This window comes from Lepidochelys olivacea (genome assembly GCF_965140295.1).
Source record: "Lepidochelys olivacea isolate rLepOli2 genome assembly, chromosome: 5".
In the NCBI taxonomy this organism is placed as follows: domain Eukaryota; kingdom Metazoa; phylum Chordata; order Testudines; family Cheloniidae; genus Lepidochelys; species Lepidochelys olivacea.
The window spans coordinates 84,617,959-84,690,047 of NC_140415.1; the positions used below are offsets into that span (position 1 = coordinate 84,617,959).

The 72,089-nt window shown below is 41.4% G+C and overlaps 1 protein-coding gene and 1 long non-coding RNA gene across 4 annotated transcripts; one reads left to right on the forward strand and one right to left on the reverse strand.

The window, feature by feature from the left end:
- Nucleotides 1-26,511: 26,511 nt before the first annotated feature.
- LOC311521269 lies at nt 26,512-35,882 on the reverse strand. 3 transcript variants are annotated; one of them, XR_014711839.1, is made up of 4 exons: nt 32,685-35,875; nt 32,398-32,521; nt 31,793-32,019; nt 26,512-26,881 (listed from the first exon to the last, which is right to left on the reverse strand). It is a non-coding gene; the product is annotated as an uncharacterized lncRNA (long non-coding RNA). The 3 variants fall into 3 exon arrangements; XR_014711840.1 differs by lacking the exon at nt 26,512-26,881 and having other exon boundaries at nt 30,772-32,019; nt 32,685-33,952; nt 35,515-35,882; XR_014711841.1 differs by lacking the exon at nt 26,512-26,881 and having other exon boundaries at nt 30,772-32,019; nt 32,685-33,952; nt 35,453-35,882.
- A 165-nt stretch (nt 35,883-36,047) lies between these two features.
- Nucleotides 36,048-51,462, forward strand: NFIL3 (nuclear factor, interleukin 3 regulated). Its single transcript, XM_084629069.1, has 2 exons — nt 36,048-36,449; nt 49,558-51,462. Exon 2 carries the CDS (start codon nt 49,755-49,757, stop codon nt 51,138-51,140), a length of 1,386 nt encoding a protein of 461 aa, XP_084485195.1. The 5' UTR covers nt 36,048-36,449; nt 49,558-49,754; the 3' UTR covers nt 51,141-51,462.
- Nucleotides 51,463-72,089: the final 20,627 nt, after the last annotated feature.

Genomic DNA, 72,089 nt, shown 5'->3' on the forward strand with positions numbered 1-72,089 from the left:
GCCTCGTGGGGGCTGTGGCAGCAAGCTTTGTCTTGAAAGGAGCCCATAGGCTTTTGGTCGCGATCCCTATGAGGCTCGGCTGAGTGTTATACACCCCTTGAACAGCAGCTGCTTGCAGTAGTGTGGGCCCTGCAGCAAACTGAGTCCATAACCGGCGCGGAGCCTGTAAAGGTGCGTACCCCACTTCCAGTTATGGGTTGGGTCTGGGACGAAAGCACAGATTCAGACCCTATGGAAGTGGAAACACTACCTGCAGCTGCATATGCAAATGACCCAGTCAAGCATTACCAATGTGCACACATGGCTTTCGGGCGCTGTCACCTTTGAGGAACTGCCCTCTGGGAGCCAGCACACTTATGCCCGCACGGTCGGAGTGCCTCAACCCCCGCTGTACGGAGGCCCCTCCCTACGCCTCCTTAACCGAACAACAACGAGAGGTCGTGTGGTTTACTGATGGATCAGCCTCGTACGGGGGGCAGAACGATGGTGGCGAGCGGCCGCATATAATCCCTGCCTTGAGGAAATACTGTTCAAAACCAGCCCTGGCTTGTCTAGCCAGTGGGCTGAGCTACGGGCAGCGTTCATGACCATCACAGAGAACCCAGGGCCCCTTTATCTGTATACAGATAGCTGGGCAGTCTACAAAGGAATGACACAGTGGATGGCCATCTGGCATGCGGCTGGCTGGAAGGTGTATGACAAGCCCCTTTGGGGTTACAACATGTGGCCTGCCATTTGGGATGCCTGTAGCCAGAGGCCCATTGCTGTTCGTCATGTAGACACCCACCTGACAGGGAAATCAGAGGAGGCCCGGTTCAACAGTGAGGTAGATGACATAGTCACAATATATGTAGTAGCTGCCCCCGGCCTGGCAGAGTGGATGCATCAAAAGAGTGGTCATCCGGGAGGAAAAAGTAATGCAATGGGCCATTGATTGTGGCTTGCAGACCACGATTGGTGTGCAGCGGGATGCCCGTCAGCACTGCCTACAGTGTACCAGGCTCTCCCCCCAGCGCTTAAAAGAAGAGAAGGGGTACCTGAAGCAAGGTCAGAAACCTGGGGAAGTATGGCAGGTGGACTACATCGGTCTGCTGCCCGGAAGTCGGCAACATAAATACGTGCTAACTGCAGTAGACACATATTCAGGTCTGCTCTTTGTATACCCATGTGCAAGCACCACAAAGGAGTAGACTATAAAGGGGTTGGAAGAACTCATCTGCTACTACGGATCCCCCCTTGAGGTGCAAAGTGACCAGGGAACCCATTTTATGGGAATGGAAGTAAGAGAATGGGCAAAGGGACGGGGGATTGCATGGGTGTTCCACATCGCATACCACCCACAGGGTGCCAGGCACATCGAATGCATGAACGGCTTAGTTTACGTAACTGTTCTTTAAGCATCTCCCACTGAGTCCCTGGCCGAGTGGAGCCGTAATCTCCGCCAGGCCACGGCTGTGGTCAGTGACCGCCCTCTATACGGCTCCACTCCGTACGCTAGATTCAAGTGGGAGGTCATCAAGCGGCCCCGTGTGTTGCGAGTACAATGCCTGCATCCGCAAGCCCACTTCCCCATTCGGGCCACCCTGGGAAGTGCTGGTCTTCATCTGCGGGTCCCTCAAGAGGGCCTCACTCTACAGCCCAATAGCCGGAACCTTGGAAGTACTGGCTTAGCCATGGTGCTCCCACAAAGCTATTATGGGCACATTGCCCCACGCAGCAGTCTGGCCCTTAAGGGCATAGATGTTGTGGCAGGAGTAATTGACGCTAACAATACCAGGGAGGTTAAGGTGCTATTGGTTCACAATGGCCCGCAGGCAGTAACCCTCCCCCAAGGTGAATGTATTGTGAAGTTGATTTGCGAGCTCATTGGGTTGCCTGACATCCAGGAGGTGGATGCGCTTGCACCCACTACTTGAGCAGGAGGGTTCGGCTCGACTGGACGTGCAGTTTGGGTGCATGACCCCACCAAACATAACCCCACCATAACATTTCTCGAAGGGGAAATCCTAGCTGATGGTCCCAGGGACACTCACCTCGTACTGCTAAAAGGGGAAGACGCCACAATCTATGTGCCCTCTAAGCGTCTTTCTTCCAGGCAACCATAACTGCTGCACTGCAGTTGGGCGGGTCCGTGGAACGTCCTGGTCGTGCCACCTGAAGGCCAACGCCTGCGATGGCCCTATGGTGTGTTCTCTATGGCATGAGCCTCGAACTAACTTTAGCTGCAATAGGTGCCCAAGCCACATGGCACCAGAACTCAGCCGACCAGTAGATGCAATCGGTGGCACTAGCAGGTAACAAGTCTGACTGTTGGTACTGCGCACATGCCCCCCAATTGGCAAGCACCGGCATTCCATGGGCCGCAGTGCCATGGAATGAATCCTGGGCCCTTAACGACACCACCTTTCTCACTAAGTATAATGAAACTCCCCCTTACCGGCGCCAAGGGACACCGGTAGTGATACGGGGGGACGCGTATTGGTGTGTTCAGCAGCCTTCAGCGATGGACACCGCTCGTCCCGTTCAAAAACTTCCCCTTTCCTCATGCGCAGTGGTAGCAGAATACCTGCCAGACACACTGGGCAGTTTAACATTACTCCTGGCCCACCGGAAATGCACAGTAAGTGGATGGCCGGAGAGGCGTGGGTCTCGAGTGACAATTGCTCCTGTTCCTCTGAAACCAATTTGCCTTATACCAATGGCACCACCCTCTGCCATTGGTGGTGGCGTTGGGGCGAGTGGGGACTACATACCCGTGGTTTTCTGTATTCCTACAATGCCGGTGCCCCCGTATGGAGAACGCCCCTCAGCACAATTAGGCGCGGGCAAACCCCTCATGCACATTACTGGTCTCAGTGTAACCAAAGCTCTGATAGTTGGTGTTGCAATGCCTCAGATAACGCATGGCTTCCCACAGCAGGAGTACCAGGGCTGTACTGGCTATTGGGCCATTGGGCATATAAAACCCTACCCAACCAATGGTGTGGACGGTGCACATTGGGACGGCTCCTCTCCTATATGTATGGAATGCAAACCATGCATGCTCATGCAGTGTATAATTACATATTGGTAGCACGTCCGCAAAGGAGCCCAAATCCCATTGTGCAGAGACCCACAGGCTTCCATCAGTTTGTCAAAAAGAAAAGGAGTACTTGTGGCACCTTAGAGACTAACCAATTTATTTGAGCATGAGCTTTCATGAGCTCACTTCATCGGATGCATGCCGTGGAAACTGAAGCAGACTTTATATATACACAGAGAATATGAAAAAATACCTCCTCCCACCCCACTGTCCAGCTGGTAATAGCTTATCTAAAGTGATCATCAGGTGGGCCATTTCCAGCACAAATCCAGGTTTTCTCACCCTCCACCCCCCCACACAGATTCACTCTCCTGCTGGTGATAGCCCATCCAAAGTGACAACTCTTTACACAATGTGCATGATAATAAAGTTGGGCCATTTCCTGCACAAATCCAGGTTCTCTCACCCCCTCACCCCCCTCCCAAAAACCACACACACAAACTCACTATCCTGCTGGTAATAGCTCATCCAAAGTGACCATTCTCCCTACAATGTGCGTAATTAAGGTGGGCCATTTCCAGCACAAATCCAGGTTTTCTCACATCCCCCCCACCCCCATACACACACAAACTCACTCTCCTGCTGGTAAAACCCCTTCAAAACTGACCACTCTCCAAGTTTAAATCCAAGTTAAACCAGAACATCGGGGGGGGGGGGTAGGAAAAAACAAGAGGAAATAGGCTACCTTGCATAATGACTTAGCCACTCCCAGTCTCTATTTAAGCCTAAATTAATAGTATCCAATTTGCAAATGAATTCCAATTCAGCAGTTTCTCGCTGGAGTCTGGATTTGAAGTTTTTTTGTTTTAAGATAGCGACCTTCATGTCTGTGATTGCGTGACCAGAGAGATTGAAGTGTTCTCCGACTGGTTTATGAATGTTATAATTCTTGACATCTGATTTGTGTCCATTTATTCTTTTATGTAGAGACTGTCTAGTTTGACCAATGTACATGGCAGAGGGGCATTGCTGGCACATGATGGCATATATCACATTGGTGGATGTGCAGGTATACGAGCCTCTGATAGTGTGGCTGATGTTATTAGGCCCTGTGATGGTGTCCCCTGAATAGATATGTGGGCACAATTGGCAACGGGCTTTGTTGCAAGGATAAGTTCCTGGGTTAGTGGTTCTGTTGTGTGGTATGTGGTTGTTGGTGAGTATTTGCTTCAGGTTGCGGGGCTGTCTGTAGGCAAGGACTGGCCTGTCTCCCAAGATTTGTGAGAGTGTTGGGTCATCCTTTAGGATAGGTTGTAGATCCTTAATAATGCATTGGAGGGGTTTTAGTTGGGGGCTGAAGGTGACGGCTAGTGGCGTTCTGTTATTTTGTTTGTTAGGCCTGTCCTGTAGTAGGTAACTTCTGGGAACTCTTCTGGCTCTATCAATCTGTTTCTTTACTTCTGCAGGTGGGTATTGTAGTTGTAAGAAAGCTTGACAGAGATCTTGTGTAAAGAGTTGTCACTTTGGATGGGCTATCACCAGCAGGAGAGTGAATCTGTGTGGGGGGGTGGAGGGTGAGAAAACCTGGATTTGTGCTGGAAATGGCCCACCTGATGATCACTTTAGATAAGCTATTACCAGCTGGACAGTGGGGTGGGAGGAGGTATTTTTTCATATTCTCTGTGTATATATAAAGTCTGCTACAGTTTCCACGGCATGCATCCGATGAAGTGAGCTGTAGCTCACGAAAGCTCATGCTCAAATAAATTGGTTAGTCTCTAAGGTGCCACAAGTACTCCTTTTCTTTTTGCGAATACAGACTAAAACGGCTGTTACTCTGAAACCTGTCATCAGTTTGTCTGCGCTTTCCTCCCCTGGGTAGGGGTGGCCGAACTGGAGCGGGCTATTGTAAATATTTCAGCCATATTGGAGATTATAGAGAATAATACCATAGATGCAATCCAAGCCCTGCAATTAGAAGTAGCTTCTTTGTCGCAGGTTGTATTACAGAATCGTATGGTGTTGGACTACTTATTAGCCGCTCAAGGTGGCATTTGTGCCTTGATTAATGAAAGTTGTTGTTTTTACTCAAATCAGGATAAGCGCATCAAGACTGATGTTCATAATATGATGGAGTGCTTGAAGGTATTACATGATGTGGGCTCTGAGTCTTCTGTATGGGATGACCCTTGACGGTGGCTAACCTCCTGGCTTCTGGATCTCGGCGCCTGGGGGAGACGTATTGGGCTCTTGTTATTGATTGGACTACTGGGCTTTATATGTGTGTTTGTCATTCTTCAATGCTGTGTGAATTGCTCCTCCGCCCTCCTGCCCCGACTGACAACCCCCAAACCAGTGCGCACGCTCAAAGTGCGCTGGAGGCAGTAACTAATACACCTCAGTCTGCCAAGGGGTGGAGTGTAGGGGCAAGGTTGCGGAAGATTGGCGAGGAGCTACATGACTGGATGTAAGTGGAGGATGCAGGCAGTTTCAATTAACTTTGTCCGACAGACCCTGCCAAAAGATATTGTAGCGTAGCTCAGCATATTTTTGCCTGTAATTGAGTCAGTTTATGTAATAAGCATTAATTATATATATAAGAATGTTGACCCCACGCAACCCCAAGATAAGCGCGGAGAATATAGCGCCACAGATGACCCCTCCCCCCCCCGGTGGAGTCCTGCCTGGTCAGCTGTCCCGAACGGCCAGAGTCCCCTGCAGCCGCTCTGCGCGTCCTGGGGGCTCCCCGTGCAGATTGGAGCATAAGTTCTTCCTTCCTTCAATAAAGCACAGTTTACTGTTCTTAGGCCTGAATGTTCTCCTTTCGCTGGTATCTCTCCCGCAGCCCTTGCGGGCACAAGTGTGCAGGAGGAAGGGAGGTTGAGAGACCTGGTTGTGGATGGGAGATAAGCAAAGGATCTTGGTATTTCCACATATAAGGGGAGGAGATTAGCTGTTTTGGTTTTAAATCCACACTTCAGTTCATGTTTGTTTAATGTTTTCATAGAGCATAATTTGCAGCTGGCAAGCAGAGCTGTGCAAATAATTAATTTTTCAGTTCAGTGGCCAAACTGAAAAATAAAATAAAATAAAAGTTTTGGATTGACCCCAAATGAATGTTTGCTTGTTTGATGAGGGAGAAAAAACAACCAAACAACAATGGCCTCCTCCTCCCCCACCCTTGAAAAAATTAGTTCACTTTGTTTTCAGTCATTTTATTACAAGCAAGGAAACATGGAAACACCATTCACAAAATAGCAGGAGGAGGAGTGCCACTGCCCCCCTTATATCTTTTAGCCCAATGGTTAGGGCATCACCTGGGATGATTTAGTTGGGGATTGGTCCTGCTCTGAGCAGCGGGTTGGACTAGATGACCTCCTGAGGTCCCTTCCAACCCTGATATTCCATGATTCCATGATGTGGGAGACTGGGATTCAAGCCCCCAGTGTGTCTGATTCAGAGCAGGGATTTGAATTTAGATTTCACACATTGTACTTGAATGCCCTAAACACTGGACAATAGGTTATTCTGGGGTCTGGCTCTCTCAATCTCTCCTATTGAAGTTGTTCAACTTTGTATAAATATTTAAATATTCATTGGCGTAGAGACTGAAACAGGGGTGTTCTCCCCCCCCCCCCCGATGAGTGCCCTAACCACCAGGTTTTCTCTCTCTCTCTCTTTCTCTTTGTGTGTGTGTGTGTGTGTAAACACACACAATATACAGTTTATTATGGCACAAATTGTCATCTTAAGATAACACAAAACCATATCACCAGTTGACGTTGATACCTGTTATAGTAGACACTAACATTTCTTATTTTGATAAACTTTAACCACTGACCTACATTTAGAATGAAGCTTAAAAGCTGCTGGGCAGATGCATCCACTAAATATCACCTGGAGTCCAAAGTTACAGATAGAAAGCTGGCAAGAAAAAATCACTCAGAAATACTCAATATCAAACAATTGCATCTGTGCCAATAACAGTGATACAGTGCCAGAAAGTGTGCATTGCTCTGATATTACACATTGCCCTTAAATGCAAAAATAGTGGAACAAATTCTGCCCTGGTGTAAGTAAATTCAAATCCACTGATGTCAGTGATGTCACACCCATTTTTGTACTATTACAATGTGTTTAAATTATGCCAAGAGATTACTTAAACTGATGTAAACAAAGGAAATTCAGTCTTAGGGCTGAACTCACATTGCTGAGACTTGGGTGTTAATGAAGAAAGAAATACCAGCCTTAATTTTGAAAGAGGGCAGCACACACAGCAACTGTGCAAGATTCCAACCTAGTACTCCCTCAAGTGCTAGGCTATGGGGAATGCTAATGTTCCTTGGGATGAAGTCAGACTCCTAGTCCCCTTCTGCGTATACTGCCTTTTACAGAAGGAGTAAAAGGGGGAGCGAGAGCATATAGCTCCCTTTTAAAATAGCTGTGTTACAAGGCGTGTTACAGAATGTGTTCCCCCCCACAGCTTCCTCCAAGCCAACCTGGTTTGTACAGTCAAGATTGCTCAAGGACCTTCCCTACAGCTGGACCTGCTACACTCTCTTCCCTCATAACCTCACTTGGCTAACGAAACAAAGCCTGTGTTTTGCCTTTAGTGTCAATTATTTCTCTTTATTTTGTATTATGTTTTTGGTGGGTTGGGGGACGTTTGTTTTCCTAGAACAGATACAAATATTAGGATGACAAATAATGTAAATAAAAAGAGCTGTAAACCGGTTAAACTTGTACGTAGGCTATTCTGTAATGACTATTACTGGTATGTAGGCAACATACTTGAATAATTTCATTCGTTAATTATACATTCATAACTGTTTTAAAGGGTGTATTATTTACACCTTAGGCATTTATATCATGTAATTATGTTCTGAAGACGTGTCATTTTATAACCATAATATCTGTGATTCCAGGATTACATATACAGTATACAAACAGGTGATCCAATTATATTTCAGCTGGGTTTTTTAAGTCAAAGTGGACCGAAGAAGCAAAGTTTTAAACCAAATCTGAATCCAGGACTGAACTTCACTAACAGTTGCATGGTATTGAGATCCGTGGTTTGGTTCAAAATTGATTACATATTCAAAATATTTTTCTGTCTCAAGAACATAGCCAAGTGTCCTTTCTATATTTACCTTATGATTTTAAAATAATCAAATCATCTCTACAATACAATAAAAACCATACACATTTACATTTCTTATGTACATTTATATGGTGTTGAAAAAGGAAAAAATCTGTCTTTAAAAATCAGTTTAATCTTATCTGAGACTACAAATGCTATCATGCATTAAGCAAAATTGCATAATTGTTGCATGGTATCACCACCAGAATTAAGGTTGTCTGGGTGCCCCAACAGTGAATTTCCTTGTCTTAACCTGTTTGGGTTTCTTTAAGTATAACTCTGAATTTCCTAGGTTTATAATGCTTGTTTGGGGGATAATTACAACATCCTTGTAATATTTATCTTTTCTAAATTTCTCAACATACCCTCAATCTTAATTCAATTTAACATATTTTTTTCTGGGAATAATATGTTGTATAATGAAATAACCAATTAGCAAGTTGTCATTAAGGTTGTGTATAGTGTAGTTTGTTTTTAAGTTCTTTGATCACTGTGAATGATACTGGCAACGTTGGTGCTGGGAATTCCAGTGCAAAGTTGAATGCACTTTGTGCACTTATTTGCATAGTCAAGAACTGAAAAGTCTTGATATTGGCCTTTGAAATGAGTGAAGATCCAGAATGAGGGAAAACTAAGAGAGAATGAAATAATGAACCCAGACCCCAAGAAGGGGAATTATTTGACACATGAAAACTTATGTGAATTTATGGCGTCTAAGAGGCAGAAACTAAGGTAGCAGACGTGCCTAACATCAGGCTTGATAAGTCCCTGCTCTCTTCAGAGCCATTACAAAAAAAAAAAGAAGCTTCACGAAAGATGCTGCAGATTACAATATGGTGTGTCTGTGGCTATAATAAATTGTACTGGGATTTCACCACCGCTTTTCTATGCTCTCCAGACCGGCCTTTTTTCTAGGCCAGACTGTGACACCCTTACTTCCGGAGTAGCACGTCACACTCTAGTCCATAATATGGGCCTGCCAAATGTCACACAGCTCTCATGTCACTTGCACATTTCACAGGCCTGTCCCATGTTTCTGTGCAAGTGATAAAATGTCCCTTCGTTTGCACTGACTCTTTCCCGACACAGTGCCCTGTAGCCTAGGGAAGGTGCACTGAGCTACAAGCCAAGAGCATACGTATGGTTTTTAAACTCAGGTTTTCTACGCACTGTTCTGATATTTCTGTGTATTTCATGACCTTGTTAAGCAAGGCTTCCTACCCCAACCTTTGGGGGAGGCAACTGTCAGTCATCTGTTTTATAAAGAGATGTTGGAAAGAGCACTGTGGGCAGATTTGGGAATAGAATTTATTTCTCTAAATCTCATTCACCTTTGCCATATTTCAGAGTAGCAGCCGGGTTAGTCTGTATTCGCAAAAAGAAAAGGAGTACTTGTGGCACCTTAGAGACTAACTCAAAATAAATTTGTTAGCCTCTAAGGTGCCACAAGTACTCCTTTACTTTTGCCATACTGCCTTTTGAAGGAAAAGGTCAAAATTATGCATGTCTAACCCATGCTAACACAATGTGGGACTTTGTCCCTATAATGGTTAGACCACATATAGAGGTTCATAAGCCTGCTACTATCTCTCAATGTGCGTAATCTTGTATTTCAAGTGGTAGAACCTTGTGCTCATAGATCTGGAGTTCAGTCCTTGCAGACAACCCAAACAGGGTTGTTTCTTTTGGCTGTAATTTCTCTAACCACTAGACAATACTCTGCTCCCAGAGCTATGAATCCTAATACCCAACTTTCTAATACTCATTCACAAATAGTGTCACCCTCTCTGTAGTGTTAATATTTGATTTAGTTTATATTTTAGTGAATGGGAGCTGTCCCTCCGGAATGGCAGAGACTGAGTGTGCTGGAGACAGAGTGCAATTTTGGGGAGATTTTGTCTGTATGTCGAGATAGCGTAAAGCTCCTGTGACAGCTCCAAAAGGTCAGAACTTGTTTGAATAAACTTAACTTTCCAGAAAACAAATGTCACCCTTAAAGGTGTAACATTAGCACTTATTGGAGGATTAGATGCCTTAGGACATTGCTAATGAGCTTCAGAGTCTTTTGCCTGTAGGTTGCCAATATGAAGTCAGTAGGGTTTAAAAGTTGTTCCCACCTCATGGATATTTGGTAGCCACTATATGACATGAGTTTGGTGGGTCTCAGTTCCAGCTTCCACATTGTAAATTCAGCACCATGCTTTGCACTAATGGGCAGATTCAGCAGAGAGACCAACACATGATGGCCCATGTAGACTGAACTATCTGTTACTCCTAAAAATAGTTCCTTTCCAGATCAGAGCTGATGCCTGCAGACAGCGTGTATGAGAAGCTTGCCCTGCTGCTTCCCTGTAGATAAACTGGGGGCTTCATTCACCATGGCTGCCTTTCACCAGCGTGAAATCTACATGCAGCTTTTATTTAAAGAGTATGTGGTTATATGCAAATCAGCTTATTAAATAATGGTCATAAAATGTTACACGTGAACCCGCATCAAACACAGCACCTATGCTACTACTGTATGAGTATTACTTCAGTGAAACTTCACTGATTTATACCAGCTGAGGATCTGGCGCGTGTAGTGTTTTGTACTTATTGGATGATCTACTCTCTTTGTCTCCATCAGTCACTGAGAAATACGGGCTTGATTTATATTACATGTACATACTGCATTTATTGGATGGTCTTTATCATGCTGCTGTCAGTTCAACAGTTTGTTAAAACAACTCTTGCAAACAGTCTGCATTCTGGAGTTAGTCAGCTGATTGCATGCTGGCATTTAGCGTCCTTGATAAAGAATAAAAGAGGGAATAATGTAAACAAGTATGCTTGATTACTCTCCCACCCTCCTTCATCCATTTATGAATCATGTTGGATTAACAACACATTTCAGATAGATACTCAACTATATTAGCATTGCTTGCTCACAGGTGTTATTAAATGCTATAATATTAGCTACCTGTGTGGAGCACTCATCCTTCCCCTGCCTTTCCTCAGACAAAAAGGAAAGGAAAAACTGTTTTGTGGCAACTGAAACCAGTTCTGAGTTTATACAGCAGATGTTCACCCAGCCACGCAATGTAGATGATTTCATATATGGGGCGAGTATACTCCCCAATCAGATACATGGATTTTTTTCTCCAGCACTGAATCATCACTTCTTGACGGCATATTTTGTAGATTGGGAAAGCAGAGCACTGTAGATACAATCATGACCTTTCCTGTCTTTAACCAATATGTTTTTTATGCCCCAATTTCAGGCTGAATTCTTTTTTTAAACCCTATCTTTGTAACTCTTAATATAATCATAAAAAGACAGTTGTCAGCTTTATGATTAGTGTTTTAATCATTTTCTTTTATTACTTTATTTTTTCTAACTTCCTACTGTTTAGAACATTAAAAACTGAGAGTTATACAGACAAAACATTTTCTGCCAAACTGGCAAAGGAAAATTCAGCTTGTTTTTCTAATGGCAATTCAATTAAATTTCTTAGGGAAGCAGTTACTCTAAATGCATGTTTAAAGAAAAGTAAAACTACAGGAATCACAAGACAACTTAAAGTCTTTGTTTGGTCTGTGTGGGTGAGTAAAAATTATTTGCTTTGTTGTCACTCTTTTAAACAGCTACAGTAACTCTGCACATACTATATCTTGTTACTCTACTAATAGAGCAATGTTCATAGGAAACTATGGTCAGCAATGAGGCTATGATTAAGAAACAGACACCTAGAAACACTAACTAGCATGTGGTGCTGAAGGTCAAGATTATTGACATGTTCTTTGTTGTGGAGATGGTAGAACATTCTGTGTCTGTAGAACATTGTGACATTGCTCTATCATGAAACAATGCTTTCTATAATATTCACTCAGATTTCAGGCTTCATTTCTGTCATTTTACACTACTGTGCCCAGCTTATAATTGGAGATGTACAAAATATACAAATTTCACACTGCAAGGAGTTCATGAACCATTGGTACCATTACACCAGTGGCCTCCATACACGCTGGAACTAAAATAGTATAGGCTGAATGGTATTTGGCATGTATCTAGACTGTTTGGAGTTCTTTTCTGTGTAGACATGAGGTGTTTTACAAGTGTGCTAGGGAGCCAAAGTTTTGATAGAATGATAAACTCATCTAGTGTAGACAAGGCATAGGTCTGCCTGGCTGTAATCAGGATTTATAGGCCTTGCAACCAGATGTAGAAAAAAAAACCCCTCCCCTTCTGTCTTTTTTCCCTCCATCATCATTTTCTTTCTCACCCGCTCTCCAGCCTCCTCTATTTTTCACCAACTTGTTTATTTTTTTTAAAAAAAATTAATTTTTACTTTACTTTGTAGCCATTCTGTAAGAAGTAACACTGATTTTTCATTGTTGTTATTCATCAGGTATTCACTTGGGGATCTCCAGGGAAGATGACAGAACCGGGGGAAACAGATCAGACAGGTGAGGCACTGAGATAGGGACAGCAGGAAGGAGAGGCGAGCAACAAGGTCTAGAAGTGACCCTTCTGGATCCAGCCACCTGAAACCAAAGGTACTGAGCAAATGTTGTCTTTTCCCAGCTAAGAGTCTCACCATAGTGCTCCACACTCACTCTGATGTGCTGTACTAAAAATGTACTGTATAAGAGGTACTGCATGGCAGCATCATATTGCCCTAGATTTCTGATGTGGCATAGAACAGAAAGCCATGTGACTCCTGATACTGCATATATGAGTCAAAGACTGTAAGTAGCTCAATTTTTAAAATTATATATAAATAAATAAATAGATTATATTCTGGCTAGTTCATCTTACATTTGCCAGGCAGTTAAGACCTCCTAGTATGTCCAGGCAGAGAACAATGTCTGTGGTTGCCCACTCAATAGCAGCTCTGATGTCTGCTGTCATACACACTATTATTTAGAGAGGGAATCCCACATGATTTTAAGAAGTTTGTAATCAGTTCTTGACAAGGAGGGGCCAATTTCTAAAGATTTCTTGAGCCAGTAATGTAAAATTGTTTTAGCACAACTTGTTGCAGTTTCAATAACAAACAAACCTAGACTCAGCTGTACAAATGTATGTCTTGGACACATCATGCAAAAGGAAATAGAAAACTTCAAAATTCATATATGGGTAATAGCTATAATTTTAAAATTGATTTCAAGTGAGAAAATGAAAATATCTGTGAGACAATGGTAGGAAGAACCCTTAACAGTTTTTACATTCAGAAATATAAACGCCTGTCATCTATAGGAACGTATGTGTGGTACAAATGAACAGGACATAGAAATATTTCATGTTACCAGAGCAGAGATAGCCAGAGATATGCTGTTGGACTAAGCTGGGTACAGTGCTACATAGGTTTTTGTGTAGGTTACTTGGTCCAATGCCCACTAAAGCCAACAGAATGGGTCCTACTGACTTCAATGATTGTAAGAGCCTGACGAGGTTTGTTGTGAAAATTCTAGGAAGCTGGATATAGGTGTAGTTCCCTGAAATCTGGGGTAATGTGGTGGTGGTGGTGTTTTTTTAATGATGTACAAGAGAAATATCAAACCTGTAGGTGACTGGCAATCTCATGTGGTCTTCCTGGTGAAAGAAATCCATGTCTAAAAAAGATCAATATGTGCTGAGTTGGTGACAGGAGCACCAGGAAAAGAGGTAGAGAAAAAAGGGTAATTAGTTGGAAGAAATATTTGAATACTGAATTGGCCCTGGTTCAAAGTTCAGTTTACAGTAAATAAGAATAAGAAGAATCCCAAATGAACAAACAATGAGGTAACAATAATCAAGAAACAGTTTATGACTGCCCAACCCATGTAGCATCTGCTCTCAGGAGTCCATAATAAAAACTTTGGTGCTAGGTTTCTCAAAGAAAAACTGGAGCTCATTCCCTTCAAATGTGAAACACCCACTGTTACACCCAAAGAGTATTAAACACACATTTTTGAAGTAGGCAAGGCCTTGTCCATACTGTGAGTGGTAACTATTTTCAAACATCAGTATGAATTAGCACTATGATAACAGTTTGTATTCATCTCTAGCATGACTACAACTTGTAGCCTATAGCACCATGTGGGCTAGCACACTTTTCCCTCCAAAAATCCCTATTAACACTAGATTGAGAAACTATGACAGCACCATGCTGACAAGATTTTGTCACCTTGGGTGTTGCAAACAAGTTTCAAAATATAGTGTGGAGAAGGCCTTAAACCAAACATGCTTCAAGATGTAGAGTGGTCAGGACCTTAAACTGTACCTCATCAACACACAAATAACTATCACTGTTATTGGACTAAGCTGTGAAGAAGTAATATCTGAACCTGAAAAAGAGCATCCTTTTCTGTTAACCCCCTGATGTGTTAATGGAATTATACCTTCGTGTGAACCATGACAGAGGTATTTCAGTTCTCTCACAAGGGAAATTCCTGCTCTTACTCTTGGGAGGTCAGCATAGCAGGGACAACTGCAAGTCTGACACTAAAGATATCCTGCACAGTAGGATGATGTGGTGGGGGACACTTATTTTCTGCTTTGCAATGTGGTGGAGTATAGCACAGGCTAGCAGGTGCCGCACAATGCAGAGTACAAGTCAGTCAGCTGGGTACCTGGTGATACCCCTAACCAGCTGACCACAGTGGGCATGGTAACGAAGTTCCATGTAAAGTGCACTCTTGAGCACTAGAAATGGATTCTGACCTCTTTCTGGGTGGGTGCATTGTGTGGTAGGAGAAATGCCCTGTATCTTTTCTTTACTCCAATGCACCTGACACACCTCAGGGCATGTGAAAAAATATGCATATTTACCTAACAAACACTAGACAGACTGGGCCAGATTCATTCCTAGCATAAGCCAGGTATATTTGGCTTGTTGACATTTAAAAAAAATGAAATAACAAAACTATCCAGTGACAAACATCACACTTGTTTACTAAAATAGCTTTATTTTTATTTACTGCAAATATTTTTAAAAAGTGAAGAAGAAGAGGAAATAAAACTGGGAAAAGAAATCTGTTGATCTTTAAGCATCGGTATAATAATACGACAAATGGTATTTCTACATCTAGTGTTGTGCTTTATTACTAGATTTTTTTTCTTTCAGAATTGCCTGTGGCTAATTCTTTTCAAATTACAGAAGAGTACAAGTAAGATTTATGACTGGAATAAACTGACTGAATTTAATGGGGACAAGTCATGAAGCACAGCTATGAAAAATTAATACAAAAATTGGAGGATGGGGAAATGTCCATCTAGTCTTGGAAAACTAGCTATTCCTCAAAATTTGTCCTTTTTTACAATACTAATTCCGTAGAAGATCAATTCAGTTGTACAAAGAATACTTGCAAACATATTACTAGTAGGGAAAATTGATTGGTTAGGAGATTATGGAGCTAGAACATACAATAGAATCTCAGAGTTATGAACACCTCTGGAATGGAGGTTGCTCATAACTCTGAAATGTACATAACTCTGAACGAAATATTGTGGTTGTTCTTTCAAAAGTTTACAACTAATCATTGACTTAATGCAGCTTTTAAACTTTAATATGAAGAAGAAAAATGCTGCTTTTAACTATCTTGATTTAAATGAAACAAGCACAGAAGCAATTTCCTTACCTTGTCAAATCTTTTTAACTTTCCCTTTATATTTTTAGTAGTCTACGTTTAACACTGTACTATATTTGCCTTTTTTGTGTGTGTGTCTCTGCTGCTGCCTGATTGCGTACTTCTGATTCCAAATGAGGTATGTGGTTGACTGGCCAGTTTGTAACTCTGAGGTTCTACTGCACTTAGTCCTGCCATGAGTGCAGGGGACTGGACTAGATGACCTCTTGAGGTCCCTTCTAGTCTTATGATTCTATGATAATGAAAGAGAGGAGTGAAAGACCAGCTGCACACAAAACAATGACTTATGATTCTGTATTCTTATTGCACAACATAACTAAATTTGGGAAGAAGCAGAAGGGATTTAGTCATAGATCAAAATTCGGTCTTTGAAGTAGATGGAGCTTGATCCATTAATTGCTTTGAAAATTAGGAACAAACTGGAGTCAAAAGTTGACTGGGAGCCAGTGGAGAGACTTGAGCACAGATCTGATGGTCTGAGCCATGGAGAAGATGGGCAGCCACATTCTGTACCAATTGGAGCCTGTGCATTGTCTTCACTGTCAGCTTCATATACAATTAATTACAGTAATCTAGCCTGGAGGTGAGATAAGGCATGGAATACTGTGGACAGGTCTCTTCTGGGAGGAAGGGACAAAATTTCCTAGCAAGTTGGAAGTGAAAGAAGGCATTTTTGAAACTGATGCTAACTGGTCATCCAGCCTTACTAAGGAGTTAAACAGGACCCCAGGACTTTGCACTGCTTTGATAAATGGGAGGTGTATGCCTTCAGTGGATGCTGGAGACAACATATTGGCTAACTCTTTGAAGTGTTTTCCCTTTCTGACCAGCATCACTTTGGTCTTACCTGGGTTCAGGTGGAGCCAACTGCTCCTCATCCAAGAGCTTATTTCCCTATCTCCCCCACTGGTCTCATGTAGCTACTGAAGAGAAAAGGATATAGAATGGATCCCGGCAGGCCTCCACAAGTGAGGAGGGTCTTTGGAGAGCAGCAGTGGTGAGCTGGAGCTGGTTCACACCAGTCCGCTGGAACTGGTTGTTAAATTTAGAAGCCCTTTTAGAACCGGTTGTTCTGCGAGGGTCAGCCGGTTCTAAAAGGTCTGGAGCACCCAAGGGGAAAATTTGGTGGGTGCAGAGCACCCACTGGCAGCTCCCCGGCCCCAGCTCACCTCACCTCCGCTCTACCACCACCTCCACCCCTCCCCTAAATGCGCGGCCCCTCTCTGCTTCTCCACCCCCCCAGGCTTCCTGTGAATCAGCTGTTCACGTGGGAAGCCGGGGCAGGCTGAGAAGCAAGCGGCGGCTTCGCACTCAGGCCCAGGGAGGCGGAGGTGAGCTGGGGCGGGGGGGGCATGAGGAGGGAACCCAGGGGGCGCGCAGGGGAACCGCTCCCCGCCCCAGCTCACCTCCGCCACCCTGAGCCTGAGTGTGAAGCCGCCACTTGCTTCTCAGCCTGCCCAGGCTTCCTGCCGAACAGCTGATTTGAGGGAAGCCGGGGCAGGGCTGGGAGGCTTGGAGAAGCAGAGCGGGGGCGGCGCGTTCAGGGGAGGAGGCGGAGGTGAGCTGAAGCCGGGCACGGGGTGGCGAGCTGCCGGTGGGTGCTCTGCACCCACCAAATTGTCTCCGTGGGTGCTCCAGCCCTGGAGCGCCCATGGAGTCGGTGCCACTTTTGATGTGAACAGTGCGGGGAGCGGCTGCTACCCCGCCCTAGGAGCCAGAGGGACCTGCCGGATGCTTCCTGGGATCTGCCCCAGGTAAGCACTGCCGGGACTCCCCACCTCACTCCCCAGCAGGTCCCTCTGTCTCTTAGGGTTCTCTCAGGGGTCCGGGGGGGAGGGGGTCAAGGAACATGGGGGTTTGGATGGGGCAGGAGTCCTGGGGGGGCTGGGGTGGGCAACAACCCCCTCGTGGGGTAAGGAGGGAACCGGTTGTTAAGATTTTGGCAGCTCATCACTGGAGAGCAGTAGTTATCCGTCCCCATTTTCAGAGTTCTGCTGGGGAGGAATGATTGGAGCCACTGTACTCCTGCTGTGACATGTAAGCATGGTCGTAGTTGTGGTCCACTATGTCAGATTAGATCTATAAAACACTACAACAGCTGTGCTTCTGTGGGACAATGCGGATTTCCAAGCCCAGGATGAAACATGTGATAGTGAAGAACAAAGCATTCTCTGTTGAGCTATCTGGCTGGGGAACAATCTTCCAGAGGAGAACAACAGGTAAAACTAGAGTCTGGCCTTCTTTTGGAAACATTGCAAGGTCTTCAACTTTGAGAGATCCTTTTCACTATAGGTGATTATCACATTTTGAGCCATTATTCTCATACTCCTACAAACTCCATATGGACACATGCAAATAGAATATAAAATAAAACCACGAACCCCAACCAGAGTTTTGACCCTGAAAAGTGAGAAGTGCCAGAGAGTCCATGAAGTCTGTTAGGTACTTTGCCATTGCTATTGCTTTTACATGGCAGGCACTCAGATACAACAGTGATGGGCAGCAGTATAAAATCCAAAAATAGATAGATAGCCGTGGAAGATTGGGGTGCATGTGAAATGTAGTTGCCACACCATGGAGGATCTCTGCCCCCTCATCTAAGAGTCCATAAAACAGTGCTGCTTTTCCAGTGAATTAGTCACAAACAACTCCAGCAACTGGATATATAATCCAAAATAATGACAGAGAAGGGAGAGAGAAAGAGAGAGAACTATATCAAATGACTTAGATGGAAGAGAAAACTAATCTATATTCCCAATAAAAATGGGACAGAACCAAAACCTGATATCTGAACTCCCTCAGACCTTGGAAAATATTAACTTGTATGTGAACTTTGTGATTTAGGACTATCTCTAATTCCCTGCCTATCCAGAAGTAGCCAATGCAGGGATCTCTACACTGGGATGGGTCCACCCCTCCCCTCCACACTCCCCTGGACCCAGAACTGTGCAGTGGAGACCCCTCTCTCACTCTAGGGGCAGTAGAGCTGAGGTAGTGCCCTCCTGCCATGTGGACCAGGGGAGAATTGCAGAGAAGAGCCCTGTCTGAGATTCCGGCCAGTAGGGGCAGAAGCAGCCAAAGGAGGGCACTTTCTACGGTTGATTGAAATTTCTCTGGCCTATGCTGATCGGCTGTTTGCACCAACCATCTCCCTCCTTCACAGTCTCTTCAACTCAGCTTCGCTGCACACTTGCCCCTCTTAGCCTTTTCTTCCATGCCCTGTCCACCTCAGCCCTCTGCCTTTCACTTTTCTTTCCATTTAGGTGATACCCTGCTAACTGACCCCACTCTGTGTGTGTGTGTGTGTGAAACATTTATATATATATAAAAATTTGGAATGAGCGTGCTGTTTGCTGCCATCACATTATTCGCTTTGCTTGTGTGTTCTACCCCTTTCCCCACCTGTGTGTCTCCTGTCTATTTAGATCGCATGCTCTTTTGGCAGGCACCGTCTACTACTCTGTGTTTGTACAGTGCCTAGCACAGTGGGAGCCTGTTTGTGGTTGGTGATGAGGCACTACCATAATAGACATGATTAACAGTAATAATAAAATTCAAGTGAAGAGTCATTACATTGCCTTTGAAATCTTGGAAGAAATTAAATGAATCGGTTAAAAAAAGCATGAGAGACTTCTCTGCTGGGTTTCCAGTTTACCAAATCTTGTTTTGAAATACAATGCCCATGAATAAGTTCAGTTTGTCAGGGTTAGCAGAACCTTATTGTTGCTCTCAACTTGACAGGGATTAAATGCTGGTTTTTAAAATGACAAAGACTTAAAAAAAAAAAAGACAAACACCCAAGAGCAGAGAAGCAAGCTTAGAATGGTATGAATTTCAGTTCTTCAGCATGTATAATGTTTTCCTAATTACTGATTTTTTATATCAGCAAGTCATACTACTAATAATCAGTGGCCTGATGATAGGTCTAATATGAGTGGACTAAAATGAATGATGCAACTCATTATCATGAACATCTGCAAGGCACTTTAGGTGTATGGCACAGCCCACTCTGTGTGTGTGTCTCTAATATATTCATCTATCATCAATGGTCCTAGTCCTCAATTTTTTAATCAGGTTATATTCAGTCCTTACATTCAAGAAACTCACTGGAATTTTGTATTTTGGAAATCAGGTGAAGTAGCAAAAAACCACCACCACCACCACAAAACCAACACTTTGGTGGCAGGAATCAGTATCAATCATTCCTCCATCTGTGCATGCCTTTTGAATTTGAAACACTGAGGTCTCATTGAAGATGATGCAATATGGTCCATTTTAACTGTGACATTTTCTATCCGTTATTTCCTGAACGACTTCATAAGTAATGGGCCAAATCCTGAAATCCTTACTCAGTTTTTACTTGGTCCTCAATCAGGAAAAACTCAACCGGAGTTTTGCTCAAGAGACAGCCACAGTGCAACTGCTTGTGATCCCTGATCACAAGGAGGAGTGGCTAGCACAATAGGCAGTACTCAGCACCACAAAGGGAGATTGGTCTGGCAGATGGGGAACATGACCAGAACGCTGTACACTCATGGTCATCACAAGGGAAATAGCAGTGGAGCATGCTGTTCCTTTCTAAGGTGCATTATTTGCAGCATCCCAGAAGTATTGTTGCCTATCTTTGCCTCTTGCAGGCATGAAGGCTCTAGTCATTACCACTTTGTTCCTTAACCTCCACACCCCTATGCAGCTCTGGCTGTCACAGCCAGAATTTAGCCCTATTAAATATTTCTGAATTTTATTTTAACATATGTCAGGGTTCCTTCCCCACTCTGAATTCTAGGGTACAGATATGGAGACCCACATGAAAGACCCCCGAAGCCTATTCTTACCAGCTTAGGTTAAAAACTTCCCCAAGGTACAAACTTTGGCTTGTCCTTGAACAGTATGCTGCCACCACCAAGCGTTTTAAACAAAGAACAGGGAAAGAGACCACTTGGAGGCGTGTCCATCCCCGTCCCCCCCGAAATATCCCCCCAAGACCTACACACCCCCTTTCCTGGGGAGGCTTGAGAATAATATCCTAACCAATTTGTTACAAAATCATCAAATACTCAAACCCCTGGATCTTGGAACAATGGGAAAATCAGTCAGGTTCTTAAAAGAAGGATTTTATTAAAAAAAAAGAAAGGTAAAAATCATCTCTGTAAAATCAGGATGGAAAATACTTTACAGCGTATTCAGATTCAAAACACAGAGGATCCCCCTCTGGGCAAAACCTTAGAGTTACAGAAAACAGGAATAAATCTCCCTCTTAACAAAGGGAAAATTCACATAAAACAAAAGATAAACTAATCTGCCTTGCCTGGTTTACCTATACTGGTTGCAATATTGGAGACTTGGATTAGGATGGGTTGGAGCAGATGGATTTCTGTCTGGCCTCTCTCAGTCCCAAGAGAGAACAACCACATAAACAAAGAGCACAACAAAAGCCTCTCTCCCCTCCCCCCCCAGATTTGAAAGTATCTTGTCCCCTTATTGGTCCTTTGGGTCAGGTGCCAGCCAGGTTAGCTGAACTTCTTAACCCTTTACAGGTGGTAAGATATTGCCTCTGGCCAGGAGGGATTTTATAGCAGTGTATACAGAAAGGTGGTTTCCCTTCCCGTTATATTTATGACAACATATCAGGTTAATTATTTTCCTTTTATTCTGGGCCTAACGGGAGGAAATTGATCTGGAGGAATCATTGCTCCAGGCCTAGAACAAATAACTCACAATGTGGTCCATTATCTCATGATACTCAATTACAATGTGCATTATTGCTTAAAAGAAGGCATCTATGGAATGTGTGCATGTATCAGGGAATCTCTTCAACAGGAGAATCCATCTGTGATGAGACAGATTCTAAGTAGGTTTTGATAATAGTTTATACAGCCTCTGCTCACTCCTTGAGTTTCAGTTTGTTCAGGGCAGACTAAAAATAATACAACCCCTCTTATGTAAAGGATTCTTTATCCCAAATCTTATAACACTTGACAACTTCCTACCAGTTACACTGAAAAAGGGTCACATTTAATTAAGTTCTCTCTGTATCTATAAAGTGAACTTTTCTCATTAAAGGACTCTTTTAGCCATATGCAAGGAAAAGTATAAAATGTGGGAACTGTTTGATTGCTGACTCTACTATTTCTCAGAGTGCTCTTTTTTTCTAATTCTAGCCATACTTTGTTATATTGTCTGAGAACTAAAATAAAAGCATTAAAATCCCAAGAATACAGAATACTTTTTAAGTATTAAAATAAGGAGCAACATGTATATCTAAAACCTAGTTTTAAATATAGAAAAACACAGCTATGCCCTTCGAACTGTCTAAATGCTACAGAGCCAAATTCTGTCCTGACTTGCACTTTGAACAACATCAGATCAGTGGACAGAATTTGGCCCTTTAATAAGAAATAAACTCAGTTCTTATTCCTTCCACATTTATGCCATGTTAAACATGTCTCAGGGAATCTTGGTTCATCCATTCCTTATCTTTCTGACAGACTTTTCCTCTTGGTCTTGTATTTGGGAGAATATGCCCTTTCTAGGTCTTTTTAGGATTAATGAACACCAGGGGTGAAATTGTGGCTCCACTGAAGTCCATGGCAAAATTCCCATTGAGTTCAAAGTAGCGAGGATTTCACCGTACAACATTATTGTTCCCCCTCCCACCACTCTCCAAGAAGGTCTATCTTTGAGTCCCTTATCTCAAAACACAATCCCACTGTGACACCTCCCTGGCCTTCAGCAACAAGCAAACAACTCTCAGATGAATCCTTCTCTCCAGCTGACTTCTCCTCTTCAGTTTAAATTTTAGGAAATGCATCCTTGTGGCATACCTAGACAACTCAACATAATGTTTTCTTGTCGGGCATGCCCTCATTAGAGAGTTAACCCAAGTTATTGACACTTGGGTTACTTCTTTCAATTTAGCCTAACTTGAATGATAGTGGCCATGCTGCATTTTTCACTCAAGTTGCTATGTACACAGTGGTGCTGCACTCAAGCATGTGTGGCACTAGGGCTTCTGGGGGCATATCCCATGGTACTTTGCACTTCAGTAAGCTGAGCTGCTTGATGCATTCTTCCCCTGTGAATTGCGGGAGAACTTGTCTATCCTTTCTGTGCACATGGGGGGCGGGGGCGGGGGGGGATTATGAGAAGGCATTGGAGGACTTGAGTAGAGTTAGCCTACATATATTCCAAAAAGTGGACATGTTAGCAGCTGATGAATTATCCTAACTTGAAATTCAGTCTATACCCCCTGATGTGCCAAACAACTTAAATTAAAAACACCACCACACTTGAGTTAAGGGATTTTGTGTGGGGTTGAGACATGAATTAAGGGCAACACTCAAGTAAAAACCTGAGTTAACTTTGCAGTGAAGACAAGTTAGAATATCTCAGATTGGAAGACCTGTTCGGGAACCTTGGTTCATCCATCCCTAATCTTTCTCAGAGACTTTTCCTCCTAGTCTTGTATTTTGTCTCCTCACTGAAAGAAAGGAAGAAGTCTGAATAAATAGGATGCTTCTAAAGTACCTTTGAATACAGAGTACTGAGGATAACTTACTACATTGCCCTACATAGTCTCATTCTCACTCCCTGGCCGTGTGCAAATCTCTTATGTGTTTGTCATTTGTCTCTTGAGTGACATTTAGTGGAAGAACAATGGATAAATTCTCAAGTAAGTCCCTGTAGTGATTATTTTTCTAGAGCTCCTTTCTGTGGTTTAGCTAATAATTACTACTGGGTACATTTTAGGTTATAGTACTGTGTGTGTATGGAGCAGGTCTACTTGGGACACAGTGAACAAATTGAGTATGTTATTGAACAAATATATGATAGCTATATGTTCACCTAGACAAGCCAGGGTGCATTTCAAGAGAGTTTGGTAGCCTGGGGTGAGTCAGATAACTGAGAGAGCTGCCTTTTTCTTACACTTTGGCAACACTTGTCATGGCAGTAAAGTCTCATTGAGTTGAACTGAATTGAAAAAATTGGAGGGGAATCTGACCCAATGCTTGTGTTGGATGGGCGGTGGGAGGGAGAACAGTAAAAGGTGAAAGAGTTTAGAGGTTTGGGGCCCCTAATTTTTGCATACTTGTGACCTTGACTCAGTGGGATTTCCTTAATAAGAGAGGTTACTGTTGAGCAATAGAAAGCATTCCTTCCAATATCTACCACTCTAGGGACTGTCTGCCAGTAATATTCTAGACAGTCCACAATGCAAGAGAGTCAGGTATTTCACAAGGCTTTAACTAGGCTGGCCAATATTCACATAAAGCTTTAACACACAATAACAATGAAACAGTATCACAGAGATGTGCTGCACAAAACAACAGCTTCTTGTCTTTCTGTTAATTGTTGCTGCCGTGACAACCTTTTTATAGCTCTTAATGTCTTTAAGGTTACTACTAAATTTTCACTTCATTGGAACACATTTACAAACTATTTTGCAAAGTACAGAGGCTTCAACAAATGACTCATCAATAATTACTGTAGTAGAAATTCAAACGTCTTGATATTTTAATACCTGTTTTACTTTTCTTAGTTGGTATGACTGATGTACCAATGCACTAGAAAATATTGGCTCTAACCAATATTTCCCAGAACATAATGTTGTTAGACAAGCTGTCTCTCTGCCTTATTTCAGTGGTCAGGGATTAAAAAGTTAACATCATTCAGAGGGTTGAAGTGAGACAACTCTAACTAGATGCTTCAAATCTCCTTGAGCCTTGTCAGGCTGTACACAGATCAGGGTCAGATAAAAGGGTAGGAAGACTGTACTTGTTGCCTTAGTTGATGATTTCTTCCTGACAATGGATGAATATCAGGTATCCATTATGATATTATCAGATCAATTTGCTGCCTTCTGTACTGTTGACCATGAGGTATCTGATTCACCTGTGAACTCTTGGAGGAGTGGAAGGAGATGTCCACAGGTGATTTATCTCTTTCTCTCTGAGGGTAGTTTTGTGAATCATTTTTCCCAAAGGAGTTTTTATTTAGTATTCCACAGGGCTCCATCTTGTCATTCCTCCTGCTCAATAATATGTATGGGGGATGCTGGTAGTATTTTCGTAGCTGTGGAGGCATTCATAGCTGGCTAAGTGTCACAGCTTGTGTCTATATGTTTATGCACTCTTTAATTTGGCACATTTTCACATGCTTCACCGCCTTCCAGAGATTATTCTGTCTGATATTAACAATAAACAGTAAAACATGTTTCTGCTTTCAGTGGCACTGGCAGTAGTAGGTCAAAATCTCAGGTGGTGCAGTGTTATTTGAATTAGCTGCACATGTGCTCATCAATTTGGAGCCTTTGAAAATACTTCAGTCCTTTACTGTGGTTATCAAACTATTCAGTGAAATACAGATACCTCACTAAAGTTCTGCTGTTTTGCAGAACCCTAATGAAATGTGCACTACATGAGACCTTCATATTGAAGAGAGATTTTGAATAAATTAGCATCTGTGAGTAACACACAAAATCAGAGGAAGGTAGATTTCTTTTACTCTGATTTTACTTTCTCATTATTTTCTGAGTAGGGTAGTACCGTAAGTTGCTCTGGTGGTAGATCACTAATAGTTTTGGTCCATTCTACGCACCTCTTTTTGTTTCATTGGCTCAACTAATACATGCCTACAGTACAAGCTTATTTTTTGCCTTTCATCTGTACTTCAGGCTTTGAAAGTCATTCACAGTTGTCAAATTTGCTTTTGCACTTCTGTGCAATGTAAAGGTTATGAATGATCCATTAACCTAAGATGGCTGCTGCTGTGTAAATAGTATCATGCAAATTTTCCTTCTTCATTCTGTGCACTTATTGTGCAACTTTTGTTTTTTCTTCACACTCAACAGCTCCAATAAACATTGCCTCATTTATGTTTGCCTCAGCTACAATGTGAACATCTATTCCTTGAGTTTTCACTTAACTAGAGTATGTTACAGAACAAATGTTTTTCCAGTGCAGTTCCCACAAATATCTCCAGATGCAGGAAACTATTTTGATTAATACTTTGAATCACAGTTCTTTCAGTCAAATGATTTGCTGCTTTCTTTAATATACTTTTTTTTTGGCTTAGTTCTTTGAACTTTATAATATTACTTACAATTATATATGCTCTGGAACCTGCAGTAACTGCTCGTCTTGAGCAAGAGACATTGAAACAGCTGGTCAGCATGAACCATTTTTATGCACTGAACTCCTCAGGCATCAAGAATATCAGCACATACAGGGTTTTTTTCTGTGTATGGATCTTTATGCATTTACACTCTTATGGATACAAAGACTGTAGTGAATAGAAAGCAAAGGTGATAGTAAAACAACGAGTAGCTATATCCCCAGATTTTATTAATTTTCTAAAAATATAGCCCTTAATTTAAAATAATTCATTCAATTTTACCATATTTCACAATCCTGAGAATTATTTTACTACTATTGCCCTCCAAGCTAATCAATATTTGTAATATTATTTTGTACTGTTTAATGGGTACAATTAAAGGCAAGGGATGAAATCCTGCCCCTGTTGAAGTCCACAGGAATTTTGCCATTGACGTCAATGGAGTCAGGATGTCCCCTAGAAAGTCATATTTGGAGGTTAAATGAGAGGAGGTGTAAATTACATGTCTGCAAGTGGGTGTAAAGGTGTCAAAGGAAGTTTAAGATGGTGCCAGAAAGTGTAAATTAACATCTTATATCCTCTTGTTAATTGCATTTTAGGCTACACCTCCTCTCTTCCGGCCTCTCTCTGGGTAAGTTACATCAATTTAGTTCAGTTAAACTCTTTAGGCCAAATTCAGAAGTAATATATAAAGGGGTATAAGTTACATGCTGGTAAGTGGGAATCAAAGTTGGTATAAATTACACACTAAAGATGTCCAGAAGAGCATGTAGGTCATATAACTTAGAGTCACTTGTGAATTTAGCTTAAGATTTCCTGACTCAGTTCATCTCTTCCCATAGAAAAATCTGAGAGATAATCTCGGCAAGGTTCACTTCATAGAGTTCCTCACCAATCATTCCAATGGGGGGAGAGGGCGCGCATGCGTGTGTTTTTGCCTGCGCCCAAGGGATTTGTTGTGGTGTTCACCCCAAGCCTGGTGGATCTTGAGGCATCTGTAAAAAAACAGAGACATCTATTCAGTGGCCTGGTACCTCTGTACCAATTCTAATTCCTACTGTCTCTGGGTCACGCAGTCCCTAGCATCATGGCTCCTTTGAAGTTCCAAAGTCAGGTCCTCCCCTAAAACCATAGTAGTGTTTAGGCTCCTCTGAGGAGAGGGGGGTTTGTACAGTACATTTACTACAGCTTCATATTGTATTCAGTCTGTTTTGTTTATGCTCTATGGGTCTTGAAAGGAGGGGAGATGATGTGTGTGTCTCCTCAATCATAGCCCCATTCTGTCAACTTCTTCCCCTTGTATGGACTCCAGACCCACAGAGTACCCTTCACAGGGTTTGTAGAAGGGCAAGGTGCTGTGGAAGTGGCCCCCTTTTCAAGCAAGAGGGTTGAGCTCTACATACAGAGGCTCCTCTTTGTGTGTGGATCTTGGGGAAAGATCCAGGTCCAGATTGGTAGGTGATTATAACTAGTGATAAAAAAAGATGAGGAAATAGGAAACTAAACTCCATTCGTAATACTATATCCAGTATTTCCCACCCACATAGAAGGATATTATTGCCTTGGAGACTGATCTCCAGATCGCAAGAATCTAAATTACTAAGGAAGATTAAAGCACTGGGTTCATCCTCCTTAGAAAAGAGAAGATCTTAAGTAGTTAAAACTATGAAATGTCCAGGATTCATAGGGATACATTTTTTTCACAGTGGAAAAAGGGCTATCCTTTTTAGCAAAAAGCTCTGTGTAGTTTTCGGTTTTGTGGAAGATGCTGGATTTCACAGTCCTGAAGCTCAACTATTTCTTAACTGCACAACATGCATAGCATGGAAAGTAATAACTTCCCCACACAGCTCTACCACAGTGCCCCAGACTTGACCTAGACAAACCAACTCTACATATGAGTAGTTCCATCTTCATGTTCAATGTTAGATCTCTCTTCTGAGACTTCCAACAGGGTGTCAATTATCTTGGTGGTTTTTGTGATCCACTGGCAATTGGACCTGAAACAATCAAACTTTTTATACGGCCACCAGGTGATAGCAATGTTTGGTCACCATTGGCCTTGGCTGTTTGTAAACTGGTTGTCTAGAAATGGGAAGGCTTTATATTTAATTCCAACACCCTGACCACAGACCCTAGAAGTTAGAAAACTGGGAATAAAAGAAACTTGAACAAAAACAGTTAGCACAAAGATTAATAAGCATGTGAAATAAATTACTGGGGATGTAAATTGGGGGGAGGGATAGCTCAGTGGTTTGAGCATTGGTCTGCTAAACCCAGGGTTGTGAGTTCAATCCTTGAGGGGGCCATTTAGGGATCTGGGCCAAAAATTGGGGATTGGTCCTGCTTTGAGCAGGGGGTTGGACTAGATGACCTCCTGAGGTCCCTTCCAACCCTGATATTCTATGATAAATGTAAAAGAACTCAAGATACCTTGTTTCACTTCTGAGGGAGGGCATGAATGAATATGATGAGAGGTGGAATTAAGATAAAATGCTGATTCACAATTCACTTTCCTAAATTTGCACAATGTTAAGAGTGTTTTGCATCGGACCTAACTCTGCTGACAAATACTAATTTAAGATGGCAGAATAAGATAACAGGAATCTAGTCAGGATTATAATATTTTAATAAGAATCTTAACAGAATGAAATAAAAAATCATTTTTACTCTGGACACAGAATTTTTAAAATAATCTTGTCTTTGCTGTCTTGGGGGAATTTAGCTTTTGTTGGGGAAAAAGGCAAAAAGTGTTTCAATCTATTGTGAGTAAAAGAAGGGAAAACATGTCATATAACACCTGACAATACCTTCAAAAGATGACCGTGGAAGCTTAAATTTACCCTGTTGCTAGATACTAAGACTACGTCTACACTGGCACTTTCGTTGCTAAAACTTGTGTAACTCAGGGGTGTGAAAAAACACTCCCTTGAACAACAAAAGTTTTAGCGATGAAAAGCGCCAGGGTGGATGGCGCTTCATCGACAGGAGAGAAGCTACCGCCCCTCATTGGGGGTGGTTTTATTTTGACACCAGGAGAGGACCGTGGTAAAGTGCACAGTGTAGACATAGCCTAAAAATCATGCACTTAATAGAGATACTGGTTTTATGTCTCTTTACAACAATGTGTAACCCACTAATGGTCCTTTGTCCTATGTCTTGCAGAGGTGCCAATGGCCCAGTTAATTTTGAATGGTGCCTCGCAACATGTTAACTCCTATGCTTAACATTCTGTTCCACCTAGCTCTGTGTAGGTCGAAAGTTTGTCTCTGGGGGCATGGCTACACTTGCAGATGTAGAGTGCCAGGAGGTAAACCAGCCCTTGTAGACCGCAGCAGGGAAAGCGCTGCCATGTGTTCACACTGTCTGCTGCAAGCGCTGTGGCATAGCCACATTTGCAGCACTTGCAGCGGCATTGGGAGTGGTGCATTATGGGCAGCTATCCCACAGAGCACCTCTTCCCATTCTGGCACTGTGGTTTGTAGGCAGAGGGTGCGGGGCATCTTGGGTCCTGTCCCAATGCCCCATGATGCATCGCTTTGCAACCCAGCAATCCCTGTGCTTCCGTCCATATCTGGTCCCATCTTTCAATGGTTCTTGTACTGCGTGCTCTGTCTTCCCTTTTGGTCTGCAGAAATGGATCCTGAACTTGTGAGGAATATGCTGATGGGTCTCGACAGCACGTCATGAATTGCAGTCGAGTTACTCCTGAAGCTACAAAGTGACAGTGAGGAGTCCGATGATGATGTCGACTTGAATAATGCATATGACACAAGATGGCTTGTGGCATTCACGGACATGCTCACCACAGCGGAATGCCGCTTTTGGGCTCGGGAAACAAGCACTGAGTGGTGGGATCGCATTGTCATGCAAGTCTGGGATGATGAGCAGTGGCTGCAGAACTTTCGGATGAGGAAAGCCACTTTCATGGGACTGTGTGCTGAGCTCGCCCCACCCTGCGGCACGAGGACACAAGATTTAGAGCTGCCCTGCCGGTGGAGAAGCACGTGGCTATTGCAGTCTGGAAGCTGGCAATTCCAAACAGCTACCGATAGCTCGCTAACCAGTTCGGAGTGGGAAAGTCGACTGCTGGAATCATGTTGATGCAAGTGTGCAGGGCCATTAATCGCATCCTGCTCAGAAGAACCGTGACTCTGGGCAATGTGCGTGACATTGTGGTTGGCTTTGCACAAATGGGTTTCCCTAACTGCGAAGGGGCGATAGATGGGATGCATATTCCAATTCTGACACCAGACCACCTAGTCTCCAAGTACATAAATCAAAAGAGGGTATTTCTCGATGGTTTTCCAGATGCTTGTGGATCACTGGGGGCGTTTCATGGACATTAACGCAGGCTGGTTCGGAAAGGTGCATGACGCACGCATCTTTCGGAACACAGGTCTGTTCAGGAAGCTGCAAGCCAGGACTTTCTTCCCAGACCAGAAGATCACCGTAGGGGAAGTTGAAATGCCCATTGTGATCCTTGGAGACCCTGCTTACCCTTTTTAATGCCATGGCTCATGAAACCCTACACAGGGAGCCTTGACAGCAGCACGGAGCGGTTCAACAACAGGCTGAGTTAGTGCAGAATGACTGTTGAGTGTGCTTTTGGCTGTTTAAAGGGCCGCTGGCACTGTCTGTATGAGAAGCTGGATGTGGCTGATGACAACATCCCCATGGTTATAACCGTGTGCTGTACCCTCCATAACATTTGTGAAGGGAAGGGTGAAAGCTTCACTCAGGCATGGAACTCGGAGGTTCAACACCTGGAGGCTGAATTTGAACAGTCAGAGACCAGGGCTATTAGAGGGGCCCAGTGCAGGGTGTGCCCACAAGGGCTGAGGGGGGGAAAGATATCAGCGAAAGAAGGACACTCAGGCCTAAGAAGAGTAAACTGTGCTTTATTGAAGGAAGGAAGAACTTACGCTCCAATCTGCGTGGGGAACCCCTAGGACGCGCGGAGGGACTGCAGGGGACTCTGGCCATTCGGGACAGCTGACCAGGCAGGACTCCACCGCGGGGGAGTCCTCTGCGGTTTTATATTCTCCGCGCTTATCTCGGGGTTACATGGGGTCAACAGCCGGTTACATTCTTACATGTATGATTTATGCTTATTACATAAACTGACTTGTTTACAGGCAAAAATATGCTGAGCTATGCTACAATATCTTTTGGCCGGGTCTGTCGGATAAAGTTCATTGAAACTGCCTGCATCCTCCACTTACATCCAGTCACGTACTCAGTCCACCACTTAGCTCCTTGCCAATCTTCCGCAACCTTGCCCCTACACAGGGCTATAAGGATTAGGGATACCTTGAGGGAGCAATTTGATGCTGAAAGCCACCAGTGATGTTTGGTGCCCTGCACAGGAGCAAAGTGCAGTGGTTCCAATGCTAGTAGGCATCTGTGTGTGCTACACTGACTTGCAGTGCCTGTTTCTTTCCTGGGCTAAGGTATCCTTTACTTAATGCAATAAAGAATGTTTCCAAAACCAAAAAATTCATTTACTGAAAAGATATACAACTGCTGGGGAACCACACATGGCATGACACATCTGTGCTGTGTGGGAGGAGGGAAAGGTGGGGAACAGGACAATCACAGATTTGTGGATGTCCTGTTATCATATTTAGCCTTCCTGTCTGGAGTACTGTGCAGTGAGTGCTGCACTTCAGGCTGGCTAAAATATATGGTGATGGGGGTTGAGTACAGTGGGTAAGGGTCGTAGTTTTCAGGACTGGGTGGTGAAGCTACAGGTGTTGGAGGCAGCTGGTGGTGGTAAGAACCTGGATGTTGGGGAAAGTAGGTTGGCAGTGACATGGGGGCACAAGGGAAAGAGTTTTGGGACAAGGGGTGCCAGTGGGGTGGGGATGGGTGTGGATCTGCTTCGTCTGTAGTGCTATGAGCACCTGCATCGAGTCCGCTTGTCACTCCATAATGCTTAGGAACCACTCCATGCTTTGGTGCCAGTGATCCGTATTCTGCTGGCGGAGCCTCCTTTCGGTCTCCCACCACTCCCGTACTTTTTGATTTTCAGTAAGGGACTGCTGCATGACTTCATGCAGAAGGTCCTCCTTGGTTCTTCACAGCCTTTCAGCCTTTGATAACAAGGACAGCTGGGATCTCAAGGTTGCATCTGTAAAGCCAAAATGCAACACTTAAGAGGCAGCATTGTTCACACTAGACAGAGCAATGATTCGGCTGAACTTAAAGACAAGCAGAGTGCACACAATAACAGAAAGTGCCCGTCCCAAAGTGCACATAATCCATGAGAGCCCCAAAATGGTGAGTGAGCACAGGGGCAAGGGGGACTGATTGTTTCAGGGCTATACTATCCTCTGGGGTTCTGTGGCTTGGGGAGAACTGCAGGGGGCCCCTATACTGAACACTGTCCCCACATTTTCCATAGGATGAGTTCGTCCTGGAAGATATCTCGCTGCAGAAGGTGACCTGGGAAGCAAGGGAGGGTCTTCTACTACAATGAGGCTTCTGCGCTGGGCCTTATCCCACTTGCCTGCGTGCAGCAATGGTCCCCTCACGGCACAGTGGCGCGGACATGTTAGCCTGACTGGGACAAAGAGCACAGTAGCTCTGCCAAGGAATCCGTGCAAGCAGATTGCCCAGCTTCTGGATGAGACCTTTGATGAGATCAACGAGGCCAATTACCGCAATGTGAGAGCACATCAACGCCCCCTATTCCACATCTAGGCATGCACGCGGCCCTAACCCTTTTTTCTGCAACCCTCCTTGCCCCAAGAGCCTGCACCGAACAACTACCTTCCCAAAATAAAAGTTGCTTACCGGGCACCACCTCTGCTGTTTGTTCTTCCACAAGCACCATCCGCTGCGACTGGCTATCTTGCTCCTGGCTTGAAAACAGCTCCTGGCTGCATGCATTCAGGGATGCCGGGCCGTCCTCTGGCTCTGGGCCCTCCTCCTCCTGCCTTGTTGAACTCTGGGCTGCTACGGCCTTTGAGCGCTCTTCGCAGTGGAGGTGGGGTCGCCCCCAAGTATCGCGTCCAGCTCTTTGTAGAAACGGCAGGTCGTGGGGGCAGCACCATAGTGGCGGTTTGCCTCCCGCACTTCATGGTAGGCATTCTAAAGCTCTTTCACTTTAATGCTGCACTGCACTGCATCCCAGTCATGGCCCCTTTCTATCATAGCCCTTGATATCTTGATATGAGCCCGTAGGTATCATAATTCCTACAGCGAAAGTGCAGCTGGGACTAGGCAGCTTCCTCCCCCAAAACACTGATGAGGTCCAGCACCTCGCCATTCCTCCATACTGGGGATCACCTGGCACGTGGAGGCATGGTCACCTGGGAAGATTTGCTGAGAGCACTCTATGCCTTGCTGAGCAAACAGGAAGGGAAATTTCAAAATTCCTGGAGAATTTAAAGGGTGGGTCTGATGGTTGGTCACCTGAGGGCAGGGCAGTAGACCAAAGTGATGACCAGAGTGGCTAGAACAGGCATTGTGGGACACTTCATGGAGGCCGAGCAGAGTGCATTAATAGACCAGGGCGTCCACACTGGCACTGCGGCGCTCCAGCTGGGGTGCAGCAAGGTTTATGCTTCTCGCTTCTCATAGAGGTGGAGTACCAGGGGCGCTCCAGCCATGGAATCCAGGCGCTCTATGTGCCTTGCCAGTGTGGACACCTCAGGAGTTAGGGCTGATTTAATGTGCTCCAACTCACAAGTGTAGCCAAGGCCTCGGTATGTCTATACTTAAAATGCTACAGCAGCACAGCACTTCAGTGTAGGCACTACCTACACTGACAGGAGGAGTTCTTCCATTGGTGTATGTAATCCACCTCCCCGAAAGGTGGTAGCTAGGTTATCAGAAAAATTCTTCCATTAACCTAGTGTTGTCTACATGGGGAATGATGTAGTTAAATGAACCTAATTATCTAGTGTAGACCAGGCCTCAGTCTCTTCCACCAACAGAAGTCAGTCCAATAAAAGATGATATCTCACTCACCTTATCTCTCACATGTCAGACGGTCAAATGTCACTTCACCTTGCACGGTCCCTTGAAATATGTGCTAAACAATCTGTTCCACCTTGTCTCTGTAAATTCAAACACGTTCTGAGAGGAGAACTGGATTTCTAGCTGCCCACGTGTCATTTTCTAACATGGATGATAAACAAAAGTCATACCAACACCAAACTAAGGCCTTGTCTATACTTACAAGCTTACAGCAGCAGAGCTGTAACGCTGTAAGAGTGCTTGTGTAGCTATGTTACGCTGATGAGAGAGAGCTGGGGAGGGATAGCTCAGTGGTTTGAGCATTGGCCTGCTGAACCCAGAGTTGTGAGTTCAATCCTTGAGGGGACCATTTAGGGATCTGGGGCAAACATTGGGGATTGGCCTTGCTTTGAGCAGGGGGTTGGACTAGATGATCTTCTGAGGTCCCTTCCAACCCTGATATTCTGTGATTCTCTCCCATGGATATAATAGAACCAGCTCAATGAACAGCAGTAGTTATGTTGGCAGGAGAGCATCTCTGGCTGACAGCACTGTGAACTTGAATGCTCAAGCCAGCAAAACTTATATCACTTAGGGGTGTGTTTTTTCACACCCCCAGTGACAAAAGTTTTGCTGACATAAGTGCTATTGTAGATATGGCCTAATTTATTTAGTGTTCTTTTTGTTTTAGTACCCTGGGAAGAGAAGCAAAGGTATGACAAACGTTAGACTGTAGGCAAGCACCCCTTCTGAACCTTTGTGAGCTGTTCTTAAAGAGTGAGAAAGGGCCATTCAACTAGAAAATAAATAAATGTGTGATGATTGGTGCTATAAAATATTTCCTTATTTTTGAGGATTTTATGACTGGGATGAGAGGAGAAATTTAAGTCAGTAGAAGAAATACTTACATTGTCCTTGAAGTTCAGGGAAAGAAAACACTAGCTCTACTCTCACGCATACAGTAGATGCTCTGTAGCACAAAATGCCAACTGGCTAACAGCAGGGAACACACCCATTAAGGAATCAGGGTAGCTTCAGCAGGCTTTTTGCTAACCAACGATTAACTGTAATTCATTGGAGGATTACCCGTACTGGGACTAGCTGACAGATATGTACCTAAAAACAGTTGTGCAATGACTTCGAAACTATAATACTTCTAGCCACTTGCGAGAGTTTTTATTTTTAATTTCTTAACAGCTACACTCTGCCTAATCACACTTCAGATCAAACAACCTATAAAGGTGCAGTGTTTTTTATGTTCTATTTGACATTTTTATCACTGACTATAAGAACAAGGGCTTTGTTTTTGTTCAGATGACTCCTCCCTACACATAGAGGTGCTCAGTCCCCCACACAGCAAAAAGTCAGCTCCCCTCATCTTCCCTCCCCCTCCCTGCCCCAGACACGCTCTGTCACCATAAATACACAGCCACACCGAGCTGCACTCTCTAGACGCACACATCACTCCCCTTACACACACACTTGCTCGCTACACACCCTCACTCCACAGCCCCACAAACACACACAGGAGGAACCTTCACACTGCAAACAGACACTTCCATACAAAGACTGTCCTTCCCCCCAGTTCTACCCATACTCACAGGCCTCATTCCCCCGCGCATCTTTCTCTTTAATTTCCTACAAAGGCTTCAAAGTTCTTCACCTCGCTGCCACTGCACGGACCACAGCCTCCATTCGCGGGGAAGGGCCTCGGGGCTCCCTGTCCCCCGCGTGTTGCGTGCTTGACAGGCTTGTTGCGGTGTGGCGGTGTGTAGCTTCTGCCCCCCCCCCGCTCTCCCCGCTTCTCCCGGGGCCGCTGGGGTAGGACAAGCAGGCGGCGTGTTTATTTGTGCTGTCCCATGCCGACAGCCAGCAGGGCATATTTCGCCTCTTCTCTGTGCCCCTTCACGCCTGCGCCGCAACAGCATCTGTTTGCATTAGAGCTCTGTAAAAGCTACAGGGTAACTAAATTGCGGCGGAAAGTGTTCCAGAGTCAATAAGCAAAAGACACCGAGAAAGTCTCCACCTTAACTCTGGCCTCTGGCTATCCTTTGGGTAATTACGTAAATGTCAGCAGCCTCCCTCCCGCCCCTCGGCTGGTTATGCAATACCCAGCGCATATATCTACTGTACCACACACCGCTCCCAGAGGGCGGGGGGGGGGAGTGCTGAGGGAGGAGGAAAGGGGGTTCAATTCAAGTCTGGGCCTGCCCCTATGACTCCCCTCCGGGAGGCCTCCATTGGCTGCACCCCGAGAGCGCCGAGCTCTGATTGGGGACGGGCCGCTGCCAGTCACAGCAAAGGCTGGCATGAGGACTGTGCGTTGTGAGGAGTGTACAGGACTGACCTACTAACACAGATCCCTCTCCAACGGCGGCGGCAGTAGCAGCAGCAGCAGCAGCCGCGCTCGCGCCCTGGCTGATACCGAAGCTGCTCCCCGCGCAGGACTGGTGCAAGGGGCTTCCGGGGCTTCACAGCCCCTCACACCGAGTTCTCCCGTCCCGCTCCCCAGAGCGATCGGGAGAAGAACAGAGGCAAAAGCTAGCGGTTTGCTGGGAGGCTACAGCTTATTCCATTCTACCAGTGGCGATTATGAAGGTAAGGTAACATTGTAATGGCTTGTAGTCTACACTGGATCCCTCGGTGTGGTGCTCCCCTCGCTTGTCTTACACACTTATCGGTGTGTGCGTGTGTAAATCTCTCTCGATAGCTCCACGTAGCTGGATAGAGACGCGTGTTGGCGATGTGTATGTGTGCGTGCGTGTGTGTATTATGTATATCTATATTAAAAACTTTTGCTAGCATGTCAGTACTGGGACTCGCCACCTTAAGGTGGCCGCTTTGATTGCAGCGCCCTCTGGACAGCACGTAGACTTGGAGCTGCTGCTGCTTGTTTGCTGGCTTTGGCTACATTGTTGTTGCATAATATGTCTTCTTGTTTGAGGAAAATTGATGTTTTCATGGAGAAAAGCGCCAGGGAGATTTGATCTGACGCTGATCCATCTCCCTCTGGGTGGGGAAAGGATATATCTGGAGGAGTGGGGAAATAGCTGATTAAAATACTGGTTTTGCCTGCGAAAAGAAGGTTAGTTAAAGGAATAATAACACGAGAAGGAATTTAGAAAATGTCTGTTTAAAAATTTACCTATTTTAGATTAAAAAAAACAACATACCTCAGACCCTTTTTACCCTCTGACTGTGTAACAAGCCCGAGGTAAGGTTTGTGGGTCTTGTTCTTTCGCACATTGCATAATCTGTTCACTGTGTACTGGCAAGCATTTGGATGTGATGTGTGTGTGTTTCGTGTGCAATACTTTTGGTAATTTTGGTGCAGATTTAGGGAATTAGATCATTAAATGCACTAATTTTTTGTGTATTTCACACCAAATAAGGAGTTTTTATGCCGATTGTCAGTGACTGTCGGCGAGTTTACATATTCACTTTGCGCTCAGGGATCTTGTTTTTATACATGGAAAAGAGTACATGTAGCATTTAGTTCTCTCAAATTATATTAGTTTGTATTTGTCTGTGCCTTTTCCCTCACTTTGCTCACTGTTTTTCAGACACTACAATACTGATAATTTAATAGTTCCTGGAAATGTTGCATTATGTAACCACAGAATTTGCTGGCAGTCAGGGTAGAAAGAGGGAGCTAATTACGCGATTTTATAATCTCGATACAAAGAAACTAGGACAATCCCAGGCTAAAAAAAATGCCACTGTAACAGATTTTTTAAAAGATGTGGCTTCATGTGCTATTTCGGTCTTTTCTCCAGAGCTGGACAAATAGACGTTCAAGGCCATTTGGCTGAGTTTTTAATCCCACGCTTTGATAAGGCTGTATTTTTAGGAAGGTATTTCTCCCAGACGCTAAGCATTTTGCTAGGAATTGGCTTTCATTTAAAAAAAATATTAAAGGGATTGATACAAATTTTAGATCATGCCAACAGCACCGAAGAAGCAAGATAGTCTGTCACCTCCCTTCGTGATCGTAATGAACCCGGGCGAAGTAAAACGCGGGGGACGGGGGGGGGGGGAGGCCAGGGGGAAGGGGTATCCCATTCACGTTAAATATTGGTGGTTTAGAATGTCACATGAGAAAAGCTGATGTAGGTCAGTATTACATTTTATATTAAACCAGTTTTTGATTATCCTCTGCCTATGATCACAATAAAGTGTACACAGGCAAAGCTTAGAATAATGACGACGATGCTTAATGAGAAAATAAGAATATTTCCTTTATATGTTGCAAACTATTAATGGCCCCGAACCTGAATTCCTTGTGGAGCCAGAACTGCCACTGGTTTCAACGGCTGAAGCCGGGGATGCAAAATCGGGGGCAGGGTCTTTAAATGTGCCCTTATAGAGAAGACTGGACTCCTTTCTTAGGTGAATTAAATAAGTAAGATAATTAAGGAGGTCAAGCTCTTTCCAGGAACCGAACCTGATTTTAGCCACGGCCCCCAGTTTACAGTGTGTATTATTGTTGTTGCACATTATTCCCTGCTGCCCATGTGGAGTCAATGTAGCTGGTGCATAGGTAGGAGGGTGGGTGGATGTGTAATTTTTTGTGGGGGGAGGGAGGGAAGGGTAGGCTTAAGGGCTGTGGGCTTAGTCCATTGGGCGGGAGTGCTGGTGCAGGTCTGAGGACCTCCTACTGCTTGGAGGAGAGCAGCAGCCCCTTCCCAAAGTAGCTGTCTTACCCGGGGAGGGGTTTGCATGGGGAGGGGCCGCAGAACTAGGCGTTGGTTATTGTGACTGGGGAGGCGGATGGCGCTGCTGCTGCTCCGCATTCCTTTGTTCTGGAGCTGGGGGCGGATGGGAGGCAGCCCTGAGCCCCGGGAAGGGCGGGAGGAGGCGAGTGCTTGGAGAGGGCAGCCTGGGCTGAGCACGAGTGTTAAGGAAAGCGGAGTAAATAAGGCAAGATAATAATACTCGGTTGTTTTGTACTGACAGGGAGCGAGCGAGAGAAGAACAGGCTCGGCAGTGGGAGGGATGCGTCTCCAGTCACGTAGTGTGTGTACTCGCTGTTCATTAACACGCAGCCGAAGGGGGGAGGGAAGGAGGGGAAAGGAAGCGTCTCTCCCTCTGTGTTGAGAATGGAAACATGTTAAGCAATTCAGCCCGCTCCCACGTTCTCTCCTGCACCAACCAGAGCGCCCTGCTTCAGCAGCCTTTGTGCCTAGGCTTGGCAGCCACGCGTACGATATTGGGCTTTCTAGGGCGGCTCGCATAGTTTAGTCGCCCGCTCATGTCTTTGAATTTTACACAGAGAGAGTATTTTACTTCTGTTGGACGTTAGAGACAAGCGCACTATAGAGCAGGACTGTGCCCTCCCCCTCGCCAGCCCCCCACACACTTGCACTCCTGAGCCTGGTAATAACAATTCGAACTTCACTTGTTCCAAACACTACACTATTGAGTAATTTACTCCTACAACACCTTGTGCTGCAGGTAAGATCCCCGTTTTACAGAAGTGGAAACTGAGACACAGCCGTGCACATTTTTATTATTTAAGTGGGTTTATGCCTTTTGCTGAATTTGACTCAAAACAATGTGACAATGTATCTATTTGGCGTTATTGACAAATATGTTCAAAAATATCCTGTTTCAGAGTAGCAGCTGTGTTAGTCTGCATCCGATGAAGTGAGCTGTAGCTCACGAAAGCTTATGCTCAGATAAATTTGTTAGTCTCTAAAGTGCCACAAGTACTCCTTTTTTTTAAAAAAAAAAATATCCTGTGATTACTCCTTATCCTTGCATCTTGAATGATCAAATTCAAGTATAAAGAAAAGGAGTACTTGTGGCACCTTAGAGACTAACAAATTTATTTGAGCTCCAATTATCTGTATATAAAATCTATTTTGAATTTACCTTACCACACTCAGTAATTCATGCAACACAAAGCCTACATTAATATAATGCTAAGGGCATTATTCTTATTGTCGTCAGTCAAAACACTGACTTCAATAGGAATTTTCACTGAATAAGGTCTGCAGGTTTGTCCCAAGACATGATTTAAACCAGCAAAATCAAGGAACACTGAGCAATGCTCCTTCACATTTTTGGCACTAGCAGAAACTACTATAAAAGTTGTTACATTATAGATATCTTTATTTGACTTTTAATGTTTTAACATTTTTCAGAATTATCTGCCTTCACTTTCCATTTTTAGTTATCTTCTATTTTTAGCTTGACTTATTCTCTAAAGAATTGTTAACTAGCTTTCAAAATATCCAGCTTCCTGGATTTGCCCTCAAAGCTTCACGTTTCTGTTTGAATGGATTTTCTAAGGAAATGATTTAAAAGGTGTCAAAAAGCTTACAGTCTTCCCACAAGCAATATGAACTTCTGCGACCTCCTCACAGCTTTTCTTAGCCTATGAAGAAACGGTATTTGCCAAACTTTTGCTGAAAATTGTGGAACACGCAGATATTGCTTTTGCTGATTATAGCATGATTATATAGTCAACAGAATATATCAGTCACTGTTCTACTTGTTCAAGCACTTGTCTTTTTTTATTTCAAGATATCTTTTGCTCATTTTAAGCTGACTTACTTTAGCAAATGGTTATGCAAACAACATTTATGCAGTTTGTTTTTCCAGACAGCAACCCTGTTGCCATATTTTTGTGAGCTGCAGTTATAACATCACTGTGATGCAATAACTTGAACAATAAAATTCTTTGTTTGAGTCTTACTACACACAGTTAAGTCATGTGTCTGAGTCATCAGCTTAATAGATGCTTCCAGGTGACCTTGCCATGATAATTACAGCCAGTTATGAGATATAAATGTGCTTAGGATATGTAATAAAAAAAGATGCAAATATATGCCCAAATCCTGTGGTCCCTTCCCAGGCAAAATATCAATTAATTTAAATGTTAAACTATTTTTCAGAGTTAAAAACCCATTTAGGTAAACATTTTCATTCAAATATTGGTAATTTTAACTGACAGTGGTGGGGTGAGCTTGACTGTCAAAAGTAAGGACTTGAAAAATGAAGACATATTGAATTTGATTCAAAATGTGATAGAAACAATGCCCTTGAGAACTCCTTCTTTGTTTCTCTATTTTTAAAAAAGTGTGCCTGAAATTTATTAGCATTAATATATTGTTTGATATCCTGTGTTTTTTCCTGCCTAACTTACACTTGAGTTGGTGCTTGTCCAAATTAGCATAACATAGGAATACTGAAAGACTTTGTAAATTGTGAGCATGGATATTACATAAGAGATTTTCTTTTTGATTGGAAAGAAATACCCTTTTTACAACTTTTTTTTAGTTTTCTCTGCTGTGGATGTCTGTAGGAAAATTATATAATTTGATTATGGAGTAAAAATACTGTTATAATAAAATGAAGTTCATATTTTTAGCATATATTGTTTATTATTAACACATGCTTAGAGTCTTCTATTTTGTGTTTGTTGATAATATGTTTTGTCAAGGAAGCCCACACTCATCAGAGCATAGACTCTTCATTGTTTTAACAAGTTTAGGAAGAAATGTTCACATCCCAGTGGTAGTAAATAGAAGATTAAATGGAATGTGCTTTTAAAGCTTTCACTCCTTGTCATTCTGTGCTGGAATATTTTCTGGTTTTTTGCATGTATCCTGTTTTAGTTACCATCTTGCAGGGTTATCATACAGCTTTGACTCAGTTTTCTGTTCTGTTGCTGAGTTTCATGATAAGGGTTTCTGACTGAATAACCAAACTCAACCTCTCATGGAGTTTGCATCACAAGCAGTTCAATGTAGGCCCCAGTCCTGCAACTGGCTCTGTAGGGATGGACTCACCCCTACATTTGCATGGAGTCCAAGCAAAGTCCACAGTGGTCCATGCATCTGGATCATCTTGCAGGATTGGGGCCTACATATATTGCTATTTCTGTTTCATTTGCAATGTGTGTTAGAAATTATTACACATATTGTCTATTACATCATGATGTTTCACTTTTTTGCACGTCATTTCTTATGGCAGAGAAAAAGGACCAAATCATCAGCTGATGTACATTGACATAGTACCACTGCCTTCAATAGAACAACACTAGTTTACACCAGCTGAGGATCTGGCTCATATTTTGGATTGGTGAGAATACAGTACAATTAATACATAAAAATGTTATTTGTTTTAGGTATAATTGAAACAACATTCCATAATCATTTTTGTATTTTTGTCTTATGGCCTTTAATTGAGGGGAAAACAAAACAAAAGAATTTTTTCAGTGTTTGAAATTAGCTAGGTTGTGATTTTGTTTTTGGAAACCTTTTAATATGAAAATAGTGATCTTGCATAATCTAAAATGTTTATTATGAAGCAGCAAGTGACATAGGAAAAATCTTCCTGTTATAGTCTTCATAATTTTACAAATTATTTTTAGCTCAATTTAGTATTTTTTATAAAAACCCATTAGAACCATAATAATGAAATATGTTTCTTTACCCGAGTATGTCTTTCTGTGCACCTTTACACTACCAGCTTATCCTTAAGATTGCTACTAAGTACTCTGAATTAATGACACTGATTTCTTCTAAAACAAAGCACTGAAGCATTTGTTTTGGAAAAATAAAAAAAAAATCAATAGAGAATTACACAGGCTTTCCAAACAAATAGGAAGAAAATATAGGTCAAATGTGGGCTACTAACCTTGACTGACCTTTTGAGCAACAGCTATTTTTAACACACATTCAGTTCTCTCCAGATGATTTTATTTGCATAATTTGTGTTATTAACCTTTGAGAATCAAACTATACTTTAATGAGTTAATCTGTAATTATTAAGATAAACAGTAACAGAAGTGTGTTTCCTAACGCTGAAGGCCTTTCATAAGACTTCAACCTGCTGGGTACAGCTTCAAGTTTGACAATATGGAAGTAATATAGTATTTCAATGGCCTTGATAAGCTTTACTGTATTTGTGCGACTGTGGAGAATCTAATACATTAACAATACACTTAATGTGAATGTAAGAGAATCAAGTAGATTCCTCTTTTTATTACCTTTAAAAAAGTAAAATACAGAAGTTTTATCCAAAATGTTTCATCTTGTGTGAAAACATCATAATGAGTATCACACTGATCTGTAATTTAATTATGGATTGATCCTTCAGTCTTTAAACGCTTAAGATGCTCATTGATTTGAGAGAGGTGTGTTATGTGCACAGGATTAAAAATAGTAGATAATATCAGAATTCTAATCCTAATTTTATCATGTTTCCTCTGTAACTTTGAGCAGCCACTCAGTCGTACCATGTAATCCTGTTCACCAGTGTGGTCCCAGAAAGACTAAACTTCATCTGATCTAAACTGCATGGGTTGGCTGACTCACAAACCTGCATGAGGGCTGGCATTCTGGATCCACTCAAGCCAGTGGCGATTATTTTGGATTGTTTTGAATGCCTTCAAAATGGGATTATTTTGAATGCCTTCAGTGGGGTTTGGCTCAGACCATAGCGGCCAGATCCTCAGCTGGGGTAAATTGTCATAGCTTCATTAACTTCAGTGTGTCATAACTGAATTAACTTCAAAAATGGAACTATGACAGTTTACACAAGGTGAAGATCTATTCCCAGGGCAGTAGAAATTCCTGGTACTACATTTGCCTATAATCTGCAAAGAGTAGTTGTAGACAGGCTCCAAATTGTGGAGGAGATTTGGTTCCTCAGACTCACCTGTTAATTTAGGTTACATCTACGCTACAAGCTAAGGCTGTGATTCCCCCTGCTTGAGGACATATACTCGGGCTAGCTCTCATGGAGTTAGCATGAGTATAAATAGCAGTGTAGCCTTGATGGCGTCAGTGGAGGCATGGCTGAGCTGAGTCAAGTACATATTCACCAGGTTCAGGCATATTCGTACTCAGCATGGCTCAGCTGTGCCACTGCTGCCATGACCTGTTCTACCACTGCTAAACTGCTATTTATATTTGTACTACCTCTATGAGAGCTGGCAGGAGTATGAGTACTTGAACAGGAGAATCACATCCCTAGCTCTTAGTCTAGATGTAGTATTTGGCTGCATGCTCACTTTCAAAATTGCACCCTCAGTTTCCCCAGCTGGAAAATGGGGATGATAATACATCTTCACTTATTAAGGTGTTGGGGTCATTTAGTCAGCAAATACTTGTAAAGTGCTTTGAAGATGGAAAATACTAAGTATATTCTTAATTTTTTAGAATTGTTGAGTGCAAAATGGTTGTTGGGTTGGGTGCCTAGGAATGCCAGTGTTTCTGGTTCATGAAGAGACTTTAAAATAGTTGCCCCATGACAGGATGCTAACGATAACATATTTAATGATAACTATGCAAAACATTGAAAACAACAATTGGAAATCTAAATATATATACTTAAATTTAGTTTGCTTGGTTGGTTGGTTTAGCAAATTGTTTATATTATACTTGACAGTGTTTATTTAAATAGGTGCTAAGAAGTCACAGTGACAGAATACATGGTTCTCACTTTAGAAATATTAGAAATGAATATTTTGCAGTAGTCTTGCTCTTGGGAGGACTCTAAGATTTGTAGACTTTTGATTTTAGAAAATTGCAGAGTGATTCAAAAAAAGTCTTGAAACTGTATTTCATTTGGTCCAGCGCAGTCATCACCAGAATGTTGAGGGAACAGAAATAATTACCAGGGCTGCCGGAGTCGGGGAAGAGGGGAGAGTTTCTCCCAGTCACCCCAAAATGATGGAGGGGCAACTGGGCCAAGTCTGAGTGAGAGGTGTTGGATCTGGGCGCAGGTTTGGGGCCACCATCAATAGTGTGGGGAGTGACTTGCTCACCCCAGCGGGGCCCACATCCCACCAGCACCGCCACTGGCATCATCACACTGGGCCCAAGGCCACCCACCAGGCCGAGAGCCCGGAGGTGGGAGTGGAATTAGGTATACCACTCCCACCAGTAGTAGGGCTGGAACTCAGGGAGAGGTGGGACTGGGAGCAGCCCCCTAGCCTCACACTGGGCAGAGCCCCTCCCCACTATCTCCACAGGGAGGGCAGTGATCCCACAGGCCTGGGGTCTCTCTGACACCCTATCCCCTCTTCTCTTCTTAAATTCTTTTGTTTCCATGATAATTTTCTTGGAAGGATGCGGGTGGGGAGGTTCAGTTTTAGGTTTTGCCTTAGGTCCCCAAAATCCTCTCGGTGGCCCTGATAACAACCAATGTTAAAACAACACTGTAGAAAGAGTTGCATAAAACATTTTTGAAGAATGTAATCATGGATATAATGCAAATTATTTTTGATAAATATAGAATCATTCTTTGCTAAGGAACGTAAATCTTGTTCAGTAAAACAATATGGGTCATATTTTGGCTTGGGAAACACATGTGTATGGGAACCACATGTGTGTATTTCAACACACAATTGACCTACATGATTACATTAGAAAGAACAAAGAGAGTCAAAATTATGGCCCAGTCCTGTAACTGTTGTGCTTATTTAAGTATATAATATGAATGTGAGTAAGAGCTGCATGATCAGGACTTTTATAATATCTTGAGAATATCTGAGTGCTTCAATATTTTAAAATCCATGGATAAATTAACATCTCATGGCTTCTGTGTACATCATTTCTTGTTTCATTAGTATGAATTTTAGAGAACAGTCATATTAGCTCTTGAATCTGAGGTCGGACTCTGCTCGGATTGAAGTCAATGGCAAAATTGCAGTGGAGCAGGATTGGGTCTGTAATTAAGTTAATAGGGTTGAATGCTATTACACTGTTGAATTGGCACTCAATGCCATTAACGTCAACCAACCCAATAAATAATTAAATAAATAAAAACCATCAGCAGTGATTAATGTACAGCAGTATTAAATGTTGGTTTTAGAATACTTTGAGGGAGTGATAAAGTAATTGCAAAATTAATCATAAGGGAAAATATTGGAATTTGAAATGTAGTCAGAGGAATCATTACAGTTCATTAGTTTATGTGTAAATACTCATGTTTTCAGTGGAATTATAAAATACAATTGAAGTGAAATGGCTGTTTTTATTGAAGGCATTTTGCCATTATCATCAGATGGAATTTAATTTGTTTACAGACTCTGTATTGGGCTGATCCGCAAGGAAAACCATTAACAGACAAAGGATTTTAGTTCTCCGTTTGTATAATGGCAGTTTTCAATAAGATGATACAAATGTTCAAGGAAGATACTGATAGAACTAATAATTTGCTGGTGCTTTAATGATTTACCAAAAGCATAATGTCAAAGCTTTTGACATAAGTGGCAATTATATAAGGTTGACATAAAAATCATTGGCCAAATTTAGACCTTATGAACTTCTCACATGGATACAGGCCGGGGACGCATATGAATGTTGCCTGCAAAGCACTGTTGTTTTGAACACATATTTAGATGAGCCATGGACTCGTGTACAGTCCCTCCCTCATTCAGGTTATTCATGCCAAGGGCACCAGTAATATGCACAAGATGGAGTGTGGCCAAAACAGGAGATATGTTTGTTGAAACAAGCAGACCATGCCTCCTTGGAATACCCCAATCTGCAGAAGTCCTGTGGCGCATGAACTCTGCAGTAAGCGAAATATTACAGCCCACCCTGGTTGTATTTTTTTGCTTAAGTGCAACCTGAGGCCTGAATATTGCCCTGTGAAAGTACATATGAATTTGGAATCATTGCATACTCAAAACTCCCAGTGACTGAGAAAAGATTGGTGGTAAAGAACTGAATTTTGAGTATTCGGTGTTTGGATGGGTTTGTAATAATTCTGATCCTGCCAATTATCTGTTATTATTTTTATTACTATTAATATTATTTTATTATTATTGTTCCTAATTATATGTATAATGGTAGTGCCCCAAAGCTTCATTCAGGATGGACTGGGGTCTCATGCTGAATGTTGTACAAAAACATATAAAGACACGATTCTTGCCTTGAAACACAATCTAATTGAAAGACAAAACACCACACTCCCACAATAAGAATGAAAGGGGAAGGAAGATGAGAATAATTGTGATAAGATCATGTTGCTACTTAAGCTGGCTTGTATATAGCTTGAAAGTTTCAAATAATGTAAATATTTTAAAAATACGTACAAATAACTAATTATCATCAAATCCCTATCACTGTTGAGTATTTTCAGTGACTAATAACTTTAAAAAGACCTTGAAGTTCCAGCTTGTACAGCACAGCACATTAATATATAGGATATAAGCTTGTATGTATATAAGTATCCCCTCTTCTAGGAGTATCAATGACTGGTATCTGATTTTGATTTCAGTTATCTACTACATTTTATATTTTACTCAAATCTCTGTGTCATTCGGGTCTGATCCAACTCCCACTGAAGGCCCACTGTATCCCACTGACCTCAATAAGAATTGGATCAGAGTCTAAAAGAATAAATACATAACTTCTGGTAAAGATATGTTTTCATTGATATTTGATAGAAGAGGTGTACTGTTTCACATTATGTACTTTAGAAAGTGGATACATTTCCTCATTGGAAAGCCAAAAATTATTTAATGACTTGAATAAATATGATTGCCAGTGTTCATAATATGCCAAGATAGTTACTGGTCAGAATTCTTTTGATCCAGTAATCCCAGTGCAACAGAATAATGTAAATGTAACCTGTGTGTTGTATTTTATATGACATAAGTCAAAGGATGAACATTCTGGAAATGATTTCAATTTCCAGTTGACCGGATTGATTATATTTTTTGTTACTGTAACACAACATTATGTGATGCATTTAAACATTTTACCTGTATTGCAAGCGTTCTGACTCATTTAAAGAAATGTACATTAAGATCCATATGTTCAACACTGAATTTTTAACAGTATTATACTGCATTCAGTTATACTAATGCTAAAATATTGCATTGTAATAAGCAGAATTGCTGTAATGGTACTTTAGGAAAACAAACTATAGAGAATTTTATATGAAGAGTGGGGATATGTGGTGGGGAGTTTCTTTCTATAAAGGCCTGATGCAAAGCATGTTTAACTTAATGGAGTGACTCCCATTGACTTCACCATGGGCTTTAGATCAGGCCTAATTGTGTAGTTATTTGTATATTAGTTATATTTCTGCTTTGCAAGCACAGTAATTTGGGGCGGTGCTGTTGCTGTAAATAGTTAATGTTGTCTATGGAGTGGTTAGCTCTTGACTTCATTTTCCATTAAGGTTTCATTACCAAAGACAAATAGTTATAAGCCAGTAATTAACCATGGATTTTAGGAAAGTCTGCTTAGCTGTTCTATTAAACGTGTTAATTGTTCATGACAGAGGAGTTGGCATGGTTTGATGAAACAGAACCCAACTTGAAACCCAAGTCTTTATGATCCCTGATTAATTGTTATTACATCACTCACTCCACTTTGCCTTCTGAAAAAGACAAGAGAAACTGGCAGAATACAATTCATTTATTTTTTTGTAACTTTCCCAGCTGATAAAGTTAAAATTAGTTTCATTAGTCAGTGTAAACACATGCCCAATAAATAGTGATATTAAGCTAAAGTCACTGTTATATTTATTTTTTTAAATATGCAGGCAGCATAAAGATAGTCTGTAAAAGCAGTTGTCTTGCTAAATTTATTTTATCGGGAACATGACTAACCATGGAAAATTTGGTATGGAGGGAAACTATGTCTAGGATCAAAAAGAAATTTTGTTATGAGAACAAAGTATTTTTGTACTGATATGAATTAAATAATACAAAATGCCAGCTTAAATGCTAAGTCAAATTTTAATGACAAAATGTCTTGAGTTAAAGGTTAAGCTAGTTTTCTTTAGTTGATGATCCCATTTCAGATTTAAACTTCTATTCTAATTTGTGCAGTGTTTTGCTGCAGCTGTGTATCCTTAAATATTGCTAAATTGTACTGTGGTATAGTAAAAAACATTTTTCAAATGAGAATTATGTTAGTAAATGTTGTTATCTTAATGTAATTTCACTAATTACTCAATAGTTTTTTCTTTTAGATACGAGAGATCAACCTTATGTAATATTTTTTTTCTTTGTTGTTGATTTTTGAAAAAAAGTGGCGTGTCAGAATTATATAACTTGTGCTTAAACTAAATTATATTGATATGACCAGGCAAAAAGGGTTCTTAAATGTCATGTGATCTCTATACTAAATGTAAAAATAATATATGTTTTAAAAGTTAATTATTTTTATGTGCTGTGTAGCTGGAATGTGTTCTCTGTCATTATTTTAAGGCAAAGAAAAAAACATTCTAACCTCTTTAAATCAGCGTGGGTTATTTTTAATCTGTAATGGACCCAAATATATAACATTTCTGAATCACACACCACAGCTGCTTTTGGAAGAGAGATCTTTATATGGAGGGATAAGATATTTTCCAGTGCTGCTAATCAACATGTCTAGTCATCTGTTAGTGTAGAGGCTTAAGTTGGTCAACGATGTAATGGGAAGTTCTGTGACAACATTATTGTTGAATCAAAACCAAATGTTATTTTTACTGCTTTTCTTTGGATCAGACTTTACTTGTTTTGAAAACAGGAACCATTATTTTAAAGTTTTTTAATTGCATGGGGGAGGGAGAAAAGCTGCTAGCTGGTTACATAAAGTGAACTGGATCATTGTTGAGTTTCTTTTGTAGTCTAGTAGGTTTAATGAATCAATCATTATTGTAAATTATGTATTTTGAAAGTAGCATTTTAAAGCAGAAAATCAGCAATAATCAACTAATAATTGGTGCTTTTTATTTGTTACAGGTTACTTAGCAAGTTCCCATTACATCTCTCAAGAAGTAAATTGGATCTGAATATTCTTCTGTTTAATAATATGAAACAAAAGGAATAATGCATATGGATTTAGAATTACTGTATTTATTAGGTAGTTATGGTTTGAGAAGCACTGGGAAAACAGCTCACTCTGTTACTCATCATAGATCTACTAAAAATTGCTTCTGATGCAGCTGAGAAAAATGCAGACCATTAAAAAGGAACAGGCACCTGTTGACGCAAGTAGCAATACGGACAAAATCATGGTGCTTAATTCTACTTTAACAGAAGTGTCTGAAGACTTGGCTACAAATGAAGACATACTACTTAATGAAGGAAATAGTGGAAAAAACAAATCTTCAGCATGTCGGAGAAAGCGGGAATTCATTCCAGATGAAAAGAAAGATGCTATGTATTGGGAAAAAAGACGAAAAAATAATGAAGCTGCCAAAAGATCTCGTGAAAAACGACGACTGAATGACCTTGTCTTAGAGAACAAACTAATTGCATTAGGAGAGGAGAATGCCACGTTAAAGGCTGAGCTGCTTTCACTGAAGCTAAAGTTTGGTTTAATTAGCTCTGCAGCATATGCCCAAGAGATACAGAAGCTCAGTAATTCAACAGCTGTGTATTTCCAGGACTATCAAACTTCCAAATCAAATATTAACTCATTTGTGGATGAACATGAACCATCTATGGTAGGTAGTAGTTGTATTTCTGTCATCAAACACTCTCCACAAAGCTCTTTGTCTGATGTGTCTGAAGTATCCTCAGTAGAGCATACTCAAGCAAGTCCTATACAGAATAATTGCAGAAGTTCTGAAAATAAGTTTCAAGTTATAAAGCAGGAGCCAATGGAATTGGAGAACTATGCAAGAGAGTCAAGAGATGATAGAGGCTCCTATACAGCATCCATGTTTCCAAACTACATAGTAAATACCTTTAATGGGTACTCACATTCCCCTCCTCTGCTGCAAGTTAATAGGTCCTCCAGTAATTCTCCAAGAACTTCAGAAGCTGATGATGTGATCATAGGAAAGTCATCTGATGGAGAAGATGAGCAGCAGGTCCCTAAAGGTCCAATTCATTCCCCAGTTGAACTTAAAAATGTTCACGCAACAGTTAAAGTTCCAGAGGTGAACTCTTCTGCACTGCCTCACAAGCTTCGAATTAAGGCCAAAGCCATGCAAATCAAAGTGGAAGCAATGGATAGTGACTATGATGCCACACAGAAACTATCATCACCAGTTGAGATGACATCTAAAAGACATTTTGAGCTTGAAAAGCACAATGCACAAAATTTGGTACATTCTTCTCACACTCCTTTCTCTGTTCAAGTGACTAATATTCAAGACTGGTCTCTCAAACCAGAACACTGGCACCCAAAGGAACTCAATGTAAAAATTCAGAGTGGTTGCAAAACTGGAGTTGTTGAAATTAAAGACAATGTCTACAAAGTATCTGAGTCAGAGAACTTGTATTTGAAGCAGGGCATAGCAAACTTATCTGCAGAGGTTGCTTCACTTAAAAGACTTATAACTACACAACAAATCTCTGCTTCAGACTCTGGTTAAGTTACTACTGAATAAAGGCTTATTGTTTTAAAGGATGTCATTTGCAGTAGATCAATATGTTTTGTATTATGCTGAATTTTCACTGGACTTGTGATGTCATTTCACTGTAATGTTCACATAATGTCTGATTGATGGTGTCTTTTTGTGCACAAATTATTATGAAGACTAGGTTGTGTTATGATCACTATGCCTTGTGTATAGTCAAGTAGCCTGTATGGGGGCTGTATATAGTGAACCTTTTTTTCCCCTTGTTGTTGTTGTTGTTCTATTATAAAGTGTGCAAGTTACCAGTTACAATAAAATATTGGTGACAAACACAGAACATCTACTCCAGGTCAATTGATTTCTATAAGTATGTAGATATTTTGTTAATTATCAAATAAGAAGTCTTCCAAAATGTATTTCAGTTCACTCGTATCCTTGAGGTTTACAGCCTAAATAAACCAAATTGAAATTTATGACATACATGCTTGGAAAAAATCCTCGGTCACATTTTTTTCTTACAGCCCTTTTATAGGAGAATAGAAACTGGATTGATTTTTCACAACTGGTGATTTTTCACATTTCTTTGCATTCACAAAGCCTGTTAATTGCTGAACTGCAACCATAGCATTCAGAGTTGCTAACGGAAGTACACCATTCTCTTAAATCACCCACTCTTATTTCATGTCCTAATAATGCAATAGACACTATAGTTGGGATTTGTGTACATTTGGCAAGTAATAGAGGGAACACACCTTAACTTTTCTAAAAATGAGTCCAGGATTACCAAATATAACTAAGGGAACTGCAAGTGAATGAACAGGATTGGAAACACTAGAAGATGATTGCTATGAGCTGTTTGCTTGAAAAACATCTTCTGTAAGAAACCACAGAATTCTTTAAAATATTTTAGATATTATTTATCTCCTCGTGTAACAAAATGTGTTCAGTGGGATGATTTAAAATGATGATTATTGACATCTGTGTAAGCTGACCTACATCTTTAGCTGTTCATCTGTTTGGTTATTTTAGCTCTTGTTACTTATGGTTGTCTGTTGTAATGGATAAATTCTGCCCTCCTTTCTAGATGGTTATATTTTTGCACTGGTTTGTATGTCTCTATTTTGTGCAACTACTGTCTGATAGCAATGGTTGTTGGGGAGTCTTACCGGAAATCAACAGTAGTACCTGGCTTAAAAACAGGATCTTGTGTTATATGTACTCTCCCATGCATCTTAGCTTTTTGCTTTCTTTAAAAGAAATATGTTGTTTGCTAAAATCACTATGAATACATGCATTATACCAGCCTAGTCTATAGGCATTATCTCATCAGCTCTGACGGTGATGACAGAAAGATTTTTTTTTCATGTGAGTAATGTTGTGCATCTCACATAAAATTACATTATAAGGGGCAGGAAGGAGGTTGCACATACAGGACCAGGTTCTCAACCACAGTTCTGTCCCTTTTGCACCAGAATCTGGCCAAAACTGGCCAGCTGAGAACTCTTAACTGATATAAAGCATAGCTGACTTCTACACCAACTTCCCTTCCCCAACACAGGAGCATGTCAGGGGAGGGAGGGGGTTAACTTGGACAGGAGAAGGGAGGAGTGGAACTCCACTCCCATACAGAAATTTGCAGCTGGCATATGGTCCCTTATATCACAGCTGGGAATATTTGAGAATCAGGGAGTCTTAACCATGTCCCTGACGGCTCTAATCCCACATCCCCTTTCCTGCGCTGAGTGTTTCTTGGCACAGGAGAAAATCTGACCCACATTAAGAGTTGCAATAGCTGGTCCATTAATCCCCATATTGGGGATCTGAGGCTTTGTTTGTACATAAACACACTTCAACTAAAGCTGTGCAAATCCTTGTATGGATACCCTTTTTTCAATTTGAGTGGCTTATTTTGGTTTGGCTTAAGTTCCAAATCAACTTAAACTAAACTGAATAATCTTGGTTTAAATAGAAATGAGAGTGTCCCATGCAATCTTTTGCACCAGTTTAACTATATCAACTTAAAATCACGCCATTAGTTGAAACAGTGCAATCCTGTGAGTAGACAAGCCCTGAGTTTGGTTTTGAGCTTGGTTTTACACTCATGACAGAGTAAGAAGGGTGGGGAGGGAGGAGTGCTCTCTAGTGACCTCTGTGATCAACTCAAAGAGTGATATTAATGTATGCTGAAGATGGATCCCTGCTCAGATAAAGGGAAAGAAGGTCACTGTGAGGACAGGTTTTGTTAAGGAATAAATGGATTGTTCAAATGTGCATATAGTACTTTTCAAAAGCTGACTCATTTAAAAAAACAAGAACTAATATAGCTGTCCATGGCCAACTTTTATTTGTAGGCAAATAGCTCAGCCAGGTAATATTAGGAATTTGTGTAGCAATACATGGCAATTAGTTTTGTATCCTAAGGTCCTGAGAACAATGGAATTTAAGCTGTTAAGCTTTTGAGTCACAACTGAACATGACCACTGAAAAAATAGGATTTATTGATGTACAGTGGCATTTGAAACTCATAAGTGGAAATATACACAGTTGCCGTAATAATGAGTAAAACAGGTCATAAACATAAAACACAGGATAAATATACAGACCTACTGAAACCTCTTATTGAGGGGTGTGGTCATGTGAAGATTTACACTGTTATTCTATCAGGATATACTGCATGACATAAAAAGAACAGATAAGGGTTTTTGTATGGCCAAAATCTTAAAATAAAATAATAAAAAAGGATAATTGAGCATTTATGTGGGGGAGGGGAGGAGAGGATGCTAAGTTCGGAAACAGAACACAGCATGTGTGCTCTTGTATACTATCAAATCCAGTGGAAAATATTTGCATCCTAGAAGCTGATGCAAATCCTTATTTTGGTTGAATTGACATAAACTGATATAGAGTAACTGAAAATACCATAGAAAATTATTTGTATGCTTTAAAATAAGAAATTTAAGAAAATTCACATTTGAAAACTAGAAACATAATAGTATTATCAACAGAAGAATCCTTATTTTACATTGGAAATGCCACACCAAAGGAGACAATCTAGTCCAGACTCTGATAGTTGTCGGTACCAGATGCTTGTGGAGCATAATTGTGGAATACCTGCAGAGGGTAAGTTTCTTCTTAAACCCATCAGTTAATGGTTGACTGATGCCCTGAAACATCTCTATCTCTCTCCTTCTAAAGTAACTGTAGCTGTATTCATTACCCATATACTTATCTAATCCTTTTCTGAATCCTCATAAACTTTTGTCCTCAATGAGAGTTAGGAGTTCCATCAGTTCATTATATATTGTGTAAACATGTAGTTTCTTTCATTAGTTCTAAACTTGTTGCCTTTCAGTGTAATTGAACATTCCCTTGTTCTTGAATTAATGGGGAATGCCTGATGTATCTTCTCTATACCATTTTTTTTTTTTTTTTTTTTTGGTATCTGTCATGTCCCCTCTTACTTGTCTTCTGTGAAAATAAGTGAGTCCACAGGTGGTGGTCTTAAAAGCACAGCAAGCATCTTCCATTGAACTTATCCTGAATATAAACTTACAATTGTACCTTAGCCTTAGAAGGTATTTTTCCTAGTGACCATTGCTGAAAGTGCACTAAAATTCAAAATGCTACAAATCATTTCTAATTGCTGATAAGTGAATATGCATTTGAAAACAGGAAACACCCAATGAACTGAGTAGAACATCTACAGAAAACCCTGTTAAAGTATGGCTTTTATTAACACCATATTGTTTTAAAAATATGTTTACAGTTTATTGCACAACATAAACTTGGTAACCACATGAATACAACCAAACAACTTTCAGGATGAATTGCAAAAGAGTAAATAACACGTGTTCAGTACAGAATGCCAAGTCCAAAGATAAAAATACTAGGCGAAACTCTGGGTTCCTTACTCAGTGCCAGATTCTGCTATCCTTACTCAGTAGGACCACTCATGCGTGGAATAAGCAATTTTATCTTTCTGAGTAACAATAGCAGAATCTGGTCCTCATCGTTGACTCATTCCTTACTCAGGCAAACTCCCATAGATCCTCAGAAACTCTAGAGCTTAGTCTCCTCTGACACCAAATTTATAACAGAGTAACTAAATTGACTTCACTAGAACTACACATCATTTACAACCATGTATGTGAGAGGAGAAGCAGGCTTGCTATTATTATTTCTTCACTGGAAGCTGTAAGAGTACTGAGTAAAACATGAGCTATATAGCTCAGAGTACAAGGTCGAGTGAAGCCACCCTTTCTCCATGCCAAGGAAAGAGATATTTTGTCTTTGAGCTCCAAGGTTTGGAAGGGACGTGCTTTTGCTACTACATCCTTTATGATTCAGCCAGCTGCCACCCGCATGCCAGTCTCACTCCACAGACTAGTATGAAAGGATGGTACTGCCTTCTCTCCACCACTCCCCTTTGGGCACTATGCACCCCCAGGAGAATACAGATGGAGAAATCTGTGTGATGCTCTGCACACAGGGTCTGCAATTCTGCCAGGATTTTATATAGGTCGTGCAAAGAGATGTAAAGGCCTCTTGCACCCTTCCCTTCCCTCACTGCACTCCACTAAAGGAACAGGCAGACTCCGGCCCTGGTTAAGGGACTAAAGATAAATGGGGGGAATCCTTAAGCAACCTCAATGTTAATGAGGACATCAACTGGCCATCTAGCAGACACACACGGTATGTCCACAGTGTTCACCAGTGTCTGGCTTGTGCGCATATGGGGCACATGCTATCCAAGCCTGCCTCCAAAGGTCTACACTGGAGAGTCGAACATGCCCACGCCTGTGTATCCTTGTACACACCTGTCCTGCAGTTACATATGATTGACACTAGTTGACATATGTTTCTGGGGGTTTGTCCCAGGGTTCTTTAGCACTTCATGAGCTTGAGCTGCTCAAGGAATTGGTTCATAGTGTGTTGTGGGAGATCTTATCTGTCCTTCCTGGACTCTTCTGCTGGGTTTTATCCCATGATCAGACTTAGCTGAGGCATGGCTGGCTCTGCATTCTCCTTGCTTCCCTTCATTCCAGACAGGGGACATGGATCTGTCAGTGTTTGTTTATGTAGTAAAGGGTAGACCTTTTGTGAGAGTCTGGATGACATTTCAGCAGTTGTTTCTGAACTGCAGAAGGTGGCACTGGGACTCAGAGGGGGTTTCATACATGGAAGCCTGGAAAGACATGAGGTTTGCAGCAATTGCTGAGGCTTCCCCATAGATAGCCCGTAAAAGGACAACTAACACAGCATGGTGGAATCATATCAACATGCAGACCTGGGATGACTAGCAGTGGCTCCAGAACTTCCTCATGAGGAAGTGCCTTTATGGAGCTATGTGAGGAGTTTGCCTGATCATCCAGTGCCAGGACACTGATGACAAATGAGGGAGTCCATACCTGTCCGAAACTGGGTTGCAAGTGCCTCTGGAAGCTGACTACCCCAGATGGCTTTCCAGTTTTATGTTGGCAAATCAACTGTTGGTACTGTGGTAGTGGAGGTTTGTGAGGTGCTCACTACAGTGGCTTACACATATGACACCTTCTAGCCCATGTGGCTGTGTGGGTTGATTCTGGCTTTCCATCTTTGCAGCCTGTTCCTGGGACACCAGCCCCTGCTCCGGCATGGTCTTCTACAGTGCTGTTGCTGTCCCTTCTCCATCTGGTCTGAATATGTGACTGTGTTCAGAACTATGTCATGGAAAACAGCAGGCTGTAGTCTTGGGGCAGTGGTAAGCGCTTGGTCAAACTCCTTGTAGAAGGGGCATGTAGATGAGAAGTTGCCAAACCTGCTGTTGCCATCCTTAGCCTTGAGGTTGAAGGTCTTTAGGTGCTTGATGCACTCCCTGAACTGCACACCAATATGGTTGATGCCCACCTTTTCAAGATCGTCTCATATAAGTGGATATTTCGGGTGCTTTTCCCAAAATCATTATCTCTGCTGTACTCACACAAGAGATAAGCCAGCACCCTGGAGTGCTCCTCCAGCCAGTTGGCAGCACACTGAATGGTGAGCACCTTGTTGTTTGGGAGAGCTGGGCTGAGCTCCACAGAAACTGAAGCAGGCCACCTGGAAATGAAAGGTTAAATGACACGTATGTGTATGTAAACTAGCAGGTAATTTCTGATGTACAGAGGGTGAGAGGGAAGTAAGTTGGTAGAAAGGCTGGAACACACAGCAGGAGGTAGCCACACAGAAGGTGAAATCTGAACCTATGTGAATGCAGAAACTGAGGTGGTTGCACTCTTTGACTAGCTCAGGGGTCCGCTGGGATGTCACTGCCCCCTGGATCCAAACGCCCTTGCCTGAGGCCTCCACCTACATGGCCAGCAGCAGGCTCAGGAGGTACAGGAAGAGCCACCACCCCAGGGTAATGGGGAGCCAGGGTGCCATGAGAGGACGGACTGCAGAGAGATGGGGAGGTTGCCAGGAGTAATCGGGACTCTGGTGCTGTTGCTTTACTGCGGGATTGGTCCCCTGACCACAGCAGGTGCTACTGCATGGCTTGGTGCTTCCCTGGTGGATCCCAGGCTCCAATGCCTGGCTCTGGAGAAACATCTTCATCCCGGAAGGAAGGAAGAAGCACTCTCCGGCAGCCTAGCCACCTTCTCAACAGAGATCAGCTCAGTCCTGCTGCATCTAGTCCTGCCCACACCTCTGCAGATGTGCTGGGGAGAGAGTCAGGAAAGAGGGTCAGAGGTCAGGCAAGCCAGGGGGTTGAGGACCAGGAGAAGTGGGGGTTGGAAAATGAGGGAGCTTGGGGGTCAGAGAGAAGCCTCTGTGAAAAAATGCATGTGCTTATCTCTGCATGCACGGTTGCTGCACTTTTCTATATTAATCAAATACTTGGGTGTGCTGATGGCTAATTAGGCATCTAAATAAACATTTCTAAATATGTGCATGCAGTCTTGGTTGCTGTGTGTGCTCATTTAGGCACACAATAATATGTGCATTTTTGAGAGTGGACCTTGAACCTCCATCTCTAACTATCTGGTCCCCTAAAAACTTTCCTCAATCTAGTATATAAATATACTTATAGCCTCATTTTCAGAATTGCTAAGCATGACAACTCCCATTGATTTCCATGGGAGCTATATTCAGTGCCTCTGAAAATCAAGCTATTAATGGCCTATATAACAATCCAACTGAAAACACCTCAGCATACTGTATCATATAAAATAACTGAAAATGTGAAAAAATACATTGAGAGTCATAGCAGCAGAACAAAGCATACACAGATCTGAGTACTTTGTTACCAGAAAGATGCTGATAAACTAGAAGTTCAGATGAGAGCAACAAAAATAAATTAAGAGCTGGAGAGTTGACTCATGAATGAATAAAGATTAAAAGAGCTAAATATAGATTGCTTGACTAAGAGACAATTAAAGGGAATATGATAATCATCTGTAAATATCTGAGGGCTGTGAGGAGGGAAGGGAATTACTGAGCACGGTAAAATGGAGTGTAATTGGGAATAACATGACAAATTTAAAAAGAAAATATTAAGGCTAAATATCAGGAAAGATATCAGATGGTGAAAGGTATAAGATGAGGGGAATAGACTTCTAAGAGAGGTGACCATGACTTTATGGTGCTAAAGGGCATATTGACTGTCATAGAAAAGAGCAAAAGATTCTCTCTCAAGAGTGACTCCTCATTAATCCACCTCAATTTCTAGACAACACCCCAGACTAAAAAACTTTATTGTAAATCATATCAAAATATTGAGAGATGTCAAGAAAATATGCTTTTTAAAAAAAATAAATCAGTCCACTATGCCTGTTGTGAGACTGACACCACCACCATGTTACCCATAGGCTGATGTGAGCTTGTCTACATCGGATGTTATTGCGTGGCTAGCCAGTGTGTAAATCTACAGTGCACCGGCTAGCCACGCAATAATGTCCCGTGTGGACATTGCTACAGCACAGTGAAAGTTCCATAGTGTGCTTTGATATACTATTGTTTGAAACAGCTGTTTGAACCAGCAGTCCATCAAAGCACACTACCAAACTTATTTGGAACTTTCTGTGTCTATATCTGCATTCCTGGTATGCTGGCTTTTGAAACAGGGACAGTGGCCTCTTCAGGTATGGCAAAAATGTAAGTGTGGCCTACAGATGACATCCTGAGGGAACAAAACCTGTATTCATGTTGTAAGTTCCTAAAAGACCACTTTATTTTGCTGGAAAGCTCTCATTTTTTAACAAACAGTTAATAATGAATCTGATTTCTTCACTGTCATTAAAAAAAAAATCATACTCTCCTTAGAGTTCTTGGAATCTTATGATCTTGCTCATATAAATGGGCTGAAGAGTTAAGTAGCATGTCAGACTATCCAAAAAAATAAAATAAAATAAAACAAATAAAACCAACCCAGCTGGCTTTCAAGTTTGCTATTATATGTAGGATATGAAACAATAAAGTCTAGCAGTGTGGAAACTCCCAGAGCCTCCAGTACCCATTTTTTTATAAAGAAACTATCCCAATCTGATTAACGTATGTTGGTTACAGAGTAGCAGCCGTGTTAGCCTGTATTCGCAAAAAGAAAAGGAGTACTTGTGGCACCTTAGAAACTAACCAAGTTATTTGAGCATAAGCTTTCGTGAGCATCCGATGAAGTGAGCTGTAGCTCACGAAAGCTTATGCTCAAATAAATTTGTTAGTCTCTAAGGTGCCACAAGTACTCCTTTTCTTTTTGCGTATGTTGGTCAGTTAACTCGTACTTCTCTTGCTTTTACACTTTATTTTCAAAAGACCACAGGGGTTGTCGATGCTTACTGTTCTTAAGTAACTCAAATCTAGATCACCCCTTCACATTGAAAAACCCGTGGCATGAAGTTCCCCAGGAAAAATAACCTCCTGTCTTCCTCTCACATCTGCCCAGATCTCAGGGGACCTTTTAGAGACAGAGGACCATCCATGCTGTGGTCTTCTGCCCCTACTCTGGTTCCTAAAGGTGTGATTGTAATGAAGTCCTGTTGTCAGCACCTCCTTCTACCGTTAGCTGCCTGTGGAACGTCACTCAAGGGTTGGGTTCGGTCCTTAGTGGGGAAAGGCACTGTACACAAATTAATATATTTTGTGGGCAGATTTATTTCTGGCATCCAGGATTATTATGCATGTTTCCCAAAAATCTAATCCAAACTTTGTTCTTCCTTCTCCCCATTCTCACATACAGATCAGGGAAACCCTCTCCCAGGATTCATTTAACATGGCCTTCCACTATGAGTTCAGCATGTTCTATTTTTCAGTGCATCACTGTTAGTTTAGATCCCAGATGTTTAAACTTTCTCTAAACAGTTGAAGTTAACTGCTAAAATAAGGAAATTGCAGGGTCATTATTTCAGTCCCATGAACAACCATGTCCCAAAGTCTCTGAAACCCCAAAGCAACCAAGGCCATTGCTGATGGCTGCAGCATCACTGGTCAAGATTGTTTGAACTGAAAACAGTCTTGACCAATGAGGCTGCAACCATAAGTGTCTTGTTTTAATGTACTGTATCCTCTTTGAAAAAAGAAAAGGAGTACTTGTGGCACCTTCGAGACTCACAAATTTATTTGAGCGTAAGCTTTCATGGGCTACAGCTCACTTCATCGGATGCATTCAGTGGAAAATACAGTGGTGAGATTTATATACACAGAGAACATGAAACAATGGGTGTTACCATACACACTGTAACAAGAGTGATCAGGTAAGGTGAGCTATTACCAGCAGGAGAGCAGTGGAGGTGGAGAGGAATCTTTTGTAGTGTTAATCAAAGTGGGCCATTTCCAGCAGTTGACAAGAATGTCTAAGAAGAGTGGGGTGGGATGGGGGGGGGGGAAGAATAAACATGGAGAAATAGTTTTACTTTGTGTAATGACCCATCCACTCCCAGTCTTTATTCAAGCCTAAGTTAATTGTATCCAGTTTGCAAATTAATTCCAATTCAGCAGTCTCTTGTTGGAGTCTGTTTTTGAAGTTTTTTTGTTGAAGAATTGCCACTTTTAGGTCTGTAATCAAGTGACCAAAGAGATTGAAATGTTCTCCGACTGGTTTTTGAATGTTAGGAAATATGTCTTCTTAGGAAAGGTTTTTGCAAATATTGCAGCATAAATTGGCAAACCTAACTGAAAATGCACAGAAAAAAAAAGTCAAAATTAGTTAGTTGAGCCTAAAGAAACCTGGCCCTCTAAACAGTGTAATACTATTCTCTAGAATATGACCTTTGCTAGATATATTGAGTATTATGATATGTTCTTCTTGCATGGCATGATTCTTTCTTTCACTACATTTGTAGTATAGCATTATAAACACTGCAGGCCATATTCTGCTCTCTTACACTGATGTAAATATGGAGTAACTCTCCTGAAGACATAGGAGCTACTTCAGATTTACACCAGTGCAAGAGAGCAGAATCTGGTCCTTATCAAAGATCTGATTTGAGTATGACAATATTTTTTGGCTACACTATTGTAATGTATGTGCTGAGGCTAGCAATGGGGAGGGTATGAAAAGGAAACGCAACAGCAGTTAGTGAATTCTTGTTCACTCTGCAGTTTTGATAGCTCAGCCAATGTTTATTGTTTATTATACTCGTCTCCTCCCTCTTTACAGGATGTTCTGTGATAACTGCTTTCTGATACAATGTCAATTCATCTACATTCTCAGCTACATTGAATACCTTCCTTCATTGTCACTATAAATGGTTGGCTCCCAAAGATGTGGTAATTATTCTTCCTGCTTGGAGAAAAATAGGACTTAAAAACTTTTTTCTTGTGATTTGGACAGTTGCAAAACAGGAAGCAAACTATGCTCCTTAGATGTAGACAAATGTTGCGATACAAGGCAATCCACTTTTTCAAAAAATGCACATGAGCACATTTTTATCCACCCTTCCCTAATATCCCAGAGTCAGCTCCTACAGATGGTACTAAAACATCCACAATGTGGTTGCTTGCATGTGGTGAGCAGTGGTTTTCCTGAACAACAGCAGACTCTCACAACTGAATTTCAATGAGGACCATTCACTGTTAGTATACAGAGTGATTATTAAAGTGTTTGGGTAAAGGAAAAATGAAACAAAATTGCAGATGCTAGTAATTACTATTTAAAAGCCATGATGACTAAGGGATGGACTGTGTGCGACTCAGTAAAGAGAATACAAAGTGTGAGATGTGAGAAGAGGGACAGGTTACTGGAATATGAAGTGTTTTTCTTGGAAATGATACAGTGTACATGTTTGCGTATCTGTCTATTTATAACAAGAAACATGACGGAAGCAAGTTTTTCTTGTTGAACACGGGAAGTGTCATCTGGACTGTGAATATATATATAACTGTAAAATGTGCTTAAAAGCAGCTATTTAACATTTTAAGATGATGGTAATTAAACATGAATAAAAGATCCAAACCCTTTTTTTTAAGACTTATAAAGAATCTTTAGGAAATCCTAATGATTATCTTAGTTAATGAACATGCATTTACATAATGTTTTTTATGCACTGGATGTAAAATGTTTTATAGATGAGCCAATGGATAATGCTTGAAGTGTATTTCTCTAGCACTGCAAGCTATTTTGTCCCAGCAAAATACACAACACATTCACTGTTTAAAACTTTCAGCAGTTTTTTGCCCTAATACAGCGGTTCTCAAACTGTGGGTCAGGACCCCAAAGTGGATTGCAACCCCATTTTAATGGGGTTGCCAGGACCAGCATTAGACTTGTTGGGACCCAGGACTGAAACTGAAGCCCAGGCTTCACCCCCCACCCAAGGCAGCAGGACTTGGGCTATGGTCCCTCTCCCCCCACCCAGGGTGGTGGAGCTTAGGCTTCACCTCTGCCCCCACCTGCCCTTGGGTCATATAGTAACTTTGTTATCAGAAGGGGGTTGTGGTGCAATGAAGTTTGAAAATCCTTGCCCTAACACTTTTCTATAGCATTCACTAGAGAAATGGGAGCTCCTCATTCTTGTGTTTGACCATTTCACTACTCAAAGGTTATGGGAACTAATGTTAAAGAGCAACAGAATACAGAGTGAAATCAAAAGAATTTCTTTCAGTGTAGAGATTAACTACAGCATAAGGCTGACAATTAAGTAAATATAAAGTCATAGAAAAAAAATTCTAGACTGAGGAAAAAGGCTCTTTTATGTAAGAATTATTAGACATCAGTTTTAATTCTCACAAGAAAACTTTGTTATAAACTTTTGTACGCAACATTTGGAGCTGAAACCAGCTAGAAGAAACCACAACCATATGCATTATGAGAAAAAAATTTAGCTTTGTATGACGAATGTCACTTGAAAATGGGCTTTGCTTTTAATTTAGAACATTGTAAACACATCAGGAGAAACTGGTTTTGATCATCTGCCAAATATTGCACAAATATTTAAACTAATAAATAACCTTCTAAAACAGGAAGTGTACTGTATATTTTATTTGTTCCCACAATCTTTAAGAGAGAGTCTCATTCCTTATGCTTCACAGATGTTGCTGGAAGAGAAGGAAATTAGATAGAACAGCATGTATTATTATCAAGAAGCATTTTAATCATAATGTAAATATTCAGGTATCACTAAATGTATGTAATAAAATAAGGTCGTATTTCACTAGAGGGTTTGGCTCACTCATTTGTCCATCAAAAACGCAAGCTTAAATTTTAAGCCTGAATGCAGAGTGGATAAAAATCAATGATTTTTTTAAAAAATAAAAAAAATCGGATTTTTTTTATTTAAATCAGATTTTTTTGATAAAACCTATCTAAAGATATCTTTGAGCTATAATGTATCTTAATTAAAACTATCTCATCATGGAATAGGGATTATAAATTCTAATTCTATAGTACGAGACAATATATTCATGTAATGTTTAAGAAAAGTTTTGTAAATGAGTTCCAATAGTTCATGGATTAGGGACCCAATCTTATGGGGTTCCAGGGGCTTCTGTATAGATTATTTAGGTTAATCTTTCTATCTACTCAATGGGACTCAGTGCTCAGTCTAGAACAGTGTTTCCCAAACTTGGGATGTCGCTTGTTCAGGGAAAGCCCCTGGCGGGCCGGGCTGGTTTGTTTACCTGCCGCGTCCGCAGGTTTGGCCGATCACGGCTCCCACTGGCCCCCATTGGCCTGCAGCAGCGAACCGCGGCCAGTAGGAGCAATCAGCCGAACCTGCGGATGCGGCAGGTAAACAAACCGGCCTGGCCCGCCAGGGGCTTTTCCTGAACAAGCGGCATCCCAAGTTTGGGAACACTGGTCTAGAAGATACCATCAGAGATGCTTAGTTTTGCAGTTCTCAAACTGTGGATTTATGTCCCCAGAGACAACATGCTTGTTAACAGCAAAAAATAAATAAAGAAATAAAATAATATATAGAGGTGAGAAATAACAGACCTCAACCCTACTGTCCCTCTGCAAATTTGTGAACACAGAGTCAATCCCTTACCTCTCTCTAAAAGTGCAAAGTTTCAAAAAGTTCAGTGAATAGAAGATTGTTGGGGGTGGAATTGATCTGGACAAGGAGAAGAAGTCTGGAGATAAATGTGAGAAGGGAGGGACAGGCAGTAGAAACAAAAGTGAAATTGTTTGAGCAGCATATTCCAGAAGTCTTGCGGTCTTTCTGAGTGTAGCCTTCATTGATTTGAGAGCTACCATACCATTCTCTCACTAGAAGAGCAAACCTATAATGGCAGCAGGCCGTAAAAGAGACTCAGTTTGGGAACAAGAACCATTCAAGAAATATGTTTGCTGATGAAGTTTTAAAGAAAGTCACACCAGTGAACTGGTGGAAGTCACTTAAGCACTTGGATTCAGAGACTGTTGAAGTGATAATCTCACTTTTAACAGCAGTAGCTTCTTCTGCCTGTGTAAAAGAATATTTTCTTCCTTTGGACTAATTCATTCCAAATTGAGAAATCATTTGAGACCTGAAAAAGCAGGAAAGCTTGTTTTTCTTTTCCAGATTATGAACAAACAGGAAAATGAAGGTGAAGACGACTGAGTTAGCTGCAGAAGCCAATATTTTAAGTTTCTCATGTTGACCTGGCTGACATAGTCGATTTAATTTTTGTTTTGTTTTTTTAAATATTTCATTTAACTATTTTAATTAAAAACAATTTTAACGAAAACAAACCTGATTTTAAAAAACTTGAATGTTTAACTAAATTCAAAAATTCATATGCCTGTTTTGTTAAAATATTATATGTTTGCTGTTGAAGAAAAAAATCCAGAATACATAACGTTGTTGTTTTAGTTAAATAAAACAGTTTAAATGTCTGTCTGATGATGTTCTCCTCCTAAAGAGCATGGCAATAAATTCCTCCAAATATTAATGATCATTCACCTCCCAATGACTTCATAAATATCTGCTTCAATTGCCTTTGGTAAATGAAATAACCAAACAACCATTCATTTTCTGATATAGCTATAAAACTAATCTGAAAATTTTTCAAAATAAATCACTTAAAAATGAATAGTATGTACCTTCTAAAAATGAAATCTACATATATCTTTGTGTTGTGAAGAATATGTATTAAGGTTATAACAACCAACAAGAATGCACTTTATATAGAAATCCATGATTAAATCGAGTCTTCTGGACTAGTGATTTAAATCAAATCCACCCTGCATGAATGTATTAAAAATAATGTATATCTTAAAATAGTCATAGACCAAGGGCCCTATCATCTGGTCATTTACATTATGCCTATGAATTTGATAGTTTTAAGAGAGATCTATAATGTGGAAAAGCTGAATAGCCTGGCAATGTTTTTTAAAAGAGATTACTGAACCACAGTTGTAATAATATGGGAATTATCTCATATTCTTAAACTGGGATGGACGTTCAGTTAAAAAATATTTTTTTTTCATTCTTTGTCTAAACATATGAGATTTTATGAGTTCATTCCTTTTCTGTTTTGATAGGAGTCTATCTCTGCCAAATAGTTGAGATTTCACAGAATGAATCCTAGTAATTAGTTTGTTTTTTTCCCCCTGATAGTCAAATTAAACTGATGTTTTCTTAACTAGCCATAATGGGGCAAAATTATGCCTTGTTAAACCATCCTAAACAATTCCTCCCGCTTCTTGGTGTTAACCACGTACACTTATATTTGTATGTTTGTTTACGTATGTGCATATGTGTGTGCATATCTCAACTCCTCTTTCACTTCCTAAGCCATTATTTAGCTATACATATTTAGCTTTTAGTCATTTTTCATCAGTTATTCTCTCCAGTTGATTAATAATTTTTGTTACTCTTCCCTCCAGTTGGAATATGTATGTGGTGAAATCCTACCCCCATTAAAGTCAATGACAAAACTCCTATTGACTTCAGTCAAGTCAGGGTTTTAGCCATTGTATTGAAATGCCTAGAACTGAATGCAACTGTCAAGGGCCAAATTCAGCCCCCTCATTTATAACCACGGAGAGCCCCAGATTCAGCAGAAGCAATGTCAGAGCGGGTCAGCACACTCTTTATTCCACTGAGGAGGGGATGATTTACTGGTAGATGGATTCACCAGCCATTTCTCCTCTCCATGGAAGGAAGGAAGGGGAAAGGTAAGAGCACCTTCTGCCAAGGTGTGAGTATTGTATTGCATGTTCATGTGAAATTTGCTGGCCACTATGACCCTTAGGACTCTGTCAGCATCATTGTCTTCAAGTTTTTTTGTCCCATTCAACATCTGTGTTTCGGATTATTGTCCCTCAAATGTATTATTATATGTTTTTCCCAGCTGAATTTAAATTTATTTTCATTCATACTTCTCATTCCCTTTGTATAATTTTCCTTCCCACTTTGATGTTGCAACACCTGACACAATTTGATATTATCTTTAAATATGATTTATTATGGGAACAACTAACCCCTTGAATAACTTCCTTGTTGGAGTTGGAATGGAGTAGCAATGGAGGGGAATTTGGCTCTTACTGCATATTACCTTTTAAGAGAAATTAGGGGTCTGGTTCAAATTCCATTGAAGCAAATGGCAGCCTTCCATTGACTTCAATGGGCTTTGGATAAGGCCCTTAATACAAACTTTAAAATATGGCTAAACATAACAATACTTTCTGTGGTATCCTATGAATGCAATCTGTTTAAGAAAATAAAATAGGATTGAACATCTTTTTTTTTTTGTTTGATTTTTTGCCATTTAAAACATTATAGGAGTTAACTGGTTTCTAATTTTAAAAATGTTTGCCTACATTTTCAAAGTGACTAGTGATTTTGGGTGACTGTTTTTGGTTGCCCAATTTGAGACACCTTGCATGGGCCTAGTTTTCAGAGAATAGGTAATCAGTATTTTCTGAAAATCAGGCTTCTTTTAGGTGTCATTTGGGTACTCAAAAATGAAGGCATCAAAAATCACTAGTCATGTTGAAAATTTAGGCCATGGTGACTATTTTTGTCTACTTCTAGTAATTTATTTTTTTTAAATTATTACTTAATCTAACAGATTAAGAAGGAAGAAAAGGTTCACAGAAGTCCAGCCAAACTAATACAAGGAAAAGTAAGGAAACAGATTTTCTAAAGAACTTGAGTGAAATTCTGGCTCCATTGAAGTCAATTGGAGTTTTCTTATTGATTTTAACGGGCCAGACTTTCACCTATGATGTTTATAGGGAGACATAATAAATACTTCCAGGGAATAATGTACGCAAAAGAGAAATTTACACTAAACACCATCTGTTTTGTTTTTTTTAAAATAAAAGGAGAAGTAGGATTAAGTTAAAGTAAAAATGCAATTTGGATATTTGGAACATTGTGATAGTAAGAATAAGCAGTTTATCTGGTGAGGTAGTTTTAACAAGCTTAAAGACATTGAAGTTCAGACTAGATATGTCTGCCTGAAAGTATAGTGCCAATTTCTTCCTACTTTGACATGGGGAGTTGGGCTGGATGAACAAAAAGGACTGTTTTAACCACATATGAGGTGGTTTCTGATAAATAATTTAATCCCAATAGTTTGAGTTTATTTACTCATGTACATAACTTCCTTGTTTTGATTTACTTTAAACTTAATATCCAAAATTAATTAGTAATTTTAATTTGAATGGCGATCTATGCTAAAGTATGAACTTCAGTGTATGCAAAAGTTGAATATACATTTTCTGACTAGTCAGTCTGAGAAGCAGATTTTTGCCACAATTGCATTACCTTTTTCATCTTCTTCTTATTGAAATAGTAACATTCTTTTGGAAAGCTCTAGAAACTTATGAGTGAATAGGAGAAAATGATCTAGTTGCATTACAGCACGATCAGAACTCTGGCAAAAAAAAAAAAAAAAATCCAGGCATAAGTGGGGAATAGAATGAAAGCATGGAAGGAAGCCATTTAAGGGAAAAAATTGAACTATGAAAGCATGTAATTTTGCTTGTACAATTTATCATGAAGAGGAAAAAATAAAAATCCATCTCAAGGACAGAGGTTAAAGTTTAACTTAACAAAAATGTACTTTTCAGCATTTTTGGCACTTAATGTAAGGAAAAACTATGGGACTTGTCATTCCTTCTGGTATTTCTCTGGAAGGGATGAAAGGAATAACATCTCTTTTGTCCTGAAGTCTTTCAGTGGTGGTGGTGATGTTGAGACAATGTGGCATATTTTGACCCTATGGAAGCCCCTTTGCATACGAATTCACGGAGTGGGGCTTCTACAGGGTTTTGTAGAGATTTAGGCTTGGTCTACATGTCCTGTCTAACATAGTTAGATTGATCTAACTCACATTGTAGACACAGGTAATGGAAAAGTGGATTTACTACAGCAACAGAAAACCCCCGTCCATTGCTATGCTGCTGTAGCACTTATAGTTTAGACATACCGATAGTTGGGTAGAGAGGGAGAGAGAAATGTCTCTTAGAATTCCCTGAGGGATTTCACAAGACATTTAATGCATTCAATTATGGGATCATCAAAACTCTGGCAAAGAGAACTTGGACAAGTCCAAATGGAGAAGCCTGGAACAGTTGTGCTACCCTGGGACATGTGGTGACATATGTGGGAGGACTGCAGGAGATCTGGATTAAGATGCTCTGGCCCTCATTGAATGCCCATCAGCTGCAAGTTAGGAAGATTTCCTCTCTTCCCGCCCTCACCCCGCCCAAACTCTATGATGTGAACAAAGTTATGCTACTTCAAAGCTATATGTTTTTTTTCACCAAACTTTGTGCCTTTCATAGGCTTTTCCATGGAGGGACGTGACCTCAGTTTATATCATCTACAGAATCTGAGTTGACTCTAATGGATCATACAGTACATTTCATCCTAATCTTCCAAATCCTGTGTAGTCATAAGAAGGGGTGTAACTTTAGAAAGGGTGAGTTCCTCATTCAATGAGAAATTAGTGCCACGCTCATACTCAGGAGCTATAGATAGACAGACAGCTAGATATAGTCTATTTTATCCACACTATGTGCACAAGTCTTCTTCATCTTGAATGGTGATTGTAAACATCACAGCAAAGCTTCACACAGGTAATTGCACTTACAAACCCAAGCTACAACACTGCTGCATCTAGCACTATTTTTATTTAGAAAATGCTGTCTTACCCCATGTTCTGCTTCCAACACTTTGGTCCCTACACAGTGGCCTGGAAATTCACCAGCCTAAACAACATGTTAAAAAATGTTAAGATTTTAAAGTTAAGTACTCAAAAATAAGGAAATGTCAGAATTAAGTTTTCCTATGCAACCTTAATTCAACCCCTTTGTGCATATCCATTATCACAGCCTTTTTAACTATCACACAGTAGTTTTTTCCACAGGACCGCTGTCTCATTCAATGAATGGATAATTATTCATTATTTCTTTTTTTTCCTCTTCATTCAGTGATTAGCCCTAGAGTGTGTCCCTCCTGTTCTGCTCCTATTCATACTCCCACTCACCCAGCTCTTGACCCCTTCCCTCTCTACTCCTATCCACACTCCATTCACCCTGGCTCCTGCTCTCCACCACCCTCCTTTCCCTTTTATTGCTCACCCCTTTGCATCCAAATCAGGCTGCTTCCTCCTCCTCACTTAATTGGTTTTAAGAGAGAGCTGGACAAATTTATGAGTGGGATTGGACAAGCTGCTTGGGATGGTGTGGGTCAGGGCTCGACAGCCCTGTGGGTTCCTTCTAGTTCAAGTCCAAAAACAATCTCATGGTTCAAGGCTTTTGCTGGTCACCTGCAAGGGTTAGGAAGGGATCTCCCCCACTCGCAATGCAGTCTGTATTTTTCTCCTTCCCTCTGAAACATCAGGGATGGCCATGGCTGGAGATTTGATACTGGGTGGGGTGGGTCAGGGCACAGAGCATTCTCTTTCTCAGGTGTTTGACTGGCTGGTTCTTGCTCACATGCTGAGGCTCTAACTGATCATTGGACTGTGGGTTTGGGAAGGAGTGTCGTCCCGTCCCCACCCCCCACCCCCATCCCCGTCCAATTGGCACTGCTATTAGGAGTTTTTCACTTATTTTACAGCAGTGGTTCTCAACCTATTTATCATTGTGGGCCTCATATGTGACCCACAGTGTGTTACCCGGGCCACAGGTTGAGAATCACAGTGTGGCAACAGCAACCCCCAGCAGCTGAAAGTAGCAATTGCAGGGAAAGTCCAGCTCAACAATACTTGCAACTCTTGGCTGGAATGTGCTCAGTGCAGACAGAATCTTTGGAAATTTTAGCTGCTAAATTCTAACAAGTCTCTACAGAGAATGTGCAAACTTAGATTTTTTTTTTCAGAGGGCGTAGACCTTGGCCCAATTTGGGTGAATTTTCACAAGGGTGGCAAAAGGCCCAACGCTGGCACCAGGGATGGGGCTTCTCGGCTACATGTCAAGTCCCTGCACCAACTGTGGAGGCACTAGAACCTACAGTGAAATGGTTGAAAGAACGTTTTAATCAGGGACAAAACCGCGCGTTTTCCCATAAACGCATTCTCAGAAATGGCTAGTCATTTAAGTTTAACTTTACCCAAAAATTTCATCCGGAGGCAGATACCTGGCATGGGAAATTTTAGCCCAAACGTAAGATTTATTAAAGTTATAATCAACTGAAAACACTGTCTTATAATGTAAAGTGTTGGATAACCTTAACTATAGGTGGCACCCACATAAAATATAAAATGCTTTTCTCCCTTTGTTGTTCAGATATACAAGACATTATTGGGGCAGGGTGAACAGCTCTGGGCCAAAATCATTCGGAAAGTAGTTAATTCTGTCTAATCTATTCTGTTTTCCGCACTTGAATGTTTAGGAATGCTTGTATATGTAATTAAGACTCCTGACTGAAAGAACGGGACACATGCCTGGCCTCAAATTAGGTATTAAAAAGCTGATCTCAGTCAGGTAGCATAGAGCCGTTTCTTGTTAGTTAAGGAATGAGATGGAACAGGTTGGCAGCGTATAACCTAAGAGCAGGTAAAACTGTGCTTAACAAAAAAAAAAAGAAAAAGAAGAAGCACAAGACTGTTTTCATTTACCCTGATTAGGACTTTCTTTTCTGTAACATTTTTTAATCATTCAGGAGTTAACCAACGCCCAATAAAGTCAATAGCAGTCTTTCCACTGGCTTCAATGGACATTGGATTAGGGCCTCAGACATTAAAACATGCAAGTAAAGTGATTTCTCAAACAATCTGTGTATTTTTCCTGAGTTGATACATAATACTGGCCAAGATTTTTAAAAATTGGTGCCTAAATAAGGATACAGGAGCCTAACTTTGGGGATCTAAATAAATAGCCCGATTTTAAGAGTGATGAGCACCCAAAAGTTGAAGGCCCTGGACAAAATGTGCACCAATACATATAATTAGCATGACTGTTCATGCAAATTGGGAAATTAGGCAGATAAATGGCTCGCCATTTTGTATTTTTTTCCTGATTTTTTTTCATATACAAATTATATAACTATTAGCTCTTTTGTTTCTGATCCTGGGGTGAGCCTTTTTTTTGTCTGGGAAAGTTACCTATATAATCGGTCTGTTCTTGGAATCAGT

Coding starts and splice junctions, on each gene's coding strand:
- NFIL3 (XM_084629069.1), top strand. CDS start 49,755: ATGCAGCTGAGAAAAATGCAGACCATTAAAAAGGAACAGGCACCTGTT.